This window comes from Aphis gossypii, chromosome 1 (genome assembly GCF_020184175.1).
Source record: "Aphis gossypii isolate Hap1 chromosome 1, ASM2018417v2, whole genome shotgun sequence".
In the NCBI taxonomy this organism is placed as follows: Eukaryota; Metazoa; Arthropoda; class Insecta; order Hemiptera; family Aphididae; genus Aphis; species Aphis gossypii.
The window spans coordinates 13,890,522-13,960,325 of record NC_065530.1 but is presented as its reverse complement, the minus strand read 5'-3'; the positions used below and the strand labels follow the sequence as shown (position 1 = coordinate 13,960,325).

At 32.0% G+C, this 69,804-nt stretch overlaps 4 protein-coding genes, 1 long non-coding RNA gene and 1 pseudogene across 8 annotated transcripts; 2 read left to right on the top strand and 4 right to left on the bottom strand.

The window, feature by feature from the left end:
* Window positions 1-10,927: 10,927 nt before the first annotated feature.
* On the top strand, window positions 10,928-30,007 carry LOC114120647 (zwittermicin A synthase ZmaJ). 3 transcript variants are annotated; one of them, XM_050210796.1, is made up of 17 exons: window positions 10,928-10,946; window positions 18,305-18,448; window positions 18,911-19,192; window positions 19,587-19,760; window positions 21,999-22,231; window positions 23,156-23,254; window positions 23,891-24,098; window positions 24,624-24,791; window positions 24,963-25,171; window positions 26,166-26,267; window positions 26,386-26,470; window positions 26,765-26,980; window positions 28,304-28,460; window positions 29,027-29,152; window positions 29,235-29,375; window positions 29,442-29,625; window positions 29,715-30,007. In XM_050210796.1, the coding sequence occupies exons 2-17, from the start codon at window positions 18,316-18,318 to the stop codon at window positions 29,853-29,855; spliced, it is 2,658 nt and encodes an 885-aa protein (XP_050066753.1). In that variant the 5' UTR covers window positions 10,928-10,946; window positions 18,305-18,315; the 3' UTR covers window positions 29,856-30,007. The 3 variants fall into 3 exon arrangements, with proteins under 3 accessions (XP_050066753.1, XP_027838419.1, XP_050066752.1); XM_027982618.2 differs by lacking the exon at window positions 10,928-10,946 and adding an exon at window positions 11,892-12,144; XM_050210795.1 differs by lacking the exon at window positions 10,928-10,946 and adding an exon at window positions 14,433-14,451.
* LOC114120650 (negative elongation factor A-like) lies at window positions 29,893-33,426 on the bottom strand. Its single transcript, XM_027982620.2, has 11 exons — window positions 33,261-33,426; window positions 32,953-33,187; window positions 32,706-32,889; window positions 32,538-32,623; window positions 31,819-31,984; window positions 31,568-31,747; window positions 31,282-31,506; window positions 30,903-30,973; window positions 30,614-30,715; window positions 30,427-30,526; window positions 29,893-30,362 (listed from the first exon to the last, which is right to left on the bottom strand). Exons 2-11 carry the CDS (start codon window positions 33,160-33,162, stop codon window positions 30,115-30,117), a joined length of 1,572 nt encoding a protein of 523 aa, XP_027838421.1. The 5' UTR covers window positions 33,163-33,187; window positions 33,261-33,426; the 3' UTR covers window positions 29,893-30,114.
* An 814-nt stretch (window positions 33,427-34,240) lies between these two features.
* LOC126549086 (uncharacterized) lies at window positions 34,241-36,055 on the top strand. 2 transcript variants are annotated; one of them, XR_007603231.1, is made up of 4 exons: window positions 34,241-34,513; window positions 34,587-34,764; window positions 34,869-35,027; window positions 35,226-36,055. It is a non-coding gene; the product is annotated as an uncharacterized LOC126549086 (long non-coding RNA). The 2 variants fall into 2 exon arrangements; XR_007603230.1 differs by having other exon boundaries at window positions 34,241-34,764; window positions 35,226-36,048.
* Window positions 36,056-36,711: 656 nt separating this feature from the next.
* On the bottom strand, window positions 36,712-37,313 carry LOC126549085 (thioredoxin-2-like; annotated as a pseudogene).
* Window positions 37,314-63,041: 25,728 nt separating this feature from the next.
* Window positions 63,042-63,347, bottom strand: LOC126549321 (thioredoxin-2-like). The gene has a single exon (XM_050198151.1). It carries the CDS (start codon window positions 63,345-63,347, stop codon window positions 63,042-63,044), a length of 306 nt encoding a protein of 101 aa, XP_050054108.1.
* A 669-nt stretch (window positions 63,348-64,016) lies between these two features.
* Window positions 64,017-64,367, bottom strand: LOC126549320 (thioredoxin-like). Its single transcript, XM_050198150.1, has one exon. The coding sequence runs from the start codon at window positions 64,365-64,367 to the stop codon at window positions 64,017-64,019; it is 351 nt and encodes a 116-aa protein (XP_050054107.1).
* Between the last annotated feature and the right edge of the window lie 5,437 nt (window positions 64,368-69,804).

Here is a 69,804-nt window from a genome sequence, read left to right as displayed (position 1 = left end):
TCTTGACTATTAAAATCTTATGCGTAGAATCTAAAAGTAATATCCACTATAGGCATAATCTATGTAGGTAAGTGTATATTATTATAATACATGTACGAGACTGTGGAGTGGATAGAAATCGTATCATACTTAAACGCAATCAAGGGTTTTAGTGTTAATTAAATAATAGGATCCAAATAGAATACACAGAAAATATTCATCAATACATCACGAAAAGGAATCTAATAACTAAAAATATTTTTATTTAACGCTATAGCTATTTAATAAGGATAGGCAAGAAGCCAGTAGATTTTTTACATCCTGGTCAAATCCCAAACCAACAATGATAAATATTATTAATAGAAATAGCCTATCTACCTATAAAATTATTTTAGATTTAACTGTATATTTTAAATAATTTTATAATTTAAATTATGTTATAGTTTTATGGTTGTAATTTAAAATCCAATAGCGACGGTAGTCAAGGATTATTACGACGACATCGAATTATTTAATTTTATAATTAGGTAGGTACATTATAATTTTAAAACAAGTTCTAATTTGTGTTAATAATATAGTGTAAAATTTAAAATATGTTTAGACTTGAGTTTTAATGTTACACGTGCCATTACACTATATAATTATGTCCATACCTAATAGAAAATGTGAAGCACTTAGATGTACATTTTTTTTTTAAATTAATACAATATTTTTAATACTTACTGGGTTGTAAAAGCTAAATAAATATTAAACAGTATATAAGACTAAAAGACTTTACATAATATACATAATATACAAAAATATTAATGATAAACACATGTAAGTAATTTATTATTATAGGTATATAAAAAATATATTTCCATTACACTTCACAATTCGTTTTATTACACCCCCTTAAACAACATGTTGGGCGCGACACTGAATTATTATATATGGTTTAGAAATAAAATATATTATTACGTTATATATTTTGATCTCGGATCTCATGTTTTTTTTTGTACCTATAACCTAACCTACGTCCTCAAGGTCATACATTTGATATCTTTATTATAATAAAGAAAAATGCAAGTTCACTATTGTTGGTGTATGTTGTCACGTTCAGTTGTGTATGACAACACGTCTTGCAATGGTGAAATTGAAATATTTCAAATGTTTGAAAGCATAAATTGACAATAAATTATTTAGATATTTAATACCTATTTAATTTAATACCTAGGTACACATTTTTTTGTTTCACGTAATAATTAGTTCATTAGACTTTATTATTATTCACGCCCAATGTTTATATACCTAGTTGGAATTTATAAAACAATATATACGAGATTAAAGTGGTAAATTTTCAATTATTCACTGTGTATAAGGATGCAAATTAGAATGCAAATTATATGTTACACAAGCATATGCTTACAAATGGGTTGTAAAGCTACAAAATTATTATTTGTGTACAATTCTGCGGATAGAATCATAAAAACACTGTTACCTTTAATTTTTAGATACAGTCATAGAGATGAAAAGGGAATAACAGTATAAGCATAATAGTAATAGACTAGGGATAGCATACATTTGACGATCAACTAATATGAATACAATTTCATAAGATGGTTATAGACATACAGAAAAACATAATAATTCAAATAATAAAACTCATACAATAGACACCAACGATTATTGAAATTTAGTAAAGACAAGTAAAGATAAAAAAGGCAAGACAAAACGATAGGTACATACAAATATTAGAAAGGTAACTCGTTTGTTCAAAAAATTAAAATTATATGTGCCTAAAACAAATATAGGAGTATTAAATAAAATAGTTCTGCACATCAAATCATCGAATCTGGAATGTGAACTTTTAAAATAATACTCTAGAAAGAATTTAAATGAAAAAACTCGTATCTCGTATCTGCCTATAATTTTAAAACTGCTCTAAATCATATTGTAAGATATTGTTATTTATCCACATTATTTAAAATAATATGTAATTGTAGTTTATACTTATATAGTAATATTGTATAATTTTAACAGGATAATAATACCATAACGTTAATTTTTTATTATGTATAAAATAAATTATATATCTTAAGGTGGGAAAGTAAGTACTGCTCTGCTATAAAAACAATAAAGGTCACTGCAATGGATTTATTAAATTTTAATTATTTGATTTATCATTATTGTTTATTAAAAACGAGTTTGAGCCGAGATGGACAGTGTCAGTCAATAATAATTACTACTAAATATATATTTTATGATATATTTTTGATATTTCTATTCAAGTAATTTATTTTACTTTTAGGATTACGGTTGGTTGATTTAATTTAAGTAAAAAAAAAACTCATTTATTATATTATTTTAAGTTGTATTATATTTATATCGTATCGTAAGTCACATTATTATTGTTGTTAATTGAGTCAATACCGCTTTCCGGCCTATCCGCCCTTCCTGTAAAAAGTGTGAATTGGTTCATGGTATAAATAGGTAATAACTTAAAATTAATCTACATATTTTGAAAATTTCATTGCGTGTGGTATAATAAAATTCATAATATACGTACAAGTTTATAGTCCTCATAAATAATGTTTTTGAACAATAACAAAATAATTAACATAGTTATTAATTGTTTAAATAATAAATGTAAGTTAGTTCAATTTTTAACTCCAGATAAAAAGTCATTATGCTTATATAATATATTTTATATTTATTGGTTCCGGTATTTTTTTTTTTATGAATTTAAATCTTCTAACTATAAAAAATTTACACATTTTATGATTTTAACAAAATATTAGTTGCAAATATTAAAAAAATTATACAATGTTTTTTTATATAATTTAATTATCTGAAAATATTTAAATTTTATTTTGACAGTTAAAACGTAATTTATTTTGTGTATTTTTCTACTTTTACTATTTTTTTTTTTTTTTTTTTTTGTTTCAAAATATGCTACGAAAATTATAAATCATATAAAATTAGCATCTGTCCTTCACTGCAGTGGACTATTTTAAAAGGCTTTCAGTGTCACAATTGAAAAAATTGACAAACGAATGCATTATTTTTTATGTTTATTTAAGAAAAAAATTAATTTACTAGTGCTTATATTATAAACAATTCCGTTTCAGATTTTATATGAGCATAAAATGTAAATACCTACTGTAAACTAGTTCACATTTTAGTTAAACGTTTTAAATACTATTTTGAAATGTCCCTACTGTTAGAAATATATCCGGATATTTTATACATCACTACACAGGTATACTTACATGTTATAATTTATGCTTTCTGCCTCTGGTAATACAGTAGTATTAGTGATCGATTTAAAATTGAATTTCAACAATCCGTTGTACTATTTATGGTTCTTTGTATAATTGAAATTATACATAATTATATTACTTTGAGTTATACAATATATTATACGTATATATGCATATATTAGCGTAATTATAAATGATTAATTAATTTGATAATTCATACAAGACAAGTTTATTCATAGAAGTGGCTGTATATAATAATCAAGATTAATTTTATCTAGATCTGCGTAATAATATGAATATTATAATTTACTAGGTACTAACAATTAAACCATAAAAACCGTTTAATCGTAAAATAAAAATGTATTAAAGAGTAGTACTGCATTTTTTATCATACATACAGTTCGATTTCGAAGTTGGTGCTCCTTTCCTTTTATTTGTATGAACGTCTTGTATTGGGAAAATATAGCTATTTCATACTTTAGTTTTAGAGTTTAAAGCTACAAAAAATAACAAGGAGGTGCTACATTTGGCATACATTTAAGTAAAAATCCAGAATTAACCAACTGTTTTATTTTACTATATAAGTTGGGGTTACTGCTTTTTTAATTTGTATTACCCAGTTTCACATGATATTTTTTTTAAATTTTAGATTCTAAGCGGATTGATTGGATGCATTGATTTAACAATGATAAGTTTTTTTAGTGTATATGAACTCGAATACTCGATAACTCAATAAATGTATGCTTCCCATAGTCTACGATGCGCAAACGATGCATAACTAAAATATCCAACTACGAGCAACTTTTTTACAAAAAAAAAGTTAAAATGAACAAAAACGATGATTTAACGATAAATAGACTCACTTTTCTATCCACCCCTTTGGTTTTTGTATTTCTCGATTATTTTTAAAAGTTCTGGGAAGTTTTAATTTTGACTTCCTTAAATAACAAACTAGTCCCAATTTGCTATCAGAAACTATCCTCAAAGTTGAAAATCGAAGCATTTTTACTATTCCAAAAAGTGATAACATACATAAAAAAAAACATGGATACGTCATTTTAAAACTAAAATAAATTTTCATTTAAAATATTTTTAATTGACTTAAAAAGATTATAAATATTTTAGAAATTTTATTAGAAAATAAAAAAGTACAGAAAACTCTCATACAACAATTTGATGAAAATATCAAGTATCCGTGGTTATTTTTTCTTGAGTTACATAAAAAAAAAAAAACAAAATCGATTTTATCAAAAACTAGATTTACGTAAAACGTATTTGTAATAATCTGAAACCTGTGAAAAATCTGCTTTTATTGTTAATTGTGGGCCGGAGGGCTCAATTTTGTCGCAGCTGCGTCAATTTTTCAAAGGGAGTGGTGTCAAATTCAGATGCTTATGGTACAGCCCCACAAAATTGGTAGATTTAATATTAGGGGTTGGTGGTGGTAAACAATTAAATATCAAATTGCGTCATTTAAAATCTAAGTTTAATCCGTAACTGTTTATTGCTATATATTATGAATTCTTAAATGGTTTTTCGAATAATAATAGTTTATGTTAGTTTTATAAAAATAATAGTTTACTATAAGGGCTTGAATGTTAATGATACATTTTTTTTTCATTTTACATTTTTGTCGTACTAAAAATTTGAATTTCTCAATGTTATTGATTAATTTAATCTATTGATAATATTTAATTTTAAACTTGCAATGTATAGTTCGTACTCCGTATAGAAACAAGGAAGTATTATTTAATTTACCAATTCGTAATTTTCCTAACTTTATTTTTTCCACAACAAATATTGCATAATTTTCTCTTATTTTTTTATTTGATATTGGTATTCAAATTTTAGTCATCTGTCCTCATAACCTTGATTCACTTCTTAAGTAATAAGAGTAATAAAAAAAAAAGGTGTCCAGAGGTCATTTATTATTATTACCTAATTTACAATTGTGGTAAAACTAATTATTCTCTTAAAATGTCTGTCAATTCTGCGTGCCTTATTTGTGAATTCCTTCATTAAAAAAATGAGTTAGTATTATATGGTTAATATACATAGGTTTTAGAATTTGTCTATTAGGTACATAATTATTTTAGTGTTTATATACCTAATCAAATATTTTTATTTTTTAAATGTTATTATTATTATTAATATTAGGCATTATCGAGTCATTAATAAGTAATAATTGGTAATGCGTAATAATATCTAATGATTCTTATTTTAATATTCTCATAATATTGGAAGTATCAAATATTTACCAATAAATTGAAAAAAATAAACATTAGAATATAAAATGTTTTGTGACACTTATTTTTACATGTACTATTGTACATAAATTTCAATCGACTACCTACATTAAGGAAACATCTATTCAAAAAATTATCATAGAATGTTGAACTTATATTTTAATAACATAATAACTACCTAATGTGAGATAACATTATTTTAAATGAATGTTAATAGCATTTTTTATGCTCAAATTTAAGTTGTATTGTTGTTATGCCAAATTGTCACGAGTTTAATTTCTAGGAATATCAATATTTTTTTTTATCACTTTTATTATTATACTTATGTATTATATTACCTATTATTATTTATATAATTATTTTATATTATATTATAATAATCTTGGAATAAAAGATATTTGTTTTTATTTCTTTAGTATTTATATCATATATTAGACACCACTTTATGTTGGAGTTTATGTCACAGTAAATTTGGCATAAATAATGTATATTTACTTACCTACATAAAGTATAGTATGCATTATAATTATTTGTTAACTATACCTAAATATACTAAAATTATTCAAAAAATAAATAAGTTTAAGTTTAAAATTATTTTTATTATTTTTATATTTTAATTTGTGATTATCTTGTCAAATTATCATTTAATATTTCACTACTAGTGCAGGTTCATATTAAAATATTGATGATTATGGATTTTAACTGTTGAAGGTCATAATAGCCACATATTATATAAGTGATATACCTAATATGTCAGACAAACTGCAATACTGCATCCTATTTATTCGATTGGGGAGTTAAAAATGTATTTGCAACGATAGGTTATTTATTGCACATTACCATTGAAATAATAAAAATGGACAAGGACTTTAATCTATAGTTCTTTTAAAATATTACATAAGAATAAAGTGTCAAATAGCTTTGTTATATATGTTTTTAAAAAGTAACAGATTTTCAAACAAGTGCAATGAACAAAACATATTTTATAGACATTTAGAATATTTTTTTAAATAGCTATTCATAAACTTGATATATTATTAAGTGAAATGTTTAATATCAAATCAATAGCACATATTACAACTACATTACATTTTTATTTATTATGTATTATTTATTTGTTTTTCTTTACAAACAAGGAAATTAAATAGAATCAATAAACTTTTAATGCAAAAGCAGCATCGTTGTTTATTATCTACTAATATTTTTTATTTTTAGTAAAATATCATGATTAATAATAAAATACTAACAATCTAATCGTAATATTTTTCTCTAATTTTCTTTAGCTTTGCCAATTAAATATATTGTTTTATTTATCATTTTACACTTTGTAAACAAAATACTTATATGGATTTATGTTGATTATGAAAATATTGAAATATTTAATTATTTTTAACTTACAAACATGTTTTGAATCAGTACTTCAGCAGCTTTTTTCAAGAAGTATACAACGAAGAAAACGCGGAGGGATTGAGAGTACATGCTGAGAGTTACGTTGCTGCCGGCTGAATAAATTACTGCATTCTACATTAACGATATTCATATAATAATTTCATCTATAGAACATCTTTGAACTAGTGAAATATCTTACCAATGTTTAATTAATTTATAAAGGCAATTTATCATGTCAAGAAAGTCCAATCTGCTGATTATAGGTAGGTAATCTGTTATTATGTGAATCATACTAATAAATAATTATTTATGGTATACGATTAGGAGTATATTATAATGTTTATAGAATATTTATGTCAAAACTTATTAACTGCAGTAAACGAAGTAATTCGTATTTCTGCAATTCTGCGGATATAATAAAATAAATATTTCATTAAATTATTTACTAACAATCACATACGCAATGCATAAATTAATACCTATTATTATCAATTATTATTCAAACAAATTGTATAGTAAATTTATGAATACACTCAATGGCCATAAGTGTGTATATTATATATATAATATATATATTACATAGTACTAATCATTGAATAAATAATGAAAAATTGTTCATGGCCGTTAATTTATTATTAACGAAATTAATGTAGTGTACTCTCATGCTGAAGGGACGGTGGACAAAACAGCAAATAACCAAACAATGCATAGTTTTAGTTGAACATAAATGAAGAATAATTTATAGTATTATTCGACATGCTATATCTTTTTTTTTTATAAAGCTTTATTGCTGTTTGAGGTCATCTTAATTCCAATTAATTACACCTAAAATAATAGTTTAAACATTCATGTAACTTAATTAATACTTTAAAAAAAACAACAAAAACATGCAAATTAACAACTATAATACATTGAATTAATACATTTTAAAATATATTTTGCAATACAATGAAATTCCGTTTGAAATATTACTACGCTTCATATTTAGATAAATATAAAGTATATTTTTTTAAGCTTTGTACAACTATTTGTAAAATACTTCTGTGCTAAAAATCTGTATACATTTATTAAGTTAGTTATAGAATTGTTAATTTTTTATGAATTTCAACCGTTATAAAAAATGTTTATAATACTAAAAGATAAAATACATAGTAAGTTATTATTTAAACAAATAGTTATTTATAAAAACTATAGACTATAGCCTATAATGTAAATATGTAATATAATATATTCACATAATCATTTCATTATTATAACACATCTCATGTAGGTAAGAAGTTGTTTATAACATTTAGTACAAACACTACACACAGTATTCTTACCTAGTTACCTATATTATATTATAAAGGTACCAATTACATATTGGCTATTGATTGATTAATAGCTCGAAGTTCTATGTTAAGGTCAATGTCTTTGACACTAGACAAGAGAAGTATACTTTCTGGGTGATATTTTTGTAATAAATTCAAGTACAGAAAATGTTAATTACAACTTTAGTTCATTTGAAATAAAGGCCATGAAAAATATTCGTATATAATGAAATAGCTTATAATAGTAATATAGTAAGTACTAAATAAAGACTTTTAAGCTCAAGAATCAATAGTATATAACTATATAAGTATTATAATTTAAAAGAAAAAATATAATAAAAAATAGTTTGAAAATTATTCTAATTAAACATATGTAATGATAAGTAGTTAAATTTCCTCTACAAATTTCTATTAGTTATAGTCTATTATACTCTGTAGGTTTATATGACGTATACTTACTATTCATATTGGTACTAAAATCTGATAAGTTGTAAGATTTTTCTGAGTTTCCACCACACATTACGGTTAAAGAATTATTGAATTTATTTTAACGGCTAAAGATTAATTGATCATATTTTTAAAATGTATTAAATTTTAATGTCTATTACCCACGTAAAACCAAATTGTTTATTATACTGACAAAAAAACTAGTATAATAGGACTAGAAGTTGTTTACTATTATTATATATTTTTAAGTCGGGAAGTCGGGTGGTGCACTGGCGCTGCTGAACATTTTTACGATTCTGTAATATTCGTATCGTAGTACTTTATGATTTACCTTGTAATCTAAATTACTCTTTGTACTTTTACCTATTAACTATTTTAAAAAAAAATAATGACTAATCTATGGAACTTAATTATTGCATTTCTGCATTTATAAAAAGTACAGATTATAGTATTATACCCAAACATTTAATTGGAGTGGCTGCTCCTTAAAACCCATCTCGACACGCCACTGGGTGTGGCTACATATATAAAATATTAATACAATTATTTTACAATTATAATATTGGTTTTATTAATAATATTAATATTATATTATACTCCTTTTATTTCCTTTATTTTTGAACTTTGAAGGTTAATATTAGAATTTTATGAATTCATTATTATGTTTTACTTGTTACATTGTTACATCAATTCACTATTAACTAAATTCATAAATGTTATATAATAATTATAGGTATTGTAAAAAGATTATACCATTATATATGTACCTATCGTACTTATATTATAGAACTTCTATTTACAATTGGGCCGAAGTACATTCTTTTGTGAGTTATATGGGAAAAATACTAGCATGTTCCTATATTTTCTATACAACATAGGACATTAATGTGTATTAAAATGCAACGCACACAACAAGAACATATGGTTTAGTTACTGATCAATGTTAGTAAATTAAATTAATGTAAGTAGAGCATTAATATTATACGTCCATTGTATTGTCTCATTAAGAAGATAAATGGTAATGAATATGAATATCATCTTAGAAGAAAATTATGTACAATGTACATAAAATATACATTTAAGTTATAAAAAGCTAAAGTAGGAGGTACCTTTAAACAGTAGTAAAATATAATAGGAAATTGTTTTGTAACTCTTATTTACTGCCCTTCTAATGTCTCATTAATTTATTGTCATCTAATTGTTGACACTTCCTACATTATTTCGCTTAAGGTCAAGGACTATCAAAAAATTTTAAATGAGAGTATGATACTATACAATAAATATTATTATTTTTCTTAATAAGTGGGGTGTTTCAAAATCAGATCAATCCGAAAGTATATATTATGCACAGACACCCAGCCCAGTCTTTACTTAGTCGAAGATATAGACGCCTACTGCATTCTAAATCAACAATTATAATTTTTTTTTTTTTTTTTAATTTAATAGTTTATAAATATTCTATATAATTAAACATACAATATTATAAGTAAAATTATGTAGAAGTGTTGTAATTCATCATGAGTGTACAATTTGATTTATGAATTTAATAGATTTAATCAAGTAATGTACCCTTGATATTAAATAGAATAATTTGTTAGTGATTTTTCCAACTTAAAAAAAATTTTATTTTTATTTATACTTCATGTTTGGTATAAATTCTCATATTGTTATTTATAAGGAAAATTTTATAATTTACTCGTGTCGATACCCTAGTCTTACATAAAATGTATTAAATGGCATTGACAAAAATATGGATTTCCCATAACAGCATAACGTTCATAACAATATTTTATACAATTACGTCTTAATATATTGTTTGATTAAAATTTTGTTAATTTTAATCTTAAGTATTTAATATGAAGTGCGAATAATAAAAATAATGATATAACGGCAGAGGTGAATATTCTCATTATACAATATCCTTGAATTTCATTTGTTTGATGGGTTAATAATATTTATAATAATTAAGGTTGTACAGAATTCGTTCTTTCTAAAATTTAAGGTTTAGTGATTAATTGCGTGATGTCGAAATATATTTATTTCATATACATTTTTATGATTTTTCCAGCACCACTAATGATAAATTAAATAATTATAATTTCTGTAGAATATTTATAAATTTGCGATTTCAATGTAATTAATACTTTTATAAAGATTTGAATCTTAAATCAACTGAAAGTCAATTTTAATATATATTTTTTATGCATTGTTCAACTATATTGTTTATACAATATCATAGAAGAAATAAATCATTAAAAGAGATTAAGAATTTTGTTAATTTGACGCGAAGAGGTACTCGAACGGTGATGACGGCGGTAGTCCAGTACTCCACGGTAAGTCACATAAGTGAATAAATATTAATACATGACATGAGTATAATATAAGTACCTACAATGTATAAATTCATAAAATAATAACTAAACACGTTTTATAAATTAAATTATCATTAAGTATATTATGCGTATTGTCTTACACACTTGCATACTAGCGCGATCAATGGATATCTTTTGGAACTTTGGAAGTAATTGGATTATGTGAAAGCGTTTTATTCTTTAACATATATCCATACGAATACGTATAATATGCGTATGTATTAATAAGATATAAATTTGTGTGATATAAATTATATGCAATATATTTATATATTGTACCTGCAAATTTTCCGCTGCCAGAGAACCAATAATTTTCATTAGGAGTAAAAAATTCCCGCAACTGTCGCATTTCCATCACACTATATAACATAGTTAATAATAGTTAATACAGCTAATACCTGTTAGCAGTAATTAGAAGTATAGTATTTAATATTTATTACATTTAACCGCGGTGTATTATTAATAAAGTCGACAATGTTTCTTGTAGGGACCTTTCTTGTGCGTCCGTCTGCTCGGACAAACTGCGATATTAAATCGTGTTGACCAAAAGAAACTCGTTTATAATAATATATTATTTATACCAACACGCGTCGTCGACCTTGTACCCACCAATAACAATAATAATAACAATAATTAAAAACAATAACAATAAAAATCATATTAAAATTATTGCACGTTATATATAATACATATAATATATTATTGCTATGTAGAGATAGAGCAGATGACATAGAAACACCCGACGACGGGGGGGCCATCAGATGCAACAGCCACTAATTATTAATGATACGATGCAATGTTGACACGACGGAGAGATGGAGATTCTCTCCGGCGATAGCTGGAGAGCTCGCCGGGCGAAAAGTACATATAGCACTCGAGTGGGGACCATATAAAAAGGTCATTGAAAAACAATCGTACGTCCATTGGTACATTTAACGTCAGCGCGGGTGCTGAAATCGTTCCGGGTTGTTTTTATTTAATACACGTACATTAACCGTATAATATATATATATACATACGAACGCATGCATAAATAAATAAAAATTGTTATTTTTTTTTTTTTTTGTGATTTTTACAAGTACAATTTTTTTCAACAGTTTATTATAACTGTATCGTGAAACCAGTCTCCCCGAAACCAACAGCGTTCACTTGAAAAACAGTAAGTGTTCACATTGCACTGATCGATTCAGACAATAATAATTATCATAAAGTCATAAACCATATAAAATCGAAAATATTATTATTTTACATTGTAATATATATATGATATACACGTGTTATAAATACATATATGATATATTTGTGTGTATACTTACATCCTACTATACGCTATATTCACTGCTTCTTATTGCATTTTGCCCCGTCCCCGAATTGTTTAATCTCTTATTTAAACATTTTATTACATAGTTATTCCATATAATATATCATCAATAATTATCACAAATGTTTTATTTTTTTGCCCCTCGATTTTAAAAATTCTACCGTATAATATAATTCTTCAATTTTTTCTGAGTGATAATTTAGTTTAGAAAATTGTATAATACACCAACAACACAATCTCATCATTTTAACCGTATGAACTTGCTCATAAACCGTTTAATCGTAATAATAATTTAAATTCTTTGCTCAACTGAATCAATGGGGATGGTCACAAGATTTTATATACTTATAGCTAAATATTATCTTTAGCAACCCAATTATAAAGATTAAATAATAATGAAGGAAATGAAAAGTGAAAATTATACATTGTCATAAGAAAATCAAATATTGATACCGTTATAACAATCAAGCGAGGGGATAAAAAAAACCTATTATATGTATGAACAAGTATAGATTGTTATAGTGAGTATAGTGAGTGCTATATTAATTTTCAAACATCATCGCCAGCTTTAAAAATGTACAACAGTGTACACAGGTGCACGGGCCATCATCCTTTTCAAACCCGAAACAATTAACCCCAATTTAAATATTACAGTTAAACACATACATTTTTAATAAAAACTAATAATATTCGTAATGATTTTTTAAATTATTATTGCGTGAAAACAAACACAATCGTATAAGTTATGTTTGTGTAACATTATGATATGTTATTTTAATCAATAGCAAAATGGTACTTTAGTTATTAAACTCATATATATCAACTATCAAGTACACATAGTGTGTAATCGATACATCAGATTACACATAAAATATTTATTTTTAACGGTAATTAATAGATACATAATATTTAGATGGATTGTAGAATATTTACATTCCTATAGTCAGCCAAAGCTGAGTAAGTTTATTAACACTAACTATCGCTAATTATTTATGCTAGTTGTGTAAATTTTAATCATAATAAAATACGAGTTTACGTACATATGCAATTGCAATGTAATATCGTTATAAATATTTTCAACTTTTTTCGTGTCCTAGTTTATTAAAAATTTTACACATGATAATATTATATATCATGTAAATTATATCAAATATTTATTAAGTATATAGATCAATTTGTCAACTTACATTAATATCAATAGCCGAGTCTCTGAAATCTACTTGATTTACGTTTTAGTATATGAGTAAGATTTTTTAAAGTGTGATAGTAGACAAAAGTTAGTGGATCATGCTGTGATATATATCGGCGAAAACGTTACAAAAGAAAGTCATTAAGAGGTAAAATAGTTTATTTGAATGATACGTTATTATATTCGAATAATTACAGAATACCAGAAGATCGTTATACATAAATGATAATTAATTAACGTTCAACCGACTTCTGTTCTCGGTATAGCTATAACGTCTTCGATACGTCGTATTATAGATTTGATGGTATAGCGTACCTACTCGTGTATATCTGGTTGGTGATAATTTTTTTTTTATTTTTTTGTGGTTTGACGAGTCCACTATATTATACTCCGCGTGATACAAGGACTTGGAAAGTTTAATATCTACTATCGACACCGTGGTCTTCGTTATTTAATTAAAATCAATTCGGTATTGTTGTAAGACCGGTGATTTATGCGGTGACTGGGCTCGCCGAAGGCTAACGCCCGAGATAGATCGTTTTCGTCTTCCGCCGACGGATCAATAATATCGTATACTGAATACACGTGCGCGTAGTATACCTAAAGCATACTGCATATTTTGTATTCAATACACTATTATACCGATATTAGGTATTGTACGTACCGCACAAATATAAATAGCATTTATCATAAACGGTTATCGTATTTATTATTACGTTTTAACACGCACTCGACACATAATTAACAGACTAACGATGTATTATATAGTTTACAAACGACTAGCGGTCCGCGTCGTCGATTAATGATCTGAAATCGCGTTTTAATTCTTCTTTCATAATATACGCGGTGACGTCTAGTACGATACGATACTAACGATATTGCTTTCACCGTCATTACAAGCTGGTTATTCCACGATATTATACCTATTGAAAAATAGAGCCGGACGCGGACCATGCGTAAGTACCTCGCTCGCATACGATACGTCGATACGCATATTATACGTACCGCTTAACGTTGCAATACCATCGCGATATACCATCGCGAAGAGTAAATCATTTTATATACATTAATGTAATTCGATTTTAATGCGAGTTATATTTGAGTATAATAATACCTATGTAAAGTGAAACGATTTAGAAATTTCCATATCTTGTTTTAAAATAAACTATCGGAAAAAAGCCCAAGTAAGATCACAGATCCATAGTACCTATTTTTTATTTTAACTACTTTTGTAATAGATCAATTCACTCTAACACGAGGACGATTCGATTGAACGCAAATTTGCTATATTGGTCGAAGATAGAGATAGAGAGCAGAGAGAAAACCAATTTAGTGCGCTAATGATGACATCCTCTTCGTACAACACGACTCGAGCCGTTGAATTCGCACAGATCTCGAGAGAGTCTGCACTTGCGGACGATTGTATATATTTTGCGCACTTATTTTTATTATGATATAATGCGTATTTCCCCTCGGATATAAGTAGGCATCTACTACTAGCGGGTCACGCACGCGATGCGACGCGGCCTTAGAAATTATTACTTCTAATGGGACGCCGTGCGGTGTCAACGTGCTGCCAAGTCGTATGATTACAACGAGTCTATGTTATATACGTGGTTGGCATTGAGATGACTGTTGTGATTAAATTATCATTATTATATTGTTTCGCACAAATTTCCAAATCGAATAGAATGCGACGGTGACAGAAAAAGTCGTCGCCTAAGTCGTATATTTACAGAGTATATAGAATACGATATTATGTGTTTATATTTCATAGTATATAATAAAATGTTATAATATTAAATATATATTATAGTCATTCGATCCGTAAACAAATTGCACGACTTATGACGCACACGCATTGACACACACACACACACACACACCGTACGTAGTTTATTATAATATTATTATTTATATTATATTTGTTTCCTTTACAACAATGTTCTTATTATCGCGTTTGTGCATAGGATATTGATATTATGATATTATGGTAACTCGAATAATATATTATTATTAAAAATTTAAATATAATAATCGTAATATTAAATTTGTATGTGTGTGTGTGTGGGAGGTAGAAAGAGAATGGAAATTTGTATTTGGAAGTTCGCAAAGTCCGGTGACAAGTTTTTCGAGAACAAAGTCTGATTTGAAAATGTTCTGACTCATTTTTATTGTATAATATCCGAGTATACAGGTTCAAAATATGTACACGGAATTTTTGCCCGAATGTTTTCAAATCGAACTTTTCGACTACTTCGAGATCACCGTTAAAAATATTATATAAAATAAAGAGATAATGTCTGTGCGCTCTCGCTAAGACGTTGTCGTGTCATAATGTTATTATGTAAGGAAGGGTTCCAAACGGGATAATAATGGGTTGTTTTAGTTTTGTATAATTCAAATTTTTTTCAGCATTTTTTTATTAACAATTTTGAATGCATAATTCGCTTCTAGTAACATAAATCTAAATCGTGATTAAATTTCTACAACTGCTTTTTATTAAAAATGATCTATTACGTCCGATAACCGATACATCGCAAATTCGTTGTTAGAAGTTTTAACGCTTAAGTATTTCAAACCTTAGCTATTCCAATGCATGATAGGAATGATGGGAATTAAAAATTAAAAATTTTCACGTACTCACACAATTTTACCACATAATTCGACTGTACACATTACAAATAATATATTAAAATTTAAAGCAACTGTACACCGTTGGACATCGAGTTCACACCCACCCCTTAAATTTTAGCTACTCCAACGGTTCTGGGAAAAATTACCTTGTGCTCGTTTGCAGGTATGGATGTTCTTGATTTTTAACGAGTATAAATGAGTCATCGTGCATATACCGTATTAATTTAATATGTATTTGTATATTTTTGTTGATTTTTTCGGGATTAAAAAAAAAAATATTTTATGGATGTCGTATACATTATATATAAATTAGTATGTGTGTGTTTGTGTGTGTGTGAATTGGTGGTGTAGTAAGCCGTGAGACGGTTTTCGCAGTTCAAGGTCATTTACCTATTTCATAACAACTACTACGCGGCTCGACGATTTTTGAATGTGTGCCACGCGCACGACCGCACACTCGTATAGTTTCCATTAGAGATGTAAGGACGTTTGAGCAAAAAAAATACGAAAAAGGCTTTCACCCGTTAAACAATGTGAAAAACAGTTCCGAAAATGCTAATAAGACATTAACGATAAATTTTTTATAATAATATTATAGTGTCGTATATAAGAGATAATGAAGGAATAAACACCATTTAAATGTTTCAAGGGAGGTTTAATATTTATTAAAAAAAAAAATAGTTCATTGTTAAACGACTTTGATTAATTAATTAATCATAATGGTAAATAAAATATAAGCAATTTGTCTTAAGAAATTTCGAAGGATCTTTATAAATAATTACGTACTTAAGGATGACATAATTCACGTGCCCACAGAGAAGCAAAATTCTATGAGTACAGCCTTGGGTTTTTCGCAGCCGCACGTTTCGTCACGAATACGCACGTACGTGCAAATTTAATCGTTTTATACTTTTCGTCCCCACGGAAGTCCCGTACTACATCTGATATATCACAACCATCGTGGCATCACAATGGTTATTAATGCTTATACTCTGAGTGAGTTAATGTGTTTGTCCGTAGACTTTATTATAATATGTATATAATATAAGTTCCACGGAAGTGTATAAGTGCGCTCGAATGATTCACTGACCGTCACCGCTCCGCGTGGATACAAACAATATTATGATTGATGATTATATTATGTTATTCTCAACATGTACATCAGGCCGTCTAAGACGTACGAGAATCGCTTCAAATCGGCCTGCATACGCTTTGTAATAATAATATTATATTATTTATTTACCACTCGAATGTCGCCTTCAATTTTTGGCGAAGGACGTACGCCACTATTGAATATTGTTATCGTCTCGAATTTGCGCACCGTCACGTTAACGATCCTTTGATTTGAACAATAATTGTCATGCGAGATATTTGCATGACAAACCACATTGCTTTGTGTAAGGTTCTATTATTGAACTTTGAAGACGATCATTAATAGTAAGACCTGTATACAAATCGTCGAGAAACCCGAATGGCACTTACGATGTTTTTCTGTAATGTGATTTACGCACGTAGGATAATACAAAAATATTACACTTGAACGAGCAATTTTTTTCTTTACTTTAAATCTCCCGCAGGGTCGTAACAATATAATATAATATACTACAATTGCACCGAATATTCTCCCGTTGACATATCTGCGACGTTCGTGTGCAATTCTTTATTACAAAACGCAAGTTTTCATATTAATTGTACGAGTATAAAACAATAATTTTCGAGGCTGAAATTAAGACTAATTATATTGTCGATAATAAAACAATATGATAAAAATATGTAATATAATGTCAGTAACCTATACTCAGTGAATGTAAAATAATAAAAATGTATCTGTGTGAGATAAAAAGCCATGACACAAAAACGCAATCAAATACAAACGTACTGTGTATGTTGGTCGAATAATCCTCTGGCCATGTAAACGACCCCTCTTCTCCGATTACCAGACGCGTGGTCAGGTTGGTCAAATATACTCGTTTAGTTCGAACTCGAGACTTAAATTCCGATCGTTCTTCGTGGATAGACACTCTAATGTACGGCTAGTATCGTCTCTAAAGATATTGTGCGATATACGAATATTAACTTCAATTCGATCGACTTGCTGTTTACTATCGTATATTATGGTTTATTGATATATTTCATATACGAACTTAACGAATTGTTTACCGGTTATTTCAGCACAAGCTAAAATGGGCGTTTACCCGACAGCGTCTTCGATCCTTCAAGGACCGTCTGTTCCGATAAACAATGACATCCAACTGCACAGATTGTTTGAACGGAACGAAAAAGTTTATCCAGAACACATGGCTGTAATGCACGAAGGTATGTGGAAATTTGTTTTTAAAACACCAGAAAAGGGGGGGGGTCACAAACCGAATTCTGTATACTTACTGGAATTTTATCAGTAATTGCGTTTTAAAGGCTTAGAAAGAGTATACGTACTTCAAGTTTTCTCGTAATTTTTAGAAAACAGTAAAGAGAAAAACGTAGAAAATAATAAGCAGATGTATGGTGCATTAAACGAAATATAGTAAAAAATTCTGATTTTTTGAGGACATTCTGCTCAAAGTTGTCGTATTGTTTTTGAACACGATCGACAACAATATACTGTTGTATTCAAACTGTAAATAGTTATGATAATTCACCTCTACAAGTCATAATGTTCGTGTTAAACATCGCGATTCTACAATTTCGTATAATTGTTTTTAAAATTTACTTTATCATGTAATGAAATGCGTGATCTTAACGTCGTGCACTGTGTCTTATCGAGGCTTTTGTCTTCAGAACTTGGACAACCTTCCGTGCAGCTTAACTTCACGGAACTAAATGCCATATCCAATCAATTGGCCAGAGGAATAATCGCGCGTGCCGGTCCTAAAAACAACGACGGCGACTTTGTAGTAGCCGTTCAACTTCCTCCGGGCGACGGACTAATTGCCACTTTATTGGCCATTTGGAAAGCCGGTGCAGCGTATTTACCATTGGATGTCGCAGCGCCACAACACCGAATCCAACACGTAATCGGCGAGGCCAAACCGTGTTTAGTGATCACCTGCACACCCGAAGGTAAATATACACATAATACATTAATACATATGGATTACTTGTATGTAGATATGTATAATAAGCCAATCGGCTAGTGCAGAATACAAGTTACAGTCATTATTATTGCCTTTGACTTATTCCAATAACTGTAAATAACTACTATTGTATGTTCGTCAAATAAATTAAATGTTCGTGCACAGCGTGCTATTTCGTATGTGTTTGCTGTTTAAGTCATATCAGTATATAATCGTATTGAATTCGATTTGACGGTAAAACATTAATTTGAATTTGTATTTTTGTCTTATATAATCATCTCAGGCATTAACATGGTACTGTATTTTTGACATTATTTTCTCGTTCACATTTTATCAATTTATTGACTTGTACTTTATTAACTGTATCCTTTATTATTTAGCTGAAGTTTATGACAACAAATCTAACATCATATACAGCCTTAAACAATTGAAGAGTCAGTCTGTTACGCTTTCCGCGTCCAACCTAGAAGACCGTGAAACACTAGTGGGCTCCGCTGATGGTAGAAGACCAGCAACAATAATTTACACTAGTGGTAGCACAGGAACGCCTAAAGGTAATGAGATTTTCAATAGGTTAAGGGCCGCCTCCCATACAAATTTCGACACTTCAAGGTCATCAGCTTTCAAAATTTATTAAGTACCTACTTGTATTCGTTATTTTTCATAAAAAATCTTTCGGTACAATTAATTTTTGAATTCTCCAGTAGTATACAAATACCATCTGTTTCACAGAAAAAAACATTAAAAATAATACACATATATTACATATTTTACTCATGAATATGATTTTTCAAAATGTAAACCAGTTTTTTGAAGAATATTGCCTGTAGGTATGTGGTATAGGAGTTTTTCGAAAAAATGTACTATTCACATTTATTATAGACTATAAAAATTATACTATTACATTACTCATAATATTGTCTACGTTTATTAATTAAAGCATAATACAATTTATTTATAAATAAAAATATATAATATTTGTTATAAGAACATAATTGAATGTTATGATGTGAATAATTGTCGTTTTCAAATGGATTAAAAATTAATATAATTATTATAGGTAATTTAAAAACTTAAACATTATTGTTTTTTTTAATAGTATTGCATTCCATACTAAATATATTAAATTATGTTAAATATAAATATATATTAATTAATTTACATTCATCAAGGTCGTAAATAATGTAAAAAGAAATTTAAATTTTTATTGATCAAAATTATAATTAATTTTTAAAAATGTCAAATTTTAACATAAAATATGAATATTAATCATAAAATATCGATTGTTATATTCATAAATTTACCATTAATATAATAATGTAGAATAATTGTTATACATTTTCCAAAATAGGTGCATCCTGTATAATTTTTTGTCAACATAATTTATCAGACGGCGTCTCGAATAGGCAAACTAAGTACATGTTAATAAACAAACTAACCGCTGTTTGATAAAATATCTAATTTAATACTACACTCTAATATTCTACATCAACATTCTCTACGGCTATTGAAATTATTATTGTTTGTTTCATCATAATATAGGATTTATGAATTTCAAGGATACATTTACCATTATTTTAAGTTTTATAATCGTGTGTATAATAATACAATCTTTTCTTTTCTTTTTTTCTTATCCAAGTTTATCTGCTTAGTAACATAAACTGTTATGAATATTAATATTAGTAATATAAAACAATAAATCAAACTGGTTTCAACATAACACAATACTTTTGTTCAACAAATAATTATATATTTTTTTTTATTTCCTACAAAAACATATTTTTAATAATAATATCATTATTTTTATTACAAGTATATCTTACATGTTACACCAACTAGATTTAATTATGTGCATTTAATATAATTATTACCTAAATACTTTACACAAGATATGTGAACGGAACATACTCAATAAATCATTATGATTTTCTAATATTGTTAAATTATTATTAATGATCGTTAAAATTTAATATATTATATCTAGTCATAATATCAACATATCATTGTATTAATTTAAATAATTTCAATTGTAACTTATACATTTTTGAATAAAACTATGAAAGAAAATATCATATACTAAATAAATAAAATTTTTATTTTTATTTTCAATAGATCCTGATGCGAATGAAGAAAGTAGTTGTATTTTCCGCTAAAATGATTACGAAATAGGCTTTTTTTTAAACTCATTAAGTAAATAAAAACTTAAATACTTCATATTCAATTATATGTATAAATATTTAATAATTAGTCTATTTAAATTATTTCTCTGATAATTTTATTGTTTTTAAGTGTTATCGATAATTATAAAAGTTGTAATGTTCAGTAATCGTACTTTTTAATTGAAAATACATTTTTTAAATGACTTACCTATATTACCTACTTAAAATTCATATTTTCAATCCTTGTTTTTTTTTTTGTCATTTAAAGAATATCGTGATACAAAATATTATACCTAAAAATTGAGGTTATCGTATTTTGCGAAGTACTTTGTATATCATTGAATATTATTATTTGTATCTAAAAATTCACATTAAAATTAATTCAATGTAGAAATTATATTAAACTAAAGGTTATAGGTATATAATATAGTTTATGATATCGTAATTTATGGTTGAAATTAATTTAACGTTTTTAAGAGCATTGTCCGGTATCATAGTATTTACCTATATATCGTGTTTTTAAAATCCAACCCAACTAGTTTTATACGTTATTCATAGATGTATATATATTCATATACATTAAATTATTTAAAAAACTGAAAAAATATAAACATGAAATGCATAATATTACAGGCGTGAGACTTCCGCATTGTGTAATTTTCAATCGATTGAACTGGCAATGGAACCGGTTCCCTTACAGTGATACAGAACATATGTGCGTTTTCAAGACTTCGTTGACATTCGTGGATTCGGTGGCAGAAATTTGGGCTCCATTGTTACATGACGCACCCAGATGCCTGATGGTTATTCCCAAGGCCATCACCAAAGATCCAGAACGGTTGATCAATATACTTCACAAAAACAAGGTAAGGAAATTAAAAATTTTTGAACGTAGGCGATAAGAAATTAAAACGAATCATAAATCACACGCAGTACTTCCCATTGCAATATTATCGATCAATACGATCGAAGTAACCATACATGAATAATATCGGATATTATTATAAATCTGTTCGTCACGAATTTCGATAAATATAATAAGTATAACATTTAGGTACCTATTGATATATCTATTTTTTAATATGTTATTTTGGCAGCGAAATATTTAATTCCATGGATGTCGACCGGAAGTAATTTTATCTGGTAACCATAATAAATAATTATAATATAATTGACACGTGTTACATTAATATATAAAATAATTTACAATTTGCCATAGATTAATATCTATCTAAAATATATTTCAGCTTTTTATCTTACATGATTCACATGGCACAGACATTTTCACTATAGTATTTATGTTAAATATCGATTTGACGCACAGTGTGTATAAAATATAAATACTATTTTTAAACTATTATGATACATAATATTCATGTTTGCGAAATAATTTTCCATCGTATGTTCTTCTATATCAGACAGAATTCCGAATATTCACGTATTTTTCAAATACATCTCTCTCTTCCACAGTTAATTATTCACAGAATGGGGGACGAGGTGGCCGTGCGGTCTAAGGCGTCGGTTCGGTCGCTGGTTCGATTCGCGGTCACCGGGTGGCATTTTTTTTCTTCGGGCAAGTCACGATGTCCGGAGAATAAGTGCCGCCATCCCCCACCCCGGGGCATGGCAGAAACCTACGGTTGCCCCATTAGAAATTCTGCCACAATACACACACGTGTTTCCCCCTACCGTTCCCACAACCTCACAGTAAAAAACCGATACAAAAAAAAAGTACCCATCCCCAATGGCCTAAGTTGCCGCGGATGTACTAATAAAAAAAATGTGTTTAGATTGAACGTCTTGTATTGGTTCCATCGCTATTACGAGCCATACTTTTATACTTGGGAATTTCCAACAATAACGAAGAACAATCTTCTATGATAAATCAAGTAAGTATTATTGTAGTAGATTTATTTTTTTCGAAAAGTTAAAACATTCTAATTATTAATAATATTTTTTGAACGAATTTACTTCAATGATAAAAACATTTAATTTCTCCATACTAAAACCTTCGCGTAACAAAAGAATTATCTGCTTCTAAACAGATCAAACCTGTTTTATAACTTGAAAGTTCTGCCTAGCTAAAATTGTATTATGACTTTAAATTATTATTAATCTTTTATTACGATCTATCACTTATCAGTTGTAACTAGTCACTATAATTGTAATATTTTTTTTTATTAAAACAGTTCACGTTAATTAACTTATTTTCATTAGAAAGTTAACCGCTTTTCCTAAAAAAATATAATATTCAGCGGATACTAAATCTTAATATCTTCATCGTCTATTGTAATAATTGAATAATTATAACATTGTTTTTATAATATTAAGAATAGAATAATCAATGTTATTTTATAGCTACACAACTGAATCAAAATTCAAAATAATATTCAATTTACAATTATTTTTCAATAAAAAATAACTAAAATAATTATATATTTACCATCGATGTAGGAAACTAAAAAAAAACTAATAACTACATACTATACAGTGCATTCGTAAAGACATAAATATTTTCGTTTAAGAACGACGAACGGGGAATTTTATCAAGCTTGAAGTTATGGGTGTGCAGTGGAGAACCTCTACCAGTATCATTAGCCAAACAGTTTTTGGATACTTTTTCGGGTCTTACACTATGCAACTTTTATGGAAGCACAGAAATCATGGGAGACGTGTCTTACTATGCCATAAAGTCATTCAAAGATTTGTGTTTTGGTGACAAAATTCCCATCGGTAAGTTACTACTTATAAATTATAATACAAACATAATATTTATACACGGGAACTTAAAAACAACATATAGCTCAAGTCTCACTATATTTATCTTCCTACATTCATGTTCACCTAGTCAGCTACTAAAAAATAATATAATAATTATATAATGCATAATATATTTCACTTCTTAAATTAATTACATAATAAACATAGAATTGTACCTACTAAAGTTTATTTAAAAATACTTGTAATATAACATTATAAAATTTTATTTTTAAAATTTTTCTCATAAATTATAATTCATGTACACATTTTTTATTGACAATCATAGAAAATGACATGAACATATTTTTTTTTTATCATTAAAAATTTATAGCAATCGAAAAAGTGTAAGAATGACTCTATTCAACTATAATTTTCAAAAATATTTATATAAAAATAGTTATTGTCGGGGACAAATACGCCTCAATCTCACTATGGTCACTAAAATAATTTATAATTACAATTCTATTAAACCATATCATTTATGTTGTCGTATTAAAGGCGTTCCAGTAGACAACACGACTCTATACCTGTTGAACGATAAAGGCCAAATAGTAGAACCTGGATGTTTGGGTGAGTTGTACGTGGCTGGAGCAAACTTGGCCAGCGGTTATGTCAACAACCGTGACCCACACCGATTTGTTAAAAACTGTCAACCACACAACCAAGGTAATAACATATCCTCATAACATATTATATGCTTTACAAAATTGTATTTATCCTAAATAATCATAATAAAATAACGTTGTCTAAACAATATCATATTATAATAAAACATTTACCTATAATTGCACAAACGCATCGTAGTAACAGAAAACATTACATTCTCATGACTTATAGGCACGGGCATGGAGCGTATGTACCAGACAGGAGACTACGGGAAAGTAGTAAACGGAGTGTTGTTGTACGAAGGCAGAACAGATTCGCAAATCAAAGTCAGAGGACATCGAGTCGATTTGAATGAAGTCGAAACAGCCATTCATCAGCTCCGAGACTCGGGAATTGACAAATTGACCGTGCAATGTTACAAACCTGGCGAAACAGAACAGGTATATTACCTATATAATAAATATTGAGCTAGTATATTTCTTACAATACTAATCTTATATGAGCTAAAAAAAAAAAATTCTAAATAATTGTAAAAGAATTTGAGGAGTTTCATTGTAAAATATTTATAAATTAAGTTATTTTCAAATAAAAATAGTATATAAATTAAGTGAATTACACGATTGAAACATTTAACAAAATATCGATTTTCAAACCCACGTTTATATGCACATATTTAGTGTAAATAGTATGTAATAGTGTAATACCTAACTAATAGTATTATAATCATTGATGTATCCATTATACATAAAAATTATGGCAATGATTCATTATTGCAGTATAATAGGTATAGACTTTAATACTTTATAGGTAGTTATATTATATTATAATAATTATAACAACAAATCAACATTTTCTAGGATTTAGGACGCTTAAAGATTAAAAATGTGCATGCGTTTCCTAATCTTACAAACAAAAACGTCATACGGTTGAATACATTAAATGTATTTTTTAATAATATTTTCTGTTGTATCAAAAAAGTTTTGAATGACTTCTAATGCTTTGTTTGCTTCATGAACGGACAATACTCGTCATCTGCCGTGTGCTTTTTGATTTACTTTTTTTAATTTCTAACAAATTGTTTCTAAAATTAGATGTAAAATAATGCAGATTTTATAATTGTGAATGGTTGATTTATATCTAAATTTAATCCTAATAATTATTATTATTAACCTGCAGGATTATACTACAAAATTCCAACAAAATCTAAATGTAACATCAATTTTTCGATTTGTATAACTTGTAAGACTGATTAAAGTAAAATATTATATTATATTATTATTTTGTATACATATATAATACGCGTTGTTTGTTTACCATAAATTAAATTAGTAATGCGTATACATGACACTGCGATAATATAATATAAAATGATCTTCAAGGCGATCAATACCTGATAATGATGCGAAGGTAATAATTTTATTTATTTTATTGTAGGCTTTGTTGGCGTTCGTCGTGTTCAATAATGATTCCAAAATGACGGCCACAGACGTAGAAGATCGACTAAAAAACACACTGCCGGAATACGCTATGCCACAAGTACGTATCAATTACGAGGATAATGTCGATGACGCACATGATATCAACTGCGGCGTTCTTAAACTTTTAATTTTCATACATTATTATGATTTATTATAATTGCCAATTTTTTATTTAGGTGATTTCAATCGAGACCATGCCGTATCTCGTGAACGGAAAAATTGACAGACAAACATTATTGCGCCAATACTCTGAACTATCGGGTAAGAGTGTGAGACTCAGAGAGACTAAGACAACTGTTGGGTTTAATTTTTACGGATAAACTGTAGCGGGATTTGCCGAATTAGGTAGTTTACTTAGGTTTTCAACATTAATTTGTTCGAAAATCTAGCTACGAAGGACAAAAGTCTATACACCCAGATACCCACCTACCTCCGCTTTACACTAATCAATAAAAATGTCACTGTGGACCAATATATGCATATTTATAATTATTGTGATATTTTTGGAGTTTTTGCCAATTTACAAGACAGTTATTTTTTTTTTTTATGTTGTAGTGTCGGACGTTTGCAAAAAATCGAAAACTGACTACACCGGCGTCGATGCAAGTCAAATGGAAATTGCTAAACACCTGTTCGAAACCGTGTCCAGCGTGCTAGGAAGTTCGCTGCGGTCACATATCTCGCCGGCCGCAAACTTTTTCGCACTCGGTGGCAACTCGCTGAACGCTATTTACACCATAAGTAAACTAGCCGACCTAGGATATTTTATAGGTGAGTACAAAGCGCATTTATTCATTATAATATTTATTATTTAATTATTATAAGTAGGTACCTACATAGCTTACATTTTTTTATTTTATTAAAAATAATTTTTATTATTGAAAAATTACAATTTCTACAACTGTAGAAGTAGCTGGTAAGTGGTAACTTACAATAAGTAATATTTTTATTTATAATAAACTATAGGTAATAGATCTAGAAACAAAAACATTTAAAAATAAGTAACACAATTGAGATACCAGATACCTAATTACTTCAAATGTTTATTCCAACACGAAATTTTTAACTAGTAATTTATTGAACTATTTGTACTGATCCATGAATGATTTATCGCGCATGCGCTAACGTAGACAAATCATAGACTCAAACCTCAGTCTGTTAGAACATGATCCGAACTGTGCTAAATAGCGTCTCTGATTCCATATCCCTAAACCCCATCTGAATCCGCGGTTCGTCTTGACTGTCAAAAACCGATTTTAATAGTGTATTGGTCATTGGAATCACAGTTTGAGTTTACGTTTCTGGACTTCTTGTGTGTTAGAGTAACAACTTTACAGCGCGTTTGTGCACGTTCCTGTTAGATATGACCACGTGTTGGAATAAACTTACCTATCATTTAAAATTGTCGGGTCACAGTACTTGTATTTCCGTTTGAGACGTCTACTGGTCTGCTTAGTTCCCGAGAAGTTAGTTTAAAATATGTATATGTTCGACAATTTAAGAGATGTACTAAAATATGATATAGGTTAGGTGTATACATTTTAGTTTATTGTATAATATATGTCCACATAAAAAATAAAAAATGTGATACGGTCGAGGGTATTACACTTAAAATTAAATTTAAAAAAAAATATAAGTTAATTTTATAATATAATTTATTTATAAAACTCTTTTATTTTGTTATTATTAACTTCAATTACGTAGGTACCTACCTACACCTACCTACTTTTAATAATATAAGACAGTATTAACTAGATATTAAATCGATTTTTATTAAATTACATTTTTCAAAAGTTTCTATAACCTTTATATGGTATGGTATTCTATAATATTTTTCCTCTTTATTTGACTTTAGGTTAAACACCTTAAACAAATAGCATCAAAATTCAGTAATTTAACTACTTATATTTATTATATGTGTATTTAATGAAACCTATAGTTTACTCTCATAATATAGTAATTAGGATAAAACTTTACAAGAAATGTAGGTACCTATCTAATCCAATTCAGACAATGAAAAATTTTTACCTACAGTACTACTATAGTAATTATAATAAAATTGTATTATAATACCTATCTGTCCATTTTTTGTAGCCGTCAGTGATTTTATAACAGCACCCAACTTCGGTATCGTCATTAACAAAATGAGGTTTAGTGGTAAACGAAAAGCATGTTGTAACGACGAAGAATGGCTTTCTGAGAAATATACCAAACAAATGCTCGAACCCAAACACAAAGACGACGTGATCAAGTAAGAATATAATATCATATGTATTATTTTATACTTATTAGTAGGTATTTAATTAGTTTATTACAGTATTACATAATATATTGTTCATTGGTAAAGGCAGAATTGAAAACAAAAGGATCAATTGGACTAATATTTTTATTAATTACTCGTAACAGTCTAATTAAGGTACCTACTTTTAATTTTTATCGATGAGTTTTTGGTAAGAACTCGCGGCCACATGCCTGTAATTAGATACCTAATGAAATTTGGCATACATGTAGAGTACTATTGTACTAATACCCAGGGGGGCATTTTAGTATTTATTTAGTTTTAATAGGGTCTAAAATTACACAAAAACATCATCGAAAAAATGAGTTTTCCATAATTTTTTTTTAATTTCCCAACAACTTTTACAATTTTTCTATAAAAACTTAATTTAGATCATTACAAACATTTTTTTTTTTTAATAAGCCCAATCACTCGATTCGTTTTCAAGTTATATGCTTACTAACAAACGGTATGAGAGCCTGGAGGTAAAAGTTGTATACTCTTGTATAGGTAACTTATATGTACCTCGTCTTTCACAGGATAATTGCTGACAGTTTCTACGAAAAAGCAGATCTCGAAAATTGGATCAAACCAAAGATACCTTACAGTGAGTACACCCAAGTCCTTGAGTTACTGTGGGAATCACTGTTGGAAAAAAATTTGAGGTACTTTTATGAGTTTTGATATTTTAAACCGACCGAATGTAAATTTAATTACGTGATAACAAAAACAATGTGTACTTCATAGTTTTGTAGTACAATCCAAAAAGTCCAATAAATTAATTGGAGCAGCGTTAAATTTCGACGCTCTTGATGAACCTGACATAGAATATAACGGCCGTTTGACAATCATTTTTGAGTTCCTTGAATTCCTCGAAGGTCCCATAAGGTATTTTTTTTTTTATTAAATTATAATTTATTATAATTCTATTGTAATATTATTGTTGTCGAACAGGAAAGATCATCTGCCTAAAACTAAAGGTAGCATATTGCATAGTTTTATGATGGGCACAGACAAGAACCTAGACGCACCAACTAATGTGGAAGTCATAACTTATATGGAACAAGAAGTCTTACAAGTGGGAAAAACCAATGGATTTGAAGGCATATTCACAACAAACACTAATCCCTTAACACAAGTGAGATTGAAAGGATATATATTTATTAAATTGGAAAAATACATTTTAAAATTGTGTATATATAATATATATATGTATTACTTTTTTAGCAACTCGGAGCCAACGTATTCGGTTATAAAATACTTCACGATTACCAGATTAATAATTATGTAACACCTGATGGTAACAAAATATTTGAAGAAGCTCCAGACGACCAGAGAGCAGTATGTTGTTGGAAAGTTATACAATAAAGGTTAAAAATTAGGGTATATTTATTTATAACGTTCATTAGTCTTGTAATGTATTTATTCGTTTGTAGATTTTAGGATTGTTATGTATAAAAAAAAAAAATGTCATCTCATTCAATAAACATTTTGTAAACTTACTGTTTGATACAAACAAATGTCTTTTTTTTTATGATGGAAAAATGGTACTTTTTTAAATTAATTAACAATAAGCAGCTAAAAAAACAATCAAGTCAATTTGGAGCAGTCGACATAAATTGTGAGGTCAGGATTGATTTTGCAATGCAGTGGCAGCAGCTGCTAATGCAGCGAGTTGACTACTGGCTACTGGCATACTTGTTCTTTCCAGCTCTATGTATTTTTTTATTCTTTTCCATTCGCCTGTATTATAATTCATTTGGAAGTGCGTTTCAACTAGCATGTTGACTAAGGTGTGATCATTTTGCAATACAGTCTCATGATCTTCGCTCAATTTAACAGTTACTAGGCTGCCCAATTGAGGACACGGGTTATCTAGATTAACAAATAATGCAATGAAAAAGTGTAAACATATTTTTTTAAATTTAATTTTAATTACCTCGACTTCCTGCCATAAATCCTAATATTAATGCTTTTTCAGGACGAGTAACTTTATTAGCATTTCTAAACATGTCCTGTGCTTCTTCCATTTGACTCCTCTGTATAAAACAATCATACAAATTTGATTAAAATAGAAACAAATTAACAATATTATAGTTTTAGTAAAAAAAAAAAATTAGGTGTACCGTTAGAGAAAGCTGTGTTGGAGCAGCAGTATTTGAAGTAGTTGTTGTAGATACTCCGACTTGGGCAGCTTGTGAGCGCACTTGCATTTGTACCATAGGTGGCTAAAATTATACAAAAAAATAATAATAACATTTTAATAATAAAAATAAAAATTTTAAATTATTTAATATTTTCAAATCAACAAATTACATACTTTGTTCATAATCTAAAATTATACAAGGTTATAATGACATATTAGTGAATTGCAAATGTAAATAATTTTAATAAAGAAAAAAATTAACTGCTTACATGAATAACTTTTGAAGCAGCAGGAGCAGCAGGTGGAGATTCAGCTTCTGGTTGAGTAGCACTTGAAACACCTAATAATTGAAAAAAAAAATATTTTGTATGAAAAAAAAAATAACAAATGTGTAAAACAAAAATACTATTAACTTAATTTAAAATAATTAAAATTTAACAAAAGAAAAATTATTTAGGTAGTTAGATTAAATTTGGTTTAAAAAGATTAGTTATTTTAATAACAACCTAAATATTAATTAATTAATAAAAAGATTGTTATTTTTTTTTTAATGAGCATGACATTTTAATACTCATTGATAAAAGAAAAAAATGCTTTTAAATGCTATAAAAAAGAGGTTGTTGTTGCGTTTATTACAATCATACATACTTGCAGGCTCATTTAAAGGTTCTGCTGGTATAGGTGTGGCTGGAGCTATATAACTAGGTACGTGCTGAGGTGTAGATGGTGCTGGAGTTGGTGGGTTTAGAGGAGCTAAGCCAGCAGCATAGTCTGGTGTTGTGGATGTAACTTCGGTTTTAGTATTTGATTGACAAGTTGTTCCAGAAGTCGATACATTATTAGCTTCCAAAAGACGTTTGTTTTCTTCCATTTCTGAAGGAAGCCATAAATTATTAATCATCTTTAATAAAATAAAATTGACAAAATAACTTACCAGCCTTCTTACGCTTTTTAGCTTGAGCATAACCTATAGGCTGCTCAGTTATTTCTAATATTTTAATACCACAGTCTTTACGCACTCCTGGTCTAGCGGGAGTTGCCATAGTACTATTAATAGGATTAGAACGAAATCCACCGGTAGGTAATGAGCGGCTTGGTATGCCTTTTAAAGGAGCTGCAAATATAATAAATATTTAGTAGGAATAGTAGTAATAAGCCAACAGCTATTAACTAAAATAAAATTACTTGTATCAGTCATTTTACGAGGCATGCCTCTCGATCGTACTGGAACAGTGGGAGCTGCATGCTTCTTAATATGATTAGCAACATCGGCAGCTTTTTGTAAAAGTTCAGCCTTAATAGCCGCTGCTTTAGGTTTTCTCTTTAAGTTGAAATGTTTTATTGCAGTAGGCTATAGCCAAAAACAATACAATTCATAATCAACCAAAAAGTTTGAAATACTTATAAAAATAAAAATTGATTTAGTATTGCAAACAAAAATAATTTTAGCAATTAACTAAAGAAATATGTTTTAAGAAATACTTATAAAAAAAAATAATTGGATACTGTTTTAAAGAATAAAAACTTATAGGTTAGGTATTTACTATGATTTCAAGTAGTAGCATCATTGAATCATGCAATAATATAAATTTGAATCATGATTCTTTACTTTCAATATCTACCACCCATAGTACGTAAAAATGTTTAACCAATAATGTAATCTATTTTTTATATTAATTATAAATTAGTATCCCACTAAATAGTTTAAAATTATGGCATTGCCGACGTCTTAATAAACATTTATTACACATTAAATTACATGTACTGTATACTGTACATGTATACTGTGTACATGTACATACTGTATTAATAACGCTAATAAATGACATATTTTTAATAATAATGTTATTTGAAAGTTAAATGTAAAAATATCAATTTAATAATTTATAATCATGATAACTTACCGGTTGGCCTACTACATTAATTAGAGCATTTTTGTTCAAATAAAGACATTCTAAAGGCAACATTGTGTAATCCATATTTTTTCGAACTACAGAAACATAAAATGTACAGCATAAATGTCATAACTTGGTTTTAATTTAGAATTAAAGATGAATTGTTTAAGCGCATACCTAGTTTTTTTAAATCTGTAATTAAATCATTGAATATTCTGTTATTGTCTTCATTATGAAAAAATTCTGTTACATTAAGACTACCGGTCGATGGGAATGTTTTCATCATTTCGGCTAACATGGATACCCACTGTTCACTATCTACACATGCGACTTCTAAGATCTCTTCGAGCTCTGTTCGCCACTATATACAAAACAAACATTGTTTAGAAAAAAATCACATACTACACAGTTAATAAGTCATTACTTCTGCAATATTTCTTCTTGGAATATGAAAAAATGATAGCAACAGTTTGAGTTTTACTTGGGTCTGTAGATCGGGGAAGCAATCTTTTATGTTACGCAACACATCGGATGTCAATTGTGTACATATCGAACCACTAATCCATGTGTCGCTGGTCGTGCCCAATTTGTTGTGCAACCATAACGATATGTCGCTGTCCCTGACACTCGCCATTATCTAATAGTAGAATTCTGTAGAACTGTGTACAAACAAAAAAAAACAAATTAAACCAATTGAAATCTTAGACAATAAAAAACTGTAAACACACTTACAAACGATTTTACTACAACACGTCATCAATGAAATAAATTTTGGTAGCAGGATAGTTTGAAAAACTACACATTAGTACGATTTAGGTAACTTTAAACAAAAATAAACTATTATTATTTATTTACTTTTTAAAATGTAAAAAATTGCACGAAAATTATATCATTTTATCATTTTCAACATACTTTATCTCTCGACCGAATGCAGTGTTGCCAAACTGCTGAACCACAGAATAAAACAATGAACTGAAATTGGCTAAACTAGATAGTTCTTAAAAACACCACGAACATAGATAATCCGGAATATATACGAAGACTACACAAGACAGCTACAAAAGAGAGCCCCGGTAAATTTACGAAGCGTCAGGCACGGCGCCAAGGGGGAGCAAGGTGGGGCTCTAGCCCCCCCAGAAAACAGATCAGCCCCTTCGCCAGCCCCCCCACTAAAAAATATGTACGATAGATATTGTGTAAAATATCAATATTTAGCTTATATAATATATTTGTCACAACTAAACAAATTGAGGAATAAATTAAATTTATTATTTGTCTAATAAGGAAAAAATTTACTACAATTTCAATAAAATGTGTTTTGAAATTTGTAAATTAAGAAAAAATCTTTTATTTATTTTTTATTACCTTTATTGAGTACTAATTACTAGATGAAAATGAACAAATAAACGTATCCCAAATCATTGCATTAAAGATTATTGAAACAAATTGTTCATTACTAAACACAATTACTTTAATTTATATTTATGAAATGTAGGTAAGTAAAAGAAACATAATTATTCATTCACAAAGGTATGTAATATTAAAGTCATAAAGAACTTATCATTTTTGTGTATCATGTCATCATTATGAATATAGTTGTTGAAGGTCTGTGATTAGACATTTTATTACATAGGGTACAAAAAAAAAATATTTGACATTATTCTTAAAACATTTTTAACTATTCAAAAGTTTGTATATATTATCAGTTTAGACTCTTAGAGCATACAATATAAAACGTATGTACTATATAGATAATAGCTATATTATGTTATATGATACGAAAATATTTATATTTCATTAAAATAACCTCAGTATTTGTTGAAAAATTTTAGCCCACGTAAAAAAAAAATTTGCCCCACTCTGCCTCCCCTGGAAAAAAATTGTAGTGCCGTGCCTGCGAAGCGTTATATTTCCAAGTTGCAAAGGGCAAAAGAAGTTAGGTCAAAAACCAAGAAAAAACTAAACTTTAAATCATCAACCAAATTGTATGCTTTCTAAAGACAATTGTCAAGTGATTTTTATATTTATATAGTAAAAGCAATTTTTTTTTCGTTCTAGAACTCGGGGTAAAATTTTTACTGGGGCTGATAAGGATTATGGGGACTTAGATGAATTAGGCTGTGCTGAACTTGAAATTTTATCAGAAGAGTTGGAGGCCAAACGATCAACTGTTCTAAATAGTTTAAAACTTAATTCCCAAGAAATATTTGTTCTAGAAAGAAACACAATAGATCAGGTTTGAAAAATAGGATATACATTTTATATAAAAATTTAGGATACTAAAAAAAAAAATTAAGCTTAAGACCCTGAAGATTTTAATAGTGTCAATGTTATCCTCAGGGTAAATGTGATACTTGGCATACTGAGCGTACCTAAACATCGGCTGACTGCTTCAAACTTTGGTAGAGTATGTAAGCTCAGAAAAAGTACTCCTCGGACTAATACTGTCAAGTATATATTGTACGCAGCAGATTTAATATCGAAGACTCCAGCAATGACGTAAGAATACTATACAGTATACATTTTATTCTATATTATGTATGTAGGTTACGTTGATAATTATTTTTATTTTTTTCTATTTGCGCGGGAAACTCCGAGTGGGACAGCTAATATTTTATAGAATATAATTTAGAAATGTAGGCATAGTGTAAACAATTAATTGTTATTATGTCTATTTTGTTTTGTTTGCTAATATAGATACGGAATACAATATGAACCAATGGCTAGGGAAGCATTTGAATCTCTATTCAATGTGAAAGTTTTACCAGCTGGTTTATTTGTTGACAAACAATTTAATTTTTTAACCGGTTCTCCAGACGGATTGGTGGGAGAAAATCAAATTATTGAAATAAAATGCCCACACAATAGTAAAGATCTGACACCTCACCAAGGAGTTGTGGCTAACAAAATTAAATATTTAAATATTAATGATTATGGTGATCTGCAATTGAACAAAAACCATGTTTATTACTATACCAGGTTCAGGGTCAATTAAGAGTAGCCAATAAATGCTCATGTTATTTTATAGTTTGGACTCCTAAAGGTAATAAACAATAATAATATATTACATACAACCAATTACCGTTCTTTTTTTACACATAAACATTTGAAATTAAGTAGGTACATTAGTGGGTACAGGTAACACAGTGCAAACTACAGATATTTTTTAAATTCATAGTTACCTTTTAAATATTTATGATGGTTTTTTTGTTTTCAGATATGTTTGTAGAAATAATTATGCGTGATGACGACTTCTGGAGGAATAAAATGGAAACACAATTGGTCGAATTTTATAACTGTCATTTATTGAATGAAATTGTAAATCCTAAAATTTTAAAATAAATGGCAATTTTGTAAGGTATAATGGTATTATTATAACTGCAATAAATTAGTCAAGTACGATTTGTCGATTTACCTACTATTTTTTTTTATAGTTTATATTTTATTTGTTTTTCGTATATTATTTCCATAATGGTTAACAATAATAAATAATAATATATACGATGGACGGCTTTTATAATTTATTACTGATAAACCGTACTATTACCTACAACACCCCGCATCGTCAAAAGCAAGTTATTGTTTGGCGAATTGCTAATTAATGTATTTATACCGGTTATGTGTGGTGACTGGCGACACAAATACACGCGCAGATAAAATATGTACGCACGCGCACGCACAAGTCAGTGGTCGACTTCGATTACAATTTATCGAAGTACTATTTAGTTCATAGATAATATTATAATTTATTATCTATGATTTAGTTGAACAAAAATGCTTTTACAGGAAAAACTCTCATGCCTCGATGATACGTCGGATTTTGATTTTTTTTTTTTATCTGAAAGATGAGAACTTTTTGCAGGTCGGATCAAAGCCCAAATTTTAGTTTTACTTTAAACTGTGCTAGAAAAAGTAAGTTTAAAAAATAACAAATTTTGTGTATTATTTAAATACACGTTTTAGCTTTTACTATTTAAACTTTAAAAATTGAGCTTTGATCCGACCTTCATAATATTCTCCTCTTTTAAATAAAAAAAAAATTAACAAAATCTGACAATTCTACAGTGCATGAGAGTTTTTCCTGTAAGACATGTTTTTTGCACTAAAACCACACTGGCTCCGACCCCTTAATACTTTTTTTGTAGGTAATAATTTTAACCAAGATATTAACCAAATACAATAGTGAATGACAGTATAAAATTTATTTTTGTTTCATTGTAATAAAAACTTCATTGAATATATGCAGGTCCATTAAGACACTATGGTTGAAGCCAATTTTGATATTATTATTTGAATTTCAATAAATTTTCCTTTAATTTATCTTTGTCAGCACCAGAAAACCGAACAACCTCGGTTTTTGATTTTAGGAAGACGAATGTTGGCATAGATTTGATGTTATACTCAATAGCGACTTCTTCGTATTCACCAACATCAACTTTCAAGTTTTCAACATGACTACATCAGGGTACTCCTTGGCCAGTTCTTCAATGAATGGATCCATTGACTTGCATGAACCACACCATTTGGCAAAAAAGTCGATGATGACTAAATTTTCTTCGGCATCAGTTAATTTAGTTGCCAAATCGGCGGCGTCGGTGATGAGTTGAACCATTGTGGTCGATTTGATCGATTCTCGACAGTTGGGTATCTCGACGTTTAGCGGCGGCGGCGGCTGGTACACCGGGTTAGCGTACTTGGGTATGTGGACGGCGGCGTGTGCGCGGACAGTGTGGCAGCGGACAACACGTCTGACGAATTAAAAAAATATTTTAAATATAATAAACAAAATATTGTTTGACATTTTATTTTATTATAAGTTTTATTTAATACATATTACGTTACCTTAGTGACAATACCTCGTATCTACAAATTTTACGAAAATGACTTTTTGACATAGATAATAAATCATTTAATTAAATCATTAATTAAAATAAGTAAGTAACCTTTCACAATGGATTTTAAAATTGATTAGTGAATAAAAGTTCTGCAATATATAAATCTGCATTATATTCTATGTAGGCGTTCAATAAATCAATATAAAAATAATATAAACAATAAAAATGGTAATTTTAGGCACATTTTTTAAACTTTAAAAACATTGGTTGAAATTTTTAGTGTAGTATACATAATAATTTAAAATTGTAAATTAGGACATCAAAGTCAAAATTACCTACATCTTGTCTAATAATATTGGGTACCACACATGGGTGTAGTAAAATAGTATGAGAAAAAACTTTTCTATCACAGGCGGTAAAAATTAGAATTTAGTTTTTTTAAAACACTAACATTGTTTTATTTTAATTTCATCGTCCTTGTTTGGTCCCTACATAATATTTCAATAATTAACTAATTTTAAACTACTAATGCCTAGCATCAAAAATAGTTTAATGTAATGACAACTTACTTATGAAAACTTCGAAAATACGATTCCACATGATAGCGTTCACGATAACGCGTATCGCTGATGAGGGATTTACCACAACGAATGTTATAGTGCATTCCGCGTTTGTCAAGTGAGGCATTTGTGGCTCTTGTTGGGGAAATCATGACTATCTAAACTATCGCTCACGGTCGAAATAGCTTACTTCTCCTGTCATCCAATGTACTATTGCATTTTTTTATGATGTGTTAAAAATATAATATATACATCGCAGTTTTTAATCATTTTTAGTATTGACAACTAACTTAAATAACTTAAAATAAGTAATATATAATATTGAATTATAACGATTTATTATAGTCTACATTTTTTTTATTTTCAACAAAATATAAAGATTAAAATTCAAAATGTAGCAGCTACACGGTTTTTGGAAACTGATAACTGAAAATATTTTATCGAAAACCATAAAATAATAATAATTTATTAATTTTATAATAATCACTCCTAAACCCATAAACACTTTTGAATATTAATCTATTTAGCTACTTAAGACACAAACTTTACTTCTAATTATACTATACGTTTTCGTAGTGTTCGTATTTAACATAATATAATACAATACATACCACATTAGCCATTTATAACTAACAAAAATCGTGTAGGTTAACTTTTAAAGTAATTTATTTTACTTTAAGTATTACAGTAGAATGACATATTTTTTTAAAAAAATATTAAACTTTTTCACATTATTAGTATTGTATTAATTATTATAATAATATAATAATAAATATTTATACCATATTATATCAACTAATCTAACTCAAAATATATTAGATAGGTATTTCTATAAACACCATAAAACAGTAAAAACGTCTCCATAGTACAAACAGATATCATAAAATAAATCAAAAATGTCATTGCGTATGGTAAAATTCGTAATTATTTAATATCCAACGCCGCGGTCGCGGGGCGCAGAGCTAAGTAAAAAAAGAAAGAAACTAGAGCGCGACGACGGTGTATATTACACGAGAGAACCAACTTGTATTTAACCAATGTTATTTTACGAAAATCATGTCGACCACCCTGTAGCCTAAACTAATGAACCAATTGACTTGAAACTTTCACGAATCCACGAGTTTGGTGTGTAGATGATTCTGTGAAAATTTAAAGTTTATCGGAGTATTACAGCCTTAGTTACATGTTAAAGTATTAACATAATAATTAAGCAAAACGCTATTTTTTTCATCAATTCCACAATGTATATGTATAATAATATAATATGTTTGTGCTGGCCGCCCATTTTTCCCCTTCCACTCATCGGTTGCAATCACTCGTTGCGTGATCCGTTGTCTAGTAACTCTATGGTCGTCAGTTCGTCACGGCGCTGCGTTGAACTATCTGGCCGTCTGAATTTTCGTGAAACGAAACATTTGATGACCGACAGTACTATACGCTAGTGGTGTCTGTTGTACATTAATGTCTTACATTCGCCCTGCATAGTTGCGTTTGCTTTGACATCTACGTCTACCGCGTGTAGTGTGCGTTACTAACTATTATTACGGCGTTCGTTGAATTTATCGTTTTAAGGTGAATAATTCGCAATATTTTGTGTATTTTAAAGTGTGCAAAAGTTAATAGCATAACATGGTGTCCAATGCTTATAAAAAAAAAATTAAAAAACGTGAAATAGCGAGTAAATACAAAGACAGAAGAGTAGCTCTTCTTAAATGTCGCACTCTATCTACGGCAAATCGTAAATCAGAGTGTAATTTGGTAGTAAATAAACAGTAAAATATTGAAAAAATAATACAGAATAAATTGTCTAAAAAACAATTGAGTTCTAAAAGAGCAAAATTAATTATTTCTAATGAATCGACGGATCAACATGTTAAAAAAAAAAAGCAGAGTAAATTGTCTAAAAAACAATTGAGGTCTAATAGCACAAAATTATTTCTGTTTAAAGGATCAACAGAAAAGTGGACCAACAAAGTTATGAGGTCTTTAAAATGTCCCCTTTATAAAGCGAGAATGATTGCAGAAAAATGTATGAAGTGGGCTTTGCTTTGCCGAAAAAGTAATATTAAGTATTACAAAAAACACGTGAATTTATTAAGAAAAACTATTAAGAATAATATTAATCATTCGGTAGCTATACCCGATGATCACCATTTGAATTTTGAATTCTTGATTTCTATTCTAGGTAAATCACATCACTGCAAGCATTCTGAACAATACTTTTTAGATCCTATTTACAAAAATCACTGACTTAGTCATGAATAGATTACCAAATGAAAAAATAAATATTGATGGCAGCATTTATAAACTACACTCGGTGATTTGCCACCATGGTAATTCAATGGCATCAGCTCATTATACATGCATTATCCGATATCTTAATAAATGGGTTAGATGCAATGATTATAAAATTTATTACGACCGGTGGCCACGTGGTGCTAAAGACGTATATATAATCGTTCTCCAGCAATAAAACTTAAAACTTAAATTATATAAGAATATACCTCCCCTTTCCCAAACAAATACATTTCAACACCGCTTGAAAAGAATTACATATAATACCTAAAATTGTAATTAAAAAAATGAGTGATATCTCATCAAAAACACTCCGTGTAAAAACATCGCTAAATAAAAATAAGCACTTAAATGACAAAAGTGGTGATATCAAAAATTGGCTAAGTAATTTCATAAATTCATTTATATAAAAGTATTTATAACTGTTTGTATTTATTGTACCTTGTGAATTTATTTAGTGCAAATAATTTTACTTAGCTTGGCGGCTACTAAAAAAATGTATTTAAATATTTGTATTGTTCAATAGTTTAACTATAGTAAAAATATGCAAAATGATGCGAATATTTATGTAGAAATCGAGACATTTGGGTTCTTAGTTATAGAGACATAAATAATAGTAACTGCGCCAAGCTAAGTAAAATTATTTGCACTAAATAAATTCACAAGGTACAATAAATACAAACAGTTATAAATACTTTTATATAAATGAATTTATGAAATTACTTAGCCAATTTTTGATATCACCACTTTTGTCATTTAAGTGCTTATTTTTATTTAGCGATGTTTTTACACGGAGTGTTTTTGATGAGATACATATTACGTAAAGTTTTAAGTCCTCGCGAATAAAGTTTTTGCATTATACCAAAATAATTAACTTCATTATATGTTTATCGCTTAAATAATTAATTCCGTTCAAATTTTAAATTAAAATGTCTATAAAAATAATTATTTTTAAATATTTTTTTAGGTTTTATTGCTCCAATAAATACTTATAGGGAATCGTGTATTGAATTATCAAAAAAAAATGTTTATGAATTTCTAACTAAAAAAACGAAAAAACAGTTTGCAATATTTCCAATTGTTACAAATTTTGTCAAAATTCAAAACGATTCTGAACGAAAATAATTTGTCAGTTTTGGATATATTTTTAGCGGGTGGTGAAAATAAAGGTGGTTATTTTTTTATGACCTGAATAACCCAAAATTAAATCATACACATAAAATTACAATTAAAAAAACTGGCGTATGTTTCAAGTTTATACAACTAATATTTGTTAACTATAACAAAAATCTAAAATTAGGTATTTGATAGTAAATCGTTATTTTAGTATTTTACGCGTAAATTTTTGATTTCGTAATAATTTTGACTTAACATTAAATTGTGACCATTTGCGGCCAACGCAAAAAAAGTTTTATCAACATTTATAAAAAAAAAAAAAAACGAATATTTCAAATGCCTATAACCTTAAAATAAGCGAAATATTTTGAAAATTAAATTATGTAAAGAAAATGCCAATCCAAAATAACTGGTGAAATTTTCAAGTACATACCTATGACATATACTTTTTAATTAATAACAAATATTTAAAATCGTGAGGATAAATCGTTATCGTTATTGACCTCGATAATGCACCAAAGATATTCAATTTTCCTTCGAAAACTACCCCTGAAGTTTTAAATTGAAGCATTATTTCGAATAGTTATAGTATGTACCCAGATACAAAAACGAAAAAACTTAACTACACTAAGTACGTAAATCTTTATGTGGTACAGTTAGGTATTAGGTAGTATATAAAAATATAGTATTTACTCACACCTAAATATCAGGACGTTTAACTAAGATTAAGCGAATATAGGCTTTCAGAAAAAAATTAAAACGTTACGACCGATAAAATTCTTCCCAGTGCGATTTATAATTTTAATATAAATATTGAAGGAGTGAAGTCATCTCGTGCAAAATAGTTTTTAACTATGTTAAGTTAAACGTTTAAGTGTGTAAGACAGAGAAAACACATGCGTGGGTATAGCGTCTTCTTAGGAAATAATTATGTTAAAATAATAATTATTTATTTTTATTAAATTATTATAATAATAATAATTAAAAACAGTTTTTAAATAGGTAAATAAAATACCTCATAGGGTATTATTGAATTTCAATAAATTTTCCTTTAATTTATCTTCGTCAGCACCAGAAAACCGAAAAACCTCGGTTTTTGATCTTAGGAAGACGAATGTTGGCATAAATTTGATATTATACTCATTAGTCATTAGATACTTGTTCGGTTTCTTCGTTTACACTAACATCAAATTTTAACATGACTACATGAGGGTACTCCTTGGCCAGTTTATTAATGCACGGATCCATTGACTTGCATGAACCACACCAATTTGAAAAAAAGTCGATGATGACTAAATTGTCTCCGGCATTAGATAATGTAGTTGCCAAATCGGCGGCTTTGGTGATGAGTTGAACCATCTCGACGTTTAGCGGCGGCGGCGGCTGGTACACCGGGTTAGCGTATTGGGACGTACGTTGCGCCAGCCCGGCCCATTTTGAAATATTGGAAAATTTTTGCACCAATATTTAGCATGTAATTAGCATGAATTTATGATGAGATACATATTACGTAAAGTTTTAAGTCCTCGCGAATAAAGTTTTTGCATTATACCAAAATAATTAACTTCATTATATGTTTATCGCTTAAATAATTAATTCCGTTCAAATTTTAAATTAAAATGTCTATAAAAATAATTATTTTTAAATATTTTTTTAGGTTTTATTGCTCCAATAAATACTTATAGGGAATCGTGTATTGAATTATCAAAAAAAAATGTTTATGAATTTCTAACTAAAAAAACGAAAAAACAGTTTGCAATATTTCCAATTGTTACAAATTTTGTCAAAATTCAAAACGATTCTGAACGAAAATAATTTGTCAGTTTTGGATATATTTTTAGCGGGTGGTGAAAATAAAGGTGGTTTATTTTTTAATGACCTGAATAACCCAAAATTAAATCATACACATAAAATTACAATTAAAAAAACTGGCGTATGTTTCAAGTTTATACAACTAATATTTGTTAACTATAACAAAAATCTAAAATTAGGTATTTGATAGTAAATCGTTATTTTAGTATTTTACGCGTAAATTTTTGATTTCGTAATAATTTTGACTTAACATTAAATTGTGACCATTTGCGGCCAACGCAAAAAAGTTTTATCAACATTTATAAAAAAAAAAAAAACGAATATTTCAAATGCCTATAACCTTAAAATAAGCGAAATATTTTGAAAATTAAATTATGTAAAGAAAATGCCAATCCAAAATAACTGGTGAAATTTTCAAGTACATACCTATGACATATACTTTTTAATTAATAACAAATATTTAAAATCGTGAGGATAAATCGTTATCGTTATTGACCTCGATAATGCACCAAAGATATTCAATTTTCCTTCGAAAACTACCCCTGAAGTTTTAAATTGAAGCATTATTTCGAATAGTTATAGTGTACCCAGATACAAAAACGAAAAAACTTAACTACACTAAGTACGTAAATCTTTATGTGGTACAGTTAGGTATTAGGTAGTATATAAAAATATAGTATTTACTCACACCTAAATATCAGGACGTTTAACTAAGATTAAGCGAATATAGGCTTTCAGAAAAAAATTAAAACGTTACGACCGATAAAATTCTTCCCAGTGCGATTTATAATTTTAATATAAATATTGAAGGAGTGAAGTCATCTCGTGCAAAATAGTTTTTAACTATGTTAAGTTAAACGTTTAAGTGTGTAAGACAGAGAAAACACATGCGTGGGTATAGCGTCTTCTTAGGAAATAATTATGTTAAAATAATAATTATTTATTTAATTAAATTATTATAATAATAATAATTAAAAACAGTTTTTAAATAGGTAAATAAAATACCTCATAGGGTATTATTGAATTTCAATAAATTTTCCTTTAATTTATCTTCGTCAGCACCAGAAAACCGAAAAACCTCGGTTTTTGATCTTAGGAAGACGAATGTTGGCATAAATTTGATATTATACTCATTAGTCATTAGATACTTGTTCGGTTTCTTCGTTTACACTAACATCAAATTTTAACATGACTACATGAGGGTACTCCTTGGCCAGTTTATTAATGCACGGATCCATTGACTTGCATGAACCACACCAATTTGAAAAAAAGTCGATGATGACTAAATTGTCTCCGGCATTAGATAATGTAGTTGCCAAATCGGCGGCTTTGGTGATGAGTTGAACCATCTCGACGTTTAGCGGCGGCGGCGGCTGGTACACCGGGTTAGCGTATTGGGACGTACGTTGCGCCAGCCCGGCCCATTTTGAAATATTGGAAAATTTTTGCACCAATATTTAGCATGTAATTAGCATGAATTTGCATGACTAAAATTAGAATTTGCATGATACTGGTTTAACGGTTAAATCCAAAATTTGATGAGCCGGGCTGGCACAACGTTTCGCTAGCCCGACCAATCGAAAAAATATAGATATCGAATAAATAAATATACCAAGATTTAGCACGCCATTCGCATGAATTTGCACGACTGTCGCCAGAATTCGCAAGACAATTTTTTATCGTTAAAAAACCGTTTACGTGCTTTTGCCGTTGCGCCAGCCCGGCCCATTATAGAAATTTCGCGAATTTTGAGATTTTGACTATTCCAATATTTAGCACGCCATTCGCATGAATTTGCACGACTGTCGCCAGAATTTTGATCTTAGGAAGACGAATGTTGGCATAAATTTGATATTATACTCATTAGTCATTAGATACTTGTTCGGTTTCTTCGTTTACACTAACATCAAATTTTAACATGACTACATGAGGGTACTCCTTGGCCAGTTTATTAATGCACGGATCCATTGACTTGCATGAACCACACCAATTTGAAAAAAAGTCGATGATGACTAAATTGTCTCCGGCATTAGATAATGTAGTTGCCAAATCGGCGGCTTTGGTGATGAGTTGAACCATCTCGACGTTTAGCGGCGGCGGCGGCTGGTACACCGGGTTAGCGTATTGGGACGTACGTTGCGCCAGCCCGGCCCATTTTGAAATATTGGAAAATTTTTGCACCAATATTTAGCATGTAATTAGCATGAATTGCATGACTAAAATTAGAATTTGCATGATACTGGTTTAACGGTTAAATCCAAAATTTGATGAGCCGGGCTGGCACAACGTTTCGCTAGCCCGACCCAATCGAAAAAATATAGATATCGAATAAATAAATATACCAGATTTAGCACGCCATTCGCATGAATTTGCACGACTGTCGCCAGAATTCGCAAGACAATTTTTTATCGTTAAAAAACCGTTTACGTGTTTTTGCCGTTGCGCCAGCCCGGCCCATTATAGAAATTTCGCGAATTTTGAGATTTTGACTATTCCAATATTTAGCACGCCATTCGCATGAATTTGCACGACTGTTGCCAGAATTCGCAAGACAATTTTTTATCGTTAAAAAACCGTTTACGTGTTTTTGCCGTTGCGCCAGCCCGGCCCATTATAGAAAGTTCGCGAATTTTGAGATTTTGACTATTCCAATATTTAGCACGAAATTCGCATGAATTTGCACGACTGTCGCCAGAATTTTGATCTTAGGAAGACGAATGTTGGCATAAATTTGATATTATACTCATTAGTCATTAGATACTTGTTCGGTTTCTTCGTTTACACTAACATCAAATTTTAACATGACTACATGAGGGTACTCCTTGGCCAGTTTATTAATGCACGGATCCATTGACTTGCATGAACCACACCAATTTGAAAAAAAGTCGATGATGACTAAATTGTCTCCGGCATTAGATAATGTAGTTGCCAAATCGGCGGCTTTGGTGATGAGTTGAACCATCTCGACGTTTAGCGGCGGCGGCGGCTGGTACACCGGGTTAGCGTATTGGGACGTACGTTGCGCCAGCCCGGCCCATTTTGAAATATTGGAAAATTTTTGCACCAATATTTAGCATGTAATTAGCATGAATTTGCATGACTAAAATTAGAATTTGCATGATACTGGTTTAACGGTTAAATCCAAAATTTGATGAGCCGGGCTGGCACAACGTTTCGCTAGCCCGACCCAATCGAAAAAATATAGATATCGAATAAATAAATATACCAAGATTTAGCACGCCATTCGCATGAATTTGCACGACTGTCGCCAGAATTCGCAAGACAATTTTTTCGTCGTTAAAAAACCGTTTACGTGCTTTTGCCGTTGCGCCAGCCCGGCCCATTATAGAAATTTCGCGAATTTTGAGATTTTGACTATTCCAATATTTAGCACGCCATTCGCATGAATTTGCACGACTGTTGCCAGAATTCGCAAGACAATTTTTATCGTTAAAAAAACCGTTTACGTGTTTTTGCCGTTGCGCCAGCCCGGCCCATTATAGAAATTTCGCGAATTTTGAGATTTTGACTATTCCAATATTTAGCACGCCATTCGCATGAATTTGCACGACTGTCGCCAGAATTTTGATCTTAGGAAGACGAATGTTGGCATAAATTTGATATTATACTCATTAGTCATTAGCAGGGCTCGGAAGTTGTAGGAGTTGCATATTTTTCTGTATGCTCTCAGTTTATAGCAGACCAAGCTAGAAATTCTTTCGATACAGTGACGAGTTTAAATACAAAAATTAAAAATGCATTTTTTTGCATATTTTGTCAATTTCAGAAAAAAAGTGCATATTTCTTAATTTCCATATGCTTTTTAGGCATATTTCTTAATTTTAATAGGATTTCTATGTTTGTTCAATATTTTCTAAAAAAAACTGTAGTTTTCTTCTAACAATTATGGTTTTATTATTTTGTTTTTGATTATTTAACGTACACCGTATCATATCTATATATATCGACTATTACTACAGAGCGTATTTATCTTTATTGCAAAACGTCTCTAAATTAAAATAAATAAATATAATTTTTTAAATAACTTTTATTCTATATTTTTATTTTTAGATTGATAAATTACAATCTTTGAAAATCAGCCAACTACATTACAGCTACTTAATTAATTTTTTTTTATATTTAATACATTTATTTTACATATTTTATACAGTTTTATACAGCATTTTCAAAATTTTTGTTTTGCATATTTAACATTTTTCGTGCATATTTTGTAAATTTTTTGTGCATATTTGCATGCATATTTTGTCATTTTTAGCTCCTACAACTTCTCCGAGCCCTAGTCATTAGATACTTGTTCGGTTCTTCGTTTACATACACTAACATCAAATTTTAACATGACTACATGAGGGTACTCCTTGGCCAGTTTATTAATGCACGGATCCATTGACTTGCATGAACCACACCAATTTGAAAAAAGTCGATGATGACTAAATTGTCTCCGGCATTAGATAATGTAGTTGCCAAATCGGCGGCTTTGGTGATGAGTTGAACCATCTCGACGTTTAGCGGCGGCGGCGGCTGGTACACCGGGTTAGCGTATTGGGACGTACGTTGCGCCAGCCCGGCCCATTTTGGAATATTGGAAAATTTTTGCACCAATATTTAGCATGTAATTAGCATGAATTTGCATGACTAAAATTAGAATTTGCATGATACTGGTTTAACGGTTAAATCCAAAATTTGATGAGCCGGGCTGGCACACGTTTCGCTAGCCCGACCCAATCGAAAAAATATAGATATCGAATATAAATATACCAAGATTTAGCACGCCATTCGCATGAATTTGCACGACTGTTGCCAGAATTCGCAAGACAATTTTTTATCGTTAAAAAACCGTTTACGTGTTTTTGCCGTTGCGCCAGCCCGGCCCATTATAGAAATTTCGCGAATTTTGAGATTTTGACTATTCCAATATTTAGCACGCCATTCGCATGAATTTGCACGACTGTCGCCAGAATTTTGATCTTAGGAAGACGAATGTTGGCATAAATTTGATATTATACTCATTAGTCATTAGATACTTGTTCGGTTTCTTCGTTTACACTAACATCAAATTTTAACATGACTACATGAGGGTACTCCTTGGCCAGTTTATTAATGCACGGATCCATTGACTTGCATGAACCACACCATTTGAAAAAAAGTCGATGATGACTAAATTGTCTCCGGCATTAGATAATGTAGTTGCCAAATCGGCGGCTTTGGTGATGAGTTGAACCATCTCGACGTTTAGCGGCGGCGGCGGCTGGTACACCGGGTTAGCGTATTGGGACGTACGTTGCGCCAGCCCTGCCCATTTTGAAATATTGGAAAATTTTTGCACCAATATTTAGCATGTAATTAGCATGAATTTGCATGACTAAAATTAGAATTTGCATGATACTGGTTTAACGGTTAAATCCAAAATTTGATGAGCCGGGCTGGCACAACGTTTCGCTAGCCCGACCCAATCGAAAAAATATAGATATCGAATAAATAAATATACCAAGATTTAGCACGCCATTCGCATGAATTTGCACGACTGTCGCCAGAATTCGCAAGACAATTTTTTATCGTTAAAAAACCGTTTACGTGCTTTAGCCGTTGCGCCAGCCCGGCCCATTATAGAAATTTCGCGAATTTTGAGATTTTGACTATTCCAATATTTAGCACGCCATTCGCATGAATTTGCACGACTGTTGCCAGAATTCGCAAGACAATTTTTTATCGTTAAAAAACCGTTTACGTGTTTTTGCCGTTGCGCCAGCCCGGCCCATTATAGAAATTTCGCGAATTTTGAGATTTTGACTATTCCAATATTTAGCACGCCATTCGCATGAATTTGCACGACTGTCGCCAGAATTTTGATCTTAGGAAGACGAATGTTGGCATAAATTTGATATTATACTCATTTCATTAGATACTTGTTCGGTTTCTTCGTTTACACTAACATCAAATTTTAACATGACTACATGAGGGTACTCCTTGGCCAGTTATTAATGCACGGATCCATTGACTTGCATGAACCACACCAATTTGAAAAAAAGTCGATGATGACTAAATTGTCTCCGGCATTAGATAATGTAGTTGCCAAATCGGCGGCTTTGGTGATGAGTTGAACCATCTCGACGTTTAGCGGCGGCGGCGGCTGGTACACCGGGTTAGCGTATTGGGACGTACGTTGCGCCAGCCCGGCCCATTTTGAAATATTGGAAAATTTTTGCACCAATATTTAGCATGTAATTAGCATGAATTTGCATGACTAAAATTAGAATTTGCATGATACTGGTTTAACGGTTAAATCCAAAATTTGATGAGCCGGGCTGGCACAACGTTTCGCTAGCCCGACCCAATCGAAAAATAGATATCGAATAAATAAATATACCAAGATTTAGCACGCCATTCGCATGAATTTGCACGACTGTCACCAGAATTCGCAAGACAATTTTTTATCGTTAAAAAACCGTTTACGTGTTTTTGCCGTTGCGCCAGCCCGGCCCATTATAGAATTTCGCGAATTTTGAGATTTTGACTATTCCAATATTTAGCACGCCATTCGCATGAATTTGCACGACTGTTGCCAGAATTCGCAAGACAATTTTTTATCGTTAAAAAACCGTTTACGTGTTTTTGCCGTTGCGCCAGCCCGGCCCATTATAGAAATTTCGCGAATTTTGAGATTTTGACTATTCCAATATTTAGCACGCCATTCGAATGAATTTGCACGACTGTCGCCAGAATTTTGATCTTAGGAAGACGAATGTTGGCATAAATTTGATATTATACTCATTAGTCATTAGATACTTGTTCGGTTTCTTCGTTTACACTAACATCAAATTTTAACATGACTACATGAGGGTACTCCTTGGCCAGTTTATTAATGCACGGATCCATTGACTTGCATGAACCACACCAATTTGAAAAAAAGTCGATGATGACTAAATTGTCTCCGGCATTAGATAATGTAGTTGCCAAATCGGCGGCTTTGGTGATGAGTTGAACCATCTCGACGTTTAGCGGCGGCGGGCGGCTGGTACAACGGGTTAGCGTATTGGGACGTACGTTGCGCCAGCCCGGCCCATTTTGAAATATTGGAAAATTTTTGCACCAATATTTAGCATGTAATTAGCATGAATTTGCATGACTAAAATTAGAATTTGCATGATACTGGTTTAACGGTTAAATCCAAAATTTGATGAGCCGGGCTGGCACAACGTTTCGCTAGCCCGACCCAATCGAAAAAATATAGATATCGAATAAATAAATATACCAAGATTTAGCACGCCATTCGCATGAATTTGCACGACTGTCGCCAGAATTCGCAAGACAATTTTTTATCGTTAAAAAACCGTTTACGTGCTTTAGCCGTTGCGCCAGCCCGGCCCATTATAGAATTTCGCGAATTTTGAGATTTTGACTATTCCAATATTTAGCACGCCATTCGCATGAATTTGCACGACTGTTGCCAGAATTCGCAAGACAATTTTTTATCGTTAAAAAACCGTTTACGTGTTTTTGCCGTTGCGCCAGCCCGGCCCATTATAGAAATTTCGCGAATTTTGAGATTTTGACTATTCCAATATTTAGCACGCCATTCGCATGAATTTGCACGACTGTCGCCAGAATTTTGATCTTAGGAGACGAATGTTGGCATAATTTGATATTATACTCATTAGTCATTAGATACTTGTTCGGTTTCTTCGTTTACACTAACATCAAATTTTAACATGACTACATGAGGGTACTCCTTGGCCAGTTTATTAATGCACGGATCCATTGACTTGCATGAACCACACCAATTTGAAAAAAAGTCGATGATGACTAAATTGTCTCCGGCATTAGATAATGTAGTTGCCAAATCGGCGGCTTTGGTGATGAGTTGAACCATCTCGACGTTTAGCGGCGGCGGCGGCTGGTACACCGGGTTAGCGTATTGGGACGTACGTTGCGCCAGCCCGGCCCATTTTGAAATATTGGAAAATTTTTGCACCAATATTTAGCATGTAATTAGCATGAATTTGCATGACTAAAATTAGAATTTGCATGATACTGGTTTAACGGTTAAATCCAAATTTGATGAGCCGGGCTGGCACAACGTTTCGCTAGCCCGACCCAATCGAAAAAAATAGATATCGAATAAATAAATATACCAAGATTTAGCACGCCATTCGCATGAATTTGCACGACTGTCGCCAGAATTCGCAAGACAATTTTTTATCGTTAAAAAACCGTTTACGTGCTTTTGCCGTTGCGCCAGCCCGGCCCATTATAGAAATTTCGCGAATTTTGAGATTTTGACTATTCCAATATTTAGCACGCCATTCGCATGAATTTGCACGACTGTCGCCAGAATTTTGATCTTAGGAAGACGAATGTTGGCATAAATTTGATATTATACTCATTAGTCATTAGATACTTGTTCGGTTTCTTCGTTTACACTAACATCAAATTTTAACATGACTACATGAGGGTACTCCTTGGCCAGTTTATTAATGCACGGATCCATTGACTTGCATGAACCACACCAATTTGAAAAAAGTCGATGATGACTAAATTGTCTCCGGCATTAGATAATTAGTTGCCAAATCGGCGGCTTTGGTGATGAGTTGAACCATCTCGACGTTTAGCGGCGGCGGCGGCTGGTACACCGGGTTAGCGTATTGGGACGTACGTTGCGCCAGCCCGGCCCATTTTGAAATATTGGAAAATTTTTGCACCAATATTTAGCATGTAATTAGCATGAATTTGCATGACTAAAATTAGAATTTGCATGATACTGGTTTAACGGTTAAATCCAAAATTTGATGAGCCGGGCTGGCACAACGTTTCGCTAGCCCGACCCAATCGAAAAAAATAGATATCGAATAAATAAATATACCAAGATTTAGCACGCCATTCGCATGAATTTGCACGACTGTCGCCAGAATTCGCAAGACAATTTTTTATCGTTAAAAAACCGTTTACGTGTTTTTGCCGTTGCGCCAGCCCGGCCCATTATAGAAATTTCGCGAATTTTGAGATTTTGACTATTCCAATATTTAGCACGCCATTCGCATGAATTTGCACGACTGTTGCCAGAATTCGCAAGACAATTTTTTTCTCGTTAAAAAACCGTTTACGTGTTTTTGCCGTTGCGCCAGCCCGGCCCATTATAGAAAGTTCGCGAATTTTGAGATTTTGACTATTCCAATATTTAGCACGAAATTCGCATGAATTTGCACGACTGTCGCCAGAATTTTGATCTTAGGAAGACGAATGTTGGCATAAATTTGATATTATACTCATTAGTCATTAGATACTTGTTCGGTTTCTTCGTTTACACTAACATCAAATTTTAACATGACTACATGAGGGTACTCCTTGGCCAGTTTATTAATGCACGGATCCATTGACTTGCATGAACCACACCAATTTGAAAAAAAGTCGATGATGACTAAATTGTCTCCGGCATTAGATAATGTAGTTGCCAAATCGGCGGCTTTGGTGATGAGTTGAACCATCTCGACGTTTAGCGGCGGCGGCGGCTGGTACACGGGTTAGCGTATTGGGACGTACGTTGCGCCAGCCCGGCCCATTTTGAAATATTGGAAAATTTTTGCACCAATATTTAGCATGTAATTAGCATGAATTTGCATGACTAAAATTAGAATTTGCATGATACTGGTTTAACGGTTAAATCCAAAATTTGATGAGCCGGGCTGGCACAACGTTTCGCTAGCCCGACCCAATCGAAAAAATATAGATATCGAATAAATAAATATACCAAGATTTAGCACGCCATTCGCATGAATTTGCACGACTGTCGCCAGAATTCGCAAGACAATTTTTTATCGTTAAAAAACCGTTTACGTGTTTTTGCCGTTGCGCCAGCCCGGCCCATTATAGAAATTTCGCGAATTTTGAGATTTTGACTATTCCAATATTTAGCACGCCATTCGCATGAATTTGCACGACTGTCGCCAGAATTTTGATCTTAGGAAGACGAATGTTGGCATAAATTTGATATTATACTCATTAGTCATTAGATACTTGTTCGGTTTCTTCTTCGTTTACACTAACATCAAATTTTAACATGACTACATGAGGGTACTCCTTGGCCAGTTTATTAATGAACGGATCCATTGACTTGCATGAACCACACCAATTTGAAAAAAAGTCGATGATGACTAAATTGTCTCCGGCATTAGATAATGTAGTTGCCAAATCGGCGGCTTTGGTGATGAGTTGAACCATCTCGACGTTTAGCGGCGGCGGCGGCTGGTACACCGGGTTAGCGTATTGGGACGTACGTTGCGCCAGCCCGGCCCATTTTGAAATATTGGAAAAATTTTGCACCAATATTTAGCATGTAATTAGCATGAATTTGCATGACTAAAATTAGAATTTGCATGATACTGGTTTAACGGTTAAATCCAAATTTGATGAGCCGGGCTGGCACAACGTTTCGCTAGCCCGACCCAATCGAAAAAATATAGATATCGAATAAATAAATATACCAAGATTTAGCACGCCATTCGCATGAATTTGCACGACTGTCGCCAGAATTCGCAAGACAATTTTTTATCGTTAAAAAACCGTTTACGTGCTTTTGCCGTTGCGCCAGCCCGGCCCATTATAGAAATTTCGCGAATTTTGAGATTTTGACTATTCCAATATTTAGCACGCCATTCGCATGAATTTGCACGACTGTTGCCAGAATTCGCAAGACAATTTTTTATCGTTAAAAAACCGTTTACGTTTTTTTGCCGTTGCGCCAGCCCGGCCCATTATAGAATTTCGCGAATTTTGAGATTTTGACTATTCCAATATTTAGCACGCCATTCGCATGAATTTGCACGACTGTCGCCAGAATTTTGATCTTAGGAAGACGAATGTTGGCATAATTTGATATTATACTCATTAGTCATTAGATACTTGTTCGGTTTCTTCGTTTACACTAACATCAAATTTTAACATGACTACATGAGGGTACTCCTTGGCCAGTTTATTAATGCACGGATCCATTGACTTGCATGAACCACACCAATTTGAAAAAAAGTCGATGATGACTAAATTGTCTCCGGCATTAGATAATGTAGTTGCCAAATCGGCGGCTTTGGTGATGAGTTGAACCATCTCGACGTTTCGGCGGCGGCGGCTGGTACACCGGGTTAGCGTATTGGGACGTACGTTGCGCCAGCCCGGCCCATTTTGAAATATTGGAAAATTTTTGCACCAATATTTAGCATGTAATTAGCATGAATTTGCATGACTAAAATTAGAATTTGCATGATACTGGTTTAACGGTTAAATCCAAAATTTGATGAGCCGGGCTGGCACAACGTTTCGCTAGCCCGACCCAATCGAAAAAATAGATATCGAATAAATAAATATACCAAGATTTAGCACGCCATTCGCATGAATTTGCACGACTGTCGCCAGAATTCGCAAGACAATTTTTTATCGTTAAAAAACCGTTTACGTGCTTTAGCCGTTGCGCCAGCCCGGCCCATTATAGAAATTTCGCGAATTTTGAGATTTTGACTATTCCAATATTTAGCACGCCATTCGCATGAATTTGCACGACTGTTGCCAGAATTCGCAAGACAATTTTTTATCGTTAAAAACCGTTTACGTGTTTTTTGCCGTTGCGCCAGCCCGGCCCATTATAGAAATTTCGCGAATTTTGAGATTTTGACTATTCCAATATTTAGCACGCCATTCGCATGAATTTGCACGACTGTCGCCAGAATTTTGATCTTAGGAAGACGAATGTTGGCATAAATTTGATATTATACTCATTAGTCATTAGATACTTGTTCGGTTTCTTCGTTTACACTAACATCAAATTTTAACATGACTACATGAGGGTACTCCTTGGCCAGTTTATTAATGCACGGATCCATTGACTTGCATGAACCACACCAATTTGAAAAAGTCGATGATGACTAAATTGTCTCCGGCATTTAATGTAGTTGCCAAATCGGCGGCTTTGGTGATGAGTTGAACCATCTCGACGTTTAGCGGCGGCGGCGGCTGGTACACCGGGTTAGCGTATTGGGACGTACGTTGCGCCAGCCCGGCCCATTTTGAAATATTGGAAAATTTTTGCACCAATATTTAGCATGTAATTAGCATGAATTTGCATGACTAAAATTAGAATTTGCATGATACTGGTTTAACGGTTAAATCCAAAATTTGATGAGCCGGGCTGGCACAACGTTTCGCTAGCCCGACCCAATCGAAAAAATATAGATATCGAATAAATAAATATACCAAGATTTAGCACGCCATTCGCATGAATTTGCACGACTGTCGCCAGAATTCGCAAGACATTTTTTATCGTTAAAAAACCGTTTACGTGCTTTTGCCGTTGCGCCAGCCCGGCCCATTATAGAAATTTCGCGAATTTTGAGATTTTGACTATTCCAATATTTAGCACGCCATTCGCATGAATTTGCACGACTGTTGCCAGAATTCGCAAGACAATTTTTTATCGTTAAAAAACCGTTTACGTGTTTTTGCCGTTGCGCCAGCCCGGCCCATTATAGAAATTTCGCGAATTTTGAGATTTTGACTATTCCAATATTTAGCACGCCATTCGCATGAATTTGCACGACTGTCGCCAGAATTTTGATCTTAGGAAGACGAATGTTGGCATAAATTTGATATTATACTCATTAGTCATTAGATACTTGTTCGGTTTCTTCGTTTACACTAACATCAAATTTTAACATGACTACATGAGGGTACTCCTTGGCCAGTTTATTAATGACGGATCCATTGACTTGCATGAACCACACCAATTGAAAAAAAGTCGATGATGACTAAATTGTCTCCGGCATTAGATAATGTAGTTGCCAAATCGGCGGCTTTGGTGATGAGTTGAACCATCTCGACGTTTAGCGGCGGCGGCGGCTGGTACACCGGGTTAGCGTATTGGGACGTACGTTGCTCCAGCCCGGCCCATTTTGAAATATTGGAAAATTTTTGCACCAATATTTAGCATGTAATTAGCATGAATTTGCATGACTAAAATTAGAATTTGCATGATACTGGTTTAACGGTTAAATCCAAAATTTGATGAGCCGGGCTGGCACAACGTTTCGCTAGCCCGACCCAATCGAAAAAATATAGATATCGAATAAATAAATATACCAAGATTTAGCACGCCATTCGCATGAATTTGCACGACTGTCGCCAGAATTCGCAAGACAATTTTTTATCGTTAAAAAACCGTTTACGTGCTTTAGCCGTTGCGCCAGCCCGGCCCATTATAGAAATTTCGCGAATTTTGAGATTTTGACTATTCCATATTTAGCACGCCATTCGCATGAATTTGCACGACTGTTGCCAGAATTCGCAAGACAATTTTTTATCGTTAAAAAACCGTTTACGTGTTTTTGCCGTTGCGCCAGCCCGGCCCATTATAGAAATTTCGCGAATTTTGAGATTTTGACTATTCCAATATTTAGCACGCCATTCGCATGAATTTGCACGACTGTCGCCAGAATTTTGATCTTAGGAAGACGAATGTTGGCATAAATTTGATATTATACTCATTAGTCATTAGATACTTGTTCGGTTTCTTCGTTTACACTAACATCAAATTTTAACATGACTACATGAGGGTACTCCTTGGCCAGTTTATTAATGCACGGATCCATTGACTTGCATGAACCACACCAATTTGAAAAAAAGTCGATGATGACTAAATTGTCTCCGGCATTAGATAATGTAGTTGCCAAATCGGCGGCTTTGGTGATGAGTTGAACCATCTCGACGTTTAGCGGCGGCGGCGGCTGGTACACCGGTTAGCGTATTGGGACGTACGTTGCGCCAGCCCGGCCCATTTTGAAATATTGGAAAATTTTTGCACCAATATTTAGCATGTAATTAGCATGAATTTGCATGACTAAAATTAGAATTTGCATGATACTGGTTTAACGGTTAAATCCAAAATTTGATGAGCCGGGCTGGCACAACGTTTCGCTAGCCCGACCCAATCGAAAAAATATAGATATCGAATAAATAAATATACCAAGATTTAGCACGCCATTCGCATGAATTTGCACGACTGTCGCCAGAATTCGCAAGACAATTTTTTATCGTTAAAAACCGTTTACGTGCTTTTGCCGTTGCGCCAGCCCGGCCCATTATAGAAATTTCGCGAATTTTGAGATTTTGACTATTCCAATATTTAGCACGCCATTCGCATGAATTTGCACGACTGTTGCCAGAATTCGCAAGACAATTTTTATCGTTAAAAAACCGTTTACGTGTTTTTGTGCCGTTGCGCCAGCCCGGCCCATTATAGAAATTTCGCGAATTTTGAGATTTTGACTATTCCAATATTTAGCACGCCATTCGCATGAATTTGCACGACTGTCGCCAGAATTTTGATCTTAGGAAGACGAATGTTGGCATAAATTTGATATTATACTCATTAGTCATTAGATACTTGTTCGGTTTCTTCGTTTACACTAACATCAAATTTTAACATGACTACATGAGGGTACTCCTTGGCCAGTTTATTAATGCACGGATCCATTGACTTGCATGAACCACACCAATTTGAAAAAAAGTCGATGATGACTAAATTGTCTCCGGCATTAGATAATGTAGTTGCCAAATCGGCGGCGTTGGTGATGAGTTGAACCATCTCGACGTTTAGCGGCGGCGGCGGCTGGTACACCGGGTTAGCGTATTGGGACGTACGTTGCGCCAGCCCGGCCCATTTTGAAATATTGGAAAATTTTTGCACCAATATTTAGCATGTAATTAGCATGAATTTGCATGACTAAAATTAGAATTTGCATGATACTGGTTTAACGGTTAAATCCAAATTTGATGAGCCGGGCTGGCACAACGTTTCGCTAGCCCGACCCAATCGAAAAAATATAGATATCGAATAAATAAATATACCAAGATTTAGCACGCCATTCGCATGAATTTGCACGACTGTCGCCAGAATTCGCAAGACAATTTTTTATCGTTAAAAAACCGTTTACGTGCTTTTGCCGTTGCGCCAGCCCGGCCCATTAGAAATTTCGCGAATTTTGAGATTTTGACTATTCCAATATTAGCACGCCATTCGCATGAATTTGCACGACTGTTGCCAGAATTCGCAAGACAATTTTTTATCGTTAAAAAACCGTTTACGTGTTTTTGCCGTTGCGCCAGCCCGGCCCATTATAGAAATTTCGCGAATTTTGAGATTTTGACTATTCCAATATTTAGCACGCCATTCGCATGAATTTGCACGACTGTCGCCAGAATTTTGATCTTAGGAAGACGAATGTTGGCATAAATTTGATATTATACTCATTAGTCATTAGATACTTGTTCGGTTTCTTCGTTTACACACTAACATCAAATTTTAACATGACTACATGAGGGTACTCCTTGGCCAGTTTATTAATGCACGGATCCATTGACTTGCATGAACCACACCAATTTGAAAAAAAGTCGATGATGACTAAATTGTCTCCGGCATTAGATAATGTAGTTGCCAAATCGGCGGCTTTGGTGATGAGTTGAACCATCTCGACGTTTAGCGGCGGCGGCGGCTGGTACACCGGGTTAGCGTATTGGGACGTACGTTGCGCCAGCCCGGCCCATTTTGAAATATTGGAAAATTTTTGCACCAATATTTAGCATGTAATTAGCATGAATTTGCATGACTAAAATTAGAATTTGCATGATACTGGTTTAACGGTTAAATCCAAATTTGATGAGCCGGGCTGGCACAACGTTTCGCTAGCCCGACCCAATCGAAAAAATATAGATATCGAATATATAAATATACCAAGATTTAGCACGCCATTCGCATGAATTTGCACGACTGTCGCCAGAATTCGCAAGACAATTTTTATCGTTAAAAACCGTTTACGTGCTTTTGCCGTTGCGCCAGCCCGCCCATTATAAAATTTCGCGAATTTTGAGATTTTGACTATTCCAATATTTAGCACGCCATTCGCATGAATTTGCACGACTGTCGCCAGAATTTTGATCTTAGGAAGACGAATGTTGGCATAAATTTGATATTATACTCATTAGTCATTAGATACTTGTTCGGTTTCTTCGTTTACACTAACATCAAATTTAACATGACTACATGAGGGTACTCCTTGGCCAGTTTATTAATGCACGGATCCATTGACTTGCATGAACCACACCAATTTGAAAAAAAGTCGATGATGACTAAATTGTCTCCGGCATTAGATAATGTAGTTGCCAAATCGGCGGCTTTGGTGATGAGTTGAACCATCTCGACGTTTAGCGGCGGCGGCGGCTGGTACACCGGGTTAGCGTATTGAGACGTACGTTGCGCCAGCCCGGCCCATTTTGAAATATTGGAAAATTTTTGCACCAATATTTAGCATGTAATTAGCATGAATTTGCATGACTAAAATTAGAATTTGCATGATACTGGTTTAACGGTTAAATCCAAAATTTGATGAGCCGGCTGGCACAACGTTTCGCTAGCCCGACCCAATCGAAAAATATAGATATCGAATAAATAAATACCCAGATTTAGCACGCCATTCGCATGAATTTGCACGACTGTCGCCAGAATTCGCAAGACAATTTTTTATCGTTAAAAAACCGTTTACGTGTTTTTGCCGTTGCGCCAGCCCGGCCCATTATAGAAATTTCGCGCGAATTTTGAGATTTTGACTATTCCAATATTAGCACGCCATTCGCATGAATTTGCACGACTGTTGCCAGAATTCGCAAGACAATTTTTTATCGTTAAAAAACCGTTTACGTGTTTTTGCCGTTGCGCCAGCCCGGCCCATTATAGAAATTTCGCGAATTTTGAGATTTTGACTATTCCAATTTTAGCATCCGCCATTCGCATGAATTTGCACGACTGTCGCCAGAATTTTGATCTTAGGAAGACGAATGTTGGCATAAATTTGATATTATACTCATTAGTCATTAGATACTTGTTCGGTTTCTTCTTTTACACTAACATCAAATTTTAACATGACTACATGAGGGTACTCCTTGGCCAGTTTATTAATGCACGGATCCATTGACTTGCATGAACCACACCAATTTGAAAAAAAGTCGATGATGACTAAATTGTCTCCGGCATTAGATAATGTAGTTGCCAAATCGGCGGCTTTGGTGATGAGTTGAACCATCTCGACGTTTAGCGGCGGCGGCGGCTGGTACACCGGGTTAGCGTATTGGGACGTACGTTGCGCCAGCCCGGCCCATTTTGAAATATTGGAAAATTTTTGCACCAATATTTAGCATGTAATTAGCATGAATTTGCATGACTAAAATTAGAATTTGCATGATACTGGTTTAACGGTTAATCCAAATTTGATGAGCCGGGCTGGCACAACGTTTCGCTAGCCCGACCCAATCGAAAAAATATAGATATCGAATAAATAAATATACCAATTTAGCACGCCATTCGCATGAATTTGCACGACTGTCGCCAGAATTCGCAAGACAATTTTTAATCGTTAAAAAACCGTTTACGTGCTTTTGCCGTTGCGCCAGCCCGGCCCATTATAGAAATTTCGCGAATTTTGAGATTTTGACTATTCCAATATTTAGCACGCCATTCGCATGAATTTGCACGACTGTCGCCAGAATTTTGATCTTAGGAAGACGAATGTTGGCATAAATTTGATATTATACTCATTAGTCATTAGATACTTGTTCGGTTTCTTCGTTTACACTAACATCAAATAGTAACATGACTACATGAGGGTACTCCTTGGCCAGTTTATTAATGCACGGATCCATTGACTTGCATGAACCACACCAATTTGAAAAAAAGTCGATGATGACTAAATTGTCTCCGGCATTAGATAATGTAGTTGCCAAATCGGCGGCTTTGGTGATGAGTTGAACCATCTCGACGTTTAGCGGCGGCGGCGGCTGGTACACCGGGTTAGCGTATTGAGACGTACGTTGCGCCAGCCCGGCCCATTTTGAAATATTGGAAAATTTTTGCACCAATATTTAGCATGTAATTAGCATGAATTTGCATGACTAAAATTAGAATTTGCATGATACTGGTTTAACGGTTAAATCCAAAATTTGATGAGCCGGGCTGGCACAACGTTTCGCTAGCCCGACCCAATCGAAAAATATAGATATCGAATAAATAAATATACCAAGATTTAGCACGCCATTCGCATGAATTTGCACGACTGTCGCCAGAATTCGCAAGACAATTTTTTATCGTTAAAAACCGTTTACGTGTTTTTGCCGTTGCGCCAGCCCGGCCCATTATAGAAATTTCGCGAATTTTGAGATTTTGACTATTCCAATATTTAGCACGCCATTCGCATGAATTTGCACGACTGTTGCCAGAATTCGCAAGACAATTTTTTATCGTTAAAAAACCGTTTACGTGTTTTTTGCCGTTGCGCCAGCCCGGCCCATTATAGAAATTTCGCGAATTTTGAGATTTTGACTATTCCAATATTTAGCACGCCATTCGCATGAATTTGCACGACTGTCGCCAGAATTTTGATCTTAGGAAGACGAATGTTGGCATAAATTTGATATTATACTCATTAGTCATTAGATACTTGTTCGGTTTCTTCGTTTACACTAACATCAAATTTTAACATGACTACATGAGGGTACTCCTTGGCCAGTTTATTAATGCACGGATCCATTGACTTGCATGAACCACACCAATTTGAAAAAAAGTCGATGATGACTAAATTGTCTCCGGCATTAGATAATGTAGTTGCCAAATCGGCGGCTTTGGTGATGAGTTGAACCATCTCGACGTTTAGCGGCGGCGGCGGCTGGTACACCGGGTTAGCGTATTGGGACGTACGTTGCGCCAGCCCGGCCCATTTTGAAATATTGGAAAATTTTTGCACCAATATTTAGCATGTAATTAGCATGAATTTGCATGACTAAAATTAGAATTTGCATGATACTGGTTTAACGGTTAAATCCAAAATTTGATGAGCCGGGCTGGCACAACGTTTCGCTAGCCCGACCCAATCGAAAAAATATAGATATCGAATAAATAAATATACCAAGATTTAGCACGCCATTCGCATGAATTTGCACGACTGTCGCCAGAATTCGCAAGACAATTTTTTATCGTTAAAAACCGTTTACGTGCTTTTGCCGTTGCGCCAGCCCGGCCCATTATAGAAATTTCGCGAATTTTGAGATTTTGACTATTCCAATATTTAGCACGCCATTCGCATGAATTTGCACGACTGTCGCCAGAATTTGATCTTAGGAAGACGAATGTTGGCATAAATTTGATATTATACTCATTAGTCATTAGATACTTGTTCGGTTTCTTCGTTTACACTAACATCAAATAGTAACATGACTACATGAGGGTACTCCTTGGCCAGTTTATTAATGCACGGATCCATTGACTTGCATGAACCACACCAATTTGAAAAAAAGTCGATGATGACTAAATTGTCTCCGGCATTAGATAATGTAGTTGCCAAATCGGCGGCTTTGGTGATGAGTTGAACCATCTCGACGTTTAGCGGCGGCGGCGGCTGGTACACACGGGTTAGCGTATTGGGACGTACGTTGCGCCAGCCCGGCCCATTTTGAAATATTGGAAAATTTTTGCACCAATATTTAGCATGTAATTAGCATGAATTTGCATGACTAAAATTAGAATTTGCATGATACTGGTTTAACGGTTAAATCCAAAATTTGATGAGCCGGGCTGGCACAACGTTTCGCTAGCCCGACCCAATCGAAAAATATAGATATCGAATAAATAAATATACCAAGATTTAGCACGCCATTCGCATGAATTTGCACGACTGTCGCCAGAATTCGCAAGACAATTTTTATCGTTAAAAAACCGTTTACGTGTTTTTGCCGTTGCGCCAGCCCGGCCCATTATAGAAATTTCGCGAATTTGAGATTTTTGACTATTCCAATATTTAGCACGCCATTCGCATGAATTTGCACGACTGTCGCCAGAATTTTGATCTTAGGAAGACGAATGTTGGCATAAATTTGATATTATACTCATTAGTCATTAGATACTTGTTCGGTTCTTCGTTTACACTAACATCAAATTTTAACATGACTACATGAGGGTACTCCTTGGCCAGTTTATTAATGCACGGATCCATTGACTTGCATGAACCACACCAATTTGAAAAAAAGTCGATGATGACTAAATTGTCTCCGGCATTAGATAATGTAGTTGCCAAATCGGCGGCTTTGGTGATGAGTTGAACCATCTCGACGTTTAGCGGCGGCGGCGGCTGGTACACCCGGGTTAGCGTATTGGGACGTACGTTGCGCCAGCCCGGCCCATTTTGAAATATTGGAAATTTTTGCACCAATATTTAGCATGTAATTAGCATGAATTTGCATGACTAAAATTAGAATTTGCATGATACTGGTTTAACGGTTAAATCCAAAATTTGATGAGCCGGGCTGGCACAACGTTTCGCTAGCCCGACCCAATCGAAAAAATATAGATATCGAATAAATAAATATACCAAGATTTAGCACGCCATTCGCATGAATTTGCACGACTGTCGCCAGAATTCGCAAGACAATTTTTTATCGTTAAAAAACCGTTTACGTGCTTTTGCCGTTGCGCCAGCCCGGCCCATTATAGAAATTTCGCGAATTTTGAGATTTTGACTATTCCAATATTTAGCACGCCATTCGCATGAATTTGCACGACTGTTGCCAGAATTCGCAAGACAATTTTTTATCGTTAAAAAACCGTTTACGTGTTTTTGCCGTTGCGCCAGCCCGGCCCATTATAGAAATTTCGCGAATTTTGAGATTTTGACTATTCCAATATTTAGCACGCCATTCGCATGAATTTGCACGACTGTCGCCAGAATTTTGATCTTAGGAAGACGAATGTTGGCATAAATTTGATATTATACTCATTAGTCATTAGATACTTGTTCGGTTTCTTCGTTTACACTAACATCAAATTTTAACATGACTACATGAGGGTACTCCTTGGCCAGTTTATTAATGCACGGATCCATTGACTTGCATGAACCACACCAATTTGAAAAAAAGTCGATGATGACTAAATTGTCTCCGGCATTAGATAATGTAGTTGCCAAATCGGCGGCTTTGGTGATGAGTTGAACCATCTCGACGTTTAGCGGCGGCGGCGGCTGGTACACCGGGTTAGCGTATTGGGACGTACGTTGCGCCAGCCCGGCCCATTTTGAAATATTGGAAATTTTTGCACCAATATTTAGCATGTAATTAGCATGAATTTGCATGACTAAAATTAGAATTTGCATGATACTGGTTTAACGGTTAAATCCAAAATTTGATGAGCCGGGCTGGCACAACGTTTCGCTAGCCCGACCCAATCGAAAAAATATAGATATCGAATAAATAAATATACCAAGATTTAGCACGCCATTCGCATGAATTTGCACGACTGTCGCCAGAATTCGCAAGACAATTTTTTATCGTTAAAAAACCGTTTACGTGTTTTTGCCGTTGCGCCAGCCCGGCCCATTATAGAAATTTCGCGAATTTTGAGATTTTGACTATTCCAATATTTAGCACGCCATTCGCATGAATTTGCACGACTGTTGCCAGAATTCGCAAGACAATTTTTATCGTTAAAAAACCGTTTACGTGTTTTTGCCGTTGCGCCAGCCCGGCCCATTATAAAATTTCGCGAATTTTGAGATTTTGACTATTCCAATATTTAGCACGCCATTCGCATGAATTTGCACGACTGTCGCCAGAATTTTGATCTTAGGAAGACGAATGTTGGCATAAATTTGATATTATACTCATTAGTCATTAGATACTTGTTCGGTTTCTTCGTTTACACTAACATCAAATTTTAACATGACTACATGAGGGTACTCCTTGGCCAGTTTATTAATGCACGGATCCATTGACTTGCATGAACCACACCAATTTGAAAAAAAGTCGATGATGACTAAATTGTCTCCGGCATTAGATAATGTAGTTGCCAAATCGGCGGCTTTGGTGATGAGTTGAACCATCTCGACGTTTAGCGGCGGCGGCGGCTGGTACACCGGGTTAGCGTATTGGGACGTACGTTGCGCCAGCCCGGCCCATTTTGAAATATTGGAAAATTTTTGCACCAATATTTAGCATGTAATTAGCATGAATTTGCATGACTAAAATTAGAATTTGCATGATACTGGTTTAACGGTTAAATCCAAAATTTGATGAGCCGGGCTGGCACAACGTTTCGCTAGCCCGACCCAATCGAAAAAATATAGATATCGAATAAATAAATATACCAAGATTTAGCACGCCATTCGCATGAATTTGCACGACTGTCGCCAGAATTCGCAAGACAATTTTTTATCGTTAAAAAACCGTTTACGTGTTTTTGCCGTTGCGCCAGCCCGGCCCATTATAGAAATTTCGCGAATTTTGAGATTTTGACTATTCCAATATTTAGCACGCCATTCGCATGAATTTGCACGACTGTTGCCAGAATTCGCAAGACAATTTTTTATCGTTAAAAAACCGTTTACGTGTTTTTGCCGTTGCGCCAGCCCGGCCCATTATAGAAATTTCGCGAATTTTGAGATTTTGACTATTCCAATATTTAGCACGCCATTCGCATGAATTTGCACGACTGTCGCCAGAATTTTGATCTTAGGAAGACGAATGTTGGCATAAATTTGATATTATACTCATTAGTCATTAGATACTTGTTCGGTTTCTTCGTTTACACTAACATCAAATTTTAACATGACTACATGAGGGTACTCCTTGGCCAGTTTATTAATGCACGGATCCATTGACTTGCATGAACCACACCAATTTGAAAAAAAGTCGATGATGACTAAATTGTCTCCGGCATTAGATAATGTAGTTGCCAAATCGGCGGCTTTGGTGATGAGTTGAACCATCTCGACGTTTAGCGGCGGCGGCGGCTGGTACACCGGGTTAGCGTATTGGGACGTACGTTGCGCCAGCCCGGCCCATTTTGAAATATTGGAAAATTTTTGCACCAATATTTAGCATGTAATTAGCATGAATTTGCATGACTAAAATTAGAATTTGCATGATACTGGTTTAACGGTTAAATCCAAAATTTGATGAGCCGGGCTGGCACAACGTTTCGCTAGCCCGACCCAATCGAAAAAATATAGATATCGAATAAATAAATATACCAAGATTTAGCACGCCATTCGCATGAATTTGCACGACTGTCGCCAGAATTCGCAAGACAATTTTTTATCGTTAAAAAACCGTTTACGTGTTTTTGCCGTTGCGCCAGCCCGGCCCATTATAGAAATTTCGCGAATTTTGAGATTTTGACTATTCCAATATTTAGCACGCCATTCGCATGAATTTGCACGACTGTTGCCAGAATTCGCAAGACAATTTTTTATCGTTAAAAACCGTTTACGTGTTTTTGCCGTTGCGCCAGCCCGGCCCATTATAGAAATTTCGCGAATTTTGAGATTTTGACTATTCCAATATTTAGCACGCCATTCGCATGAATTTGCACGACTGTCGCCAGAATTTTGATCTTAGGAAGACGAATGTTGGCATAAATTTGATATTATACTCATTAGTCATTAGATACTTGTTCGGTTTCTTCGTTTACACTAACATCAAATTTTAACATGACTACATGAGGGTACTCCTTGGCCAGTTTTTAATGCACGGATCCATTGACTTGCATGAACCACACCACATTTGAAAAAAAGTCGATGATGACTAAATTGTCTCCGGCATTAGATAATGTAGTTGCCAAATCGGCGGCTTTGGTGATGAGTTGAACCATCTCGACGTTTAGCGGCGGCGGCGGCTGGTACACCGGGTTAGCGTATTGGGACGTACGTTGCGCCAGCCCGGCCCATTTTGAAATATTGGAAAATTTTTGCACCAATATTTAGCATGTAATTAGCATGAATTTGCATGACTAAAATTAGAATTTGCATGATACTGGTTTAACGGTTAAATCCAAAATTTGATGAGCCGGGCTGGCACAACGTTTCGCTAGCCCGACCCAATCGAAAAAATATAGATATCGAATAAATAAATATACCAAGATTTAGCACGCCATTCGCATGAATTTGCACGACTGTCGCCAGAATTCGCAAGACAATTTTTTATCGTTAAAAAACCGTTTACGTGCTTTTGCCGTTGCGCCAGCCCGGCCCATTATAGAAATTTCGCGAATTTTGAGATTTTGACTATTCCAATATTTAGCACGCCATTCGCATGAATTTGCACGACTGTCGCCAGAATTCGCAATACAATTTTTTATCGTTAAAAAACCGTTTACGTGTTTTTGCCGTTGCGCCAGCCCGGCCCATTATAGAAATTTCGCGAATTTTGAGATTTTGACTATTCCAATATTTAGCACGCCATTCGCATGAATTTGCACGACTGTTGCCAGAATTCGCAAGACAATTTTTTATCGTTAAAAAACCGTTTACGTGTTTTTGCCGTTGCGCCAGCCTGGCCTACAGTGGAAATTTTGCGATTTTTGGGATACAAATTAAAATGTCCTGAGCACTGTAAACAGTCATATCATTTTTTGTTCACCAAATCAGAAATTTGTAATATTGTCATACATTTGTATATTATTTTAAAATAAAGATAATGTTGATATTGTTCGAATATAATATTTTTTGTATTTTTTTGCGATATTTTATAAAAACAATTTTTTACATTTATATTAAAAAAGTCTTGTAATAAAAAAATCTTCTCTACTTTATATGTATAAAAAAAATATATATATAATTAATTTAAAATATAAATGAAATATATACAGTCCTTTGTATGAATTTTTTAAACTATGAATGGTATTAATTTATATAATTTGATGTACACTCTTTAATAACAGTTTTTTTATACTGTATAAAATACAAATTCACAAGGTACCATTGTTGTGTCCTTGATAGGTATCGTTTCTTCTTAAATCGTCATACAACTCCCAATTCTCGCCCTCTTCGGAATAAGTGTTGTAATGGCCAATTGAATTCCTTAAACTCGATTTTCCTTTATGATAGCATATAACACCACGAAGCTCATATGTTACTGAGTTATATGTAAGAACAGTAGGGATATCACACAATTTAATTTTAGATTCTGAACGAAGTGATGAAGTATTGATTTTACAATGATGTTGTGTTTTTTTTTTTTTTTTTTTTTTTTTTTTTTTTTTTTTTTTTTGTTTTTTTTTTTTGTCTGTCACCACGTTTTGGAGCAGTAAAGTGCTCCGATTTTAAAAAGTGGACCCTGTTTCGGATAGGAAAGTGAATGTAGTTTGTACTTTGGGGGGTCAAAAGTAAAAAATTTCCAATAGTTTCAAAGCGCCGGGAAAAACCAAAAAAAATGACGGAAAAACGGGAATTTAACGCAAACCATTTTTCGACCAAATCGATTTTTTTTATGGTTGTAATTCAAAACTAATCACTGAAAATACTTGAATTTTTCACCAAATGTTAATGTCAGTGGTATCCGTATATAGTAAAATTTCAACAAATTTGACTTTTTTTGAGTTATTTATAGACCACTGAAATTTTCGATTCGATTTTTTGAGAATTTTTTTAAAGTGTCAATAAAATGTTTGGATGACCAAAAAGTTTTGAAATTTAATACAAGGTTCCTTATGAGTTGTTTTTTTGTAGCAAAAAAAATTAAAAATCGTTAGTCACAATTTTTTTTTATAAGCGTTTATAGTTCAAATTTTTACGAAATCTGTCGAAAACGCGAAAATTTGCAAGTATTTTGAAGTTGAAAAATCATAAAATTTTTTTTTTTATAACTAAGTTTTGAAATTTGGTACAAGGTTCTCCATACATTTTTCTTCAATTATCTGTAAAAAAACTCTACCGATTCAGACAAAAAATTTTATGAGTGTTTGAAATTTAAATTTTTACAAAACCGCGCTAAATAACGGTTTGCCTCAAACGATTTTTGATATTTGTTATAATTCAAAAGTATAAGTCGTAGATACTTGAAAATTTTACCAGTTATTTAGATTGGCATTTTATTTACTTGATTTAATTTTCAAAATATTTTGAGTTTTTTTGAGCTATTTATAGACAACTGACATTTTCAATTTTTCTGAAAATTTTTTTTTGAAGGGTCGATAAAATTTTTTTGGCCCTTTCAAAATACTTGAAAATTTTATACAAAGTTCTTCATATGTTATTCTTAAAGTGATTAAAAAATTATAAGAATACATAGGCACATATTTTTTGATTAGCATTTGAAGTTCAAATTTTGACGAAATTCGTCAAAGCATGAATATTTGCAAATTATTTGAAGTTGAAAAATCAAATTTTTTGTGTGTTATAACTAAGGATTAAAAATACAACACTAAGTTTTCCATTAGTTACCTTCAAGTATCTATAGAGAAAACTCGAAGCATCATTATAGGAAAAATTTTAAGTGCGTTGAATTTTAAATTTTAACGAAATCGCGTAACGATAACGATTTATCCTCAAACGATTTTAAATATTTGTTATTATTCAAAAAGTATAAGTCGTAGATACTTGAAAATTTTATCAGTTATTAAGACTAGCGTTTTCTTTACGTGATTAATTTTCGAAATATTTTGAGTTTTTTGAGCTATTTATAGACAACTGAATTTTCAATTTTTTGAAGTGTCGATAAAATTTTTTGGCCCTATCAAATACTTGAAATTTTATACAAATTCCTCATATGTTATTCTTATAGTGATTAAAAAAT

Coding starts and splice junctions, on each gene's coding strand:
- LOC114120647 (XM_050210795.1), top strand. Junction 19,761..21,998: donor TAGCACAGGAACGCCTAAAG/GTAATGAGATTT, acceptor ATAATATTACAG/GCGTGAGACTTCCGCATTGT. Junction 26,981..28,303: donor CGACCTAGGATATTTTATAG/GTGAGTACAAAG, acceptor CATTTTTTGTAG/CCGTCAGTGATTTTATAACA.
- LOC114120650 (XM_027982620.2), bottom strand. CDS start 33,162: ATGGCGAGTGTCAGGGACAGCGACATATCGTTATGGTTGCACAACAAA. Junction 30,716..30,902: donor CTGCTTCAAAAGTTATTCAT/GTAAGCAGTTAA, acceptor GTATAATTTTAG/CCACCTATGGTACAAATGCA. Junction 30,363..30,426: donor ATTTATGGCAGGAAGTCGAG/GTAATTAAAATT, acceptor TTGTTAATCTAG/ATAACCCGTGTCCTCAATTG.
- LOC126549321 (XM_050198151.1), bottom strand. CDS start 63,347: ATGGTTCAACTCATCACCAAAGCCGCCGATTTGGCAACTACATTATCT.
- LOC126549320 (XM_050198150.1), bottom strand. CDS start 64,367: ATGCAAATTCATGCTAATTACATGCTAAATATTGGTGCAAAAATTTCC.